The 69,911-nt window shown below is 42.6% G+C and overlaps 5 protein-coding genes, 17 non-coding genes and 1 pseudogene across 22 annotated transcripts; 5 read left to right on the top strand and 18 right to left on the bottom strand.

Annotated features, from left to right (window-relative positions):
* Nucleotides 1–2,406: 2,406 nt before the first annotated feature.
* On the top strand, nt 2,407–13,353 carry LOC124648628 (serine/threonine-protein phosphatase 6 regulatory ankyrin repeat subunit B-like). Its single transcript, XM_047188354.1, has 11 exons — nt 2,407–2,494; nt 2,582–2,647; nt 2,741–2,929; nt 3,689–3,832; nt 3,974–4,113; nt 5,261–5,344; nt 5,763–5,891; nt 6,982–7,083; nt 12,365–12,535; nt 12,617–12,696; nt 13,100–13,353. Exons 1-11 carry the CDS (start codon nt 2,461–2,463, stop codon nt 13,146–13,148), a joined length of 1,188 nt encoding a protein of 395 aa, XP_047044310.1. The 5' UTR covers nt 2,407–2,460; the 3' UTR covers nt 13,149–13,353.
* Nucleotides 13,354–25,586: 12,233 nt separating this feature from the next.
* Nucleotides 25,587–28,024, top strand: LOC124707567 (protein LSD1). The gene is made up of 6 exons (XM_047239228.1): nt 25,587–25,764; nt 25,921–26,098; nt 26,544–26,657; nt 26,891–27,004; nt 27,525–27,634; nt 27,757–28,024. Exons 2-6 carry the CDS (start codon nt 26,032–26,034, stop codon nt 27,790–27,792), a joined length of 441 nt encoding a protein of 146 aa, XP_047095184.1. The 5' UTR covers nt 25,587–25,764; nt 25,921–26,031; the 3' UTR covers nt 27,793–28,024.
* Nucleotides 28,025–31,177: 3,153 nt separating this feature from the next.
* Nucleotides 31,178–31,567, top strand: LOC124648920 (putative F-box/LRR-repeat protein 22). The gene has a single exon (XM_047188601.1). The coding sequence runs from the start codon at nt 31,178–31,180 to the stop codon at nt 31,565–31,567; it is 390 nt and encodes a 129-aa protein (XP_047044557.1).
* Nucleotides 31,568–35,786: 4,219 nt separating this feature from the next.
* On the top strand, nt 35,787–43,260 carry LOC124648627 (annotated as a pseudogene).
* Nucleotides 43,261–46,388: 3,128 nt separating this feature from the next.
* LOC124650843 lies at nt 46,389–46,509 on the bottom strand. Its single transcript, XR_006987250.1, has one exon. It is a non-coding gene; the product is annotated as a small nucleolar RNA SNORD14 (small nucleolar RNA).
* Nucleotides 46,510–46,562: 53 nt separating this feature from the next.
* LOC124650790 lies at nt 46,563–46,699 on the bottom strand. The gene has a single exon (XR_006987204.1). It is a non-coding gene; the product is annotated as a small nucleolar RNA snoR2/U65 (small nucleolar RNA).
* A 43-nt stretch (nt 46,700–46,742) lies between these two features.
* On the bottom strand, nt 46,743–46,922 carry LOC124650753. The gene has a single exon (XR_006987171.1). It is a non-coding gene; the product is annotated as a small nucleolar RNA Z112 (small nucleolar RNA).
* A 68-nt stretch (nt 46,923–46,990) lies between these two features.
* Nucleotides 46,991–47,082, bottom strand: LOC124650754. The gene has a single exon (XR_006987172.1). It is a non-coding gene; the product is annotated as a small nucleolar RNA Z152/R70/R12 (small nucleolar RNA).
* A 322-nt stretch (nt 47,083–47,404) lies between these two features.
* On the bottom strand, nt 47,405–47,496 carry LOC124650722. The gene has a single exon (XR_006987146.1). It is a non-coding gene; the product is annotated as a small nucleolar RNA snR60/Z15/Z230/Z193/J17 (small nucleolar RNA).
* A 354-nt stretch (nt 47,497–47,850) lies between these two features.
* On the bottom strand, nt 47,851–47,945 carry LOC124650707. The gene has a single exon (XR_006987132.1). It is a non-coding gene; the product is annotated as a small nucleolar RNA R38 (small nucleolar RNA).
* A 177-nt stretch (nt 47,946–48,122) lies between these two features.
* On the bottom strand, nt 48,123–48,256 carry LOC124650769. The gene has a single exon (XR_006987185.1). It is a non-coding gene; the product is annotated as a small nucleolar RNA snoR80 (small nucleolar RNA).
* A 69-nt stretch (nt 48,257–48,325) lies between these two features.
* Nucleotides 48,326–48,419, bottom strand: LOC124650752. Its single transcript, XR_006987170.1, has one exon. It is a non-coding gene; the product is annotated as a small nucleolar RNA Z157/R69/R10 (small nucleolar RNA).
* Nucleotides 48,420–48,837: 418 nt separating this feature from the next.
* Nucleotides 48,838–48,958, bottom strand: LOC124650844. The gene has a single exon (XR_006987251.1). It is a non-coding gene; the product is annotated as a small nucleolar RNA SNORD14 (small nucleolar RNA).
* Nucleotides 48,959–49,148: 190 nt separating this feature from the next.
* Nucleotides 49,149–49,269, bottom strand: LOC124650837. The gene has a single exon (XR_006987244.1). It is a non-coding gene; the product is annotated as a small nucleolar RNA SNORD14 (small nucleolar RNA).
* A 179-nt stretch (nt 49,270–49,448) lies between these two features.
* Nucleotides 49,449–49,569, bottom strand: LOC124650838. The gene has a single exon (XR_006987245.1). It is a non-coding gene; the product is annotated as a small nucleolar RNA SNORD14 (small nucleolar RNA).
* A 207-nt stretch (nt 49,570–49,776) lies between these two features.
* LOC124650839 lies at nt 49,777–49,897 on the bottom strand. The gene has a single exon (XR_006987246.1). It is a non-coding gene; the product is annotated as a small nucleolar RNA SNORD14 (small nucleolar RNA).
* Nucleotides 49,898–50,030: 133 nt separating this feature from the next.
* Nucleotides 50,031–51,145, bottom strand: LOC124648626. The gene is made up of 3 exons (XM_047188353.1): nt 50,728–51,145; nt 50,503–50,531; nt 50,031–50,352 (listed from the first exon to the last, which is right to left on the bottom strand). Exons 1-3 carry the CDS (start codon nt 50,899–50,901, stop codon nt 50,031–50,033), a joined length of 525 nt encoding a protein of 174 aa, XP_047044309.1. The 5' UTR covers nt 50,902–51,145.
* On the bottom strand, nt 50,134–50,254 carry LOC124650842. The gene has a single exon (XR_006987249.1). It is a non-coding gene; the product is annotated as a small nucleolar RNA SNORD14 (small nucleolar RNA).
* On the bottom strand, nt 50,457–50,577 carry LOC124650840. Its single transcript, XR_006987247.1, has one exon. It is a non-coding gene; the product is annotated as a small nucleolar RNA SNORD14 (small nucleolar RNA).
* On the bottom strand, nt 50,780–50,900 carry LOC124650841. Its single transcript, XR_006987248.1, has one exon. It is a non-coding gene; the product is annotated as a small nucleolar RNA SNORD14 (small nucleolar RNA).
* A 203-nt stretch (nt 51,146–51,348) lies between the features above and the next one.
* On the bottom strand, nt 51,349–51,433 carry LOC124650789. Its single transcript, XR_006987203.1, has one exon. It is a non-coding gene; the product is annotated as a small nucleolar RNA snoR27 (small nucleolar RNA).
* A 64-nt stretch (nt 51,434–51,497) lies between these two features.
* Nucleotides 51,498–51,592, bottom strand: LOC124650787. Its single transcript, XR_006987201.1, has one exon. It is a non-coding gene; the product is annotated as a small nucleolar RNA snoR26 (small nucleolar RNA).
* A 1,287-nt stretch (nt 51,593–52,879) lies between these two features.
* On the top strand, nt 52,880–53,116 carry LOC124648625 (immediate early response 3-interacting protein 1-like). Its single transcript, XM_047188352.1, has one exon. The coding sequence runs from the start codon at nt 52,880–52,882 to the stop codon at nt 53,114–53,116; it is 237 nt and encodes a 78-aa protein (XP_047044308.1).
* The last annotated feature ends 16,795 nt before the right edge of the window (nt 53,117–69,911 follow it).

Here is a 69,911-nt window from a genome sequence, read left to right as displayed (position 1 = left end):
CATAAGTATTCCCTCCTGGAGTCGCTAACATCTACTTGGCCAGAGCATCTACTAGAAACGGAGAGCATGCAAGATCATAATAACATAATACATAATCTCAACCAAAGCAATCTCTCTATAAATCGGATCCACATCAAACCAACATCTAGCAATTACAAATAGATGATCTTGATCATGTTAGGCAGCTCACAAGATCTATACATGAAGCACAACAAGGAGAGGACAACCATCTAGCTACTGCTATGGACCCATGGTCCCGTGGAGGACTACTCACGCATCACCTCGGATGAATACATGGCGATGTAGAGGCCTCCGGCGGTGATTTCCCTCTCCGGCAGGGTGCCGGGATGGACATCATATAGAAACACAGTCAGATCATCTGATGCCCTCAGGAACGTGGGGAACTACTCACAAGTGTCAAACCTGATATGGACCAGAGGCATAATGATTACAACACAATCTGAATATATAATCTCCCCACCAAATAATGTTGAAGTACAATAACACTAAAAACAATATCCGGGGTTCAATCCAACACAAACTATGAGGAGGATGACATCGACCTCGTTGATGGAGATGGTGGTGATGATGGTGCTGGTGGAGATGTGGATGGAGATGCATCCCCCCAATCCAAGGAGGAGTGATGATGTCGATGCCATCAATTTCCCCTTCACCAGAGGCATCGATGTGGCAGGATCTGCCCTCTCCCAAAGTAGGAGAGGACTATCGCCTCTGCCTCCGCCTCAATAAATCTCGGGAAAATATGGCTTAGGTTTTTAGGCGAAACGGAGGCTCTGGTATAAAGGGGGGCATAGGATGATGCCCGAGGTGCAAACAGACCAGGGTGGCGCGCCCTACATGTCTGAGCGTGCCACATGGTGTCGTTTGGCCCTCGTGGCTCCCATCGCGTGCTTCTTTCGCTCACGGACCTTCTTCAATTGAAAACTGATCAGGTATTTTTACCTCGATTTTTATGTGTCCAGAAAGCCCTAAAACAATAAAAAACAGAAAAGAAGGTTTTCTGCCTCCAGGAATTAAATACCAATGAGGGGGACTTTGTGGGAAAGTCCCAGAAATCATCTAAAATGCATAAATAATGGTATATGATGGCATATATCAATATATCAATGAAAACTAAACATATATGTAGCAATAATGATGATGTAAAATGCACCTATCAACATGTACACCTGACTCATGACGAGTGCATCGTTGCGAGCTTCCGCCTCCGCTGCCAGAGCCTAACGACAATCGGCATCCCTAGGGAGGCTCTCAAACGACATGAGCAAAGCCCGCTGCTCGGCGCCGTATGTGATTAATTCGATGATATCGTCCTCGTCGTCGTCGGCGATGTCGTGGATGACGACGTCTGCAGGTGGGGCCCTCGGCAAGGGACGCCACAAGGGTGACACTAGCCACTGCCATCTGCGGACGCGCTGTTGCGAGCTCCGCTTGGAGTTCGGCCACTGCCGCTGCCGCTGACGCTCCTGCTGATGCTCTAGCGTCATGGTGAACACGCGCCTAGCCGCCTCTGCCTTCGCAACCTACGCCTCCACCGCCGCCACCGCGTCCAGCTGCTCGGCCTAACGGGCGTCCGCGGTGAGCTACCCCTCCATCGCGCGGAGGGCGGCGAGGTCCGCATCATCCGGGTAGACATGGCGGGTCATCTCAACGAGGCGAGCCTAGGTGCGGTTTTGCTCGGCCATGGATGAAAGCTAGGGTTTAGGTTGAGGTGTGTCCATCTCGCCCGCCGGCGTCCACCATATATATCCACGACGGGGTGGAAAACGGTGTTCGCGCGCAGGTCATTTCCCGCGTGAGTGAAACATCAGTGAAACACACCAATCTGTTGGCCGCGCGCGGGAACCGGTAATCGCTGGCGGTAGGCTCAATGGGACGTTAAACTGTCATTATGGTGTCGGTTAAACTGTCATTATGGTGTCGGTTAAACTGTCATTATGGTGTCAGTGGAAAAAAAAATGCTCCACACCGTTGTAATACCTCCGACACAAACGGTCACCATGGCCCGTATAATCTTCACGGGTCAACGCAAATGGACGCAAGGTCAAATGAATGTAATCGGTCAATAGCGCAAATGGATGTAATCGGTCAATTTAAACCTCTGTTTTGCCTCGATCCGCGCTCTAAAGATGCTCTAATCCTCCAAATTTTCTTTGGTCTCCTCAGTTGTATTTTCCTTGTGCCGAAGTGACTAGTGAGACATATTTTTCCATCTGGAATTGAAGGGTTGACAGTTACTGTTCTGACAAGGGTGCTCTGCCCATTTTCACTGCACACACGCCTCCCTTCCTTCGCGCGTACGACTCGTCTGTCATTTCTCTTCGTCTTCCTCGCCCGCTTATAATTTTTCTTTTTTTTCATTTCAAAACTCAAACCACCCTCTCCTCTCCTCCTCCAAACCCCAAATACCTTACCATCTCCCTGCCCTCTACCGACGCCATGGCGTCGGCTGGCTTTGCTGCTCCGTTCATCGGTAAGCGCTCCCGTCTCTGTCTACAGCCCACCATCCCTAACCCTGACCCGAATCCTGAATCCTAACTCTGCCCCTCCTGTCGCACAGTCGGCGGCCCAGTGCTGAACATGGTATTCCAGGCGGCGTTCGAAGGCAACATCCCCCTCTTGAAGAGTATGCCAGCCCCGCTCTCCTCCGTTCCAGATTCCGGTCTTGGTGCTGTCTTGGTTCTCGAGGTCTGATTTATTGGGCTCCGATCCGTTGCAGGCCTGGTGAACATGCTGGACAGGGGCAGGGGCCGCCCCAAGGAGGCGATTGAGGCACTGAGAGTGGAAGATGCAGGGGATATCGAAGGTTTCACTGCGCTGCACGTCGCCGCCTCCGGAGGTAGGCTAGAGGTGTGCAGGTACCTCGTGGATGAGCTGCGGGTAGATGTGGATTGCGTTGACAAGAGAGGTCGATTTCTCCTCCCAACCATAAATTATCGATGTAGGATTCTGTGCACACATGCGGTTCTACTCCTTAGTTCAGCTGTAGTAAAATAGTTTTGACAGATTTCACCAGCAAGTGCTAATTTACACTGTGGTATGGTAATACTGGAACTTTATATATCGATTTTCATGCACCTAACTTTATTTTTAAAATGGATTGCTGAATCCGCAGGTCTCAATTATGATTTCATGGTGACTGATTTTTTTTTCTGCTTTGCTAAGATTATGCTTGTTAAGTGGTTATATCATGAAGCAGGGCATCATAGACATCAATACCTACCTCGCAAAATAAATTGATGGTTTCTCACAATCTGTCATGCTGGTTTTCTGACTAATGATAATATAGTTTATAGCTTCGTATTTTAATAGGGCAGGCTCAATTATGATATTGTAGCCTTCTAAGGAGTCAAAAAACATGGTTCGTATAAATAAGTCATGACGGGACTTTCTTTTTTGTTTTTGTTTTTGTTCACTGCATTTTAAATCATCATTATCTGAAAAACTGCAGACATCCTTTTCATGTTATATCTGAACTCCACGTTTCTACTTTGTATATCTTGAGAGGTGATCCTCTCTGAAAACACATAGCACTGTTGCAGAACTTCGGTTGCTGTATATGTCTGGAGATAATATGCTCTGATGAAAAAGTTTCTTATTTCTTTGCTAAGCCCAACAGTGATTTGCATCAGTAAGCTTCATTATTGTGTGCTTGTCTCCTTGATAGGTAGAACGCCTCTGTTGTTTCTTGTAATGTGCTCCAAGGATGTGGCCCATTTTGCTACTGCCAAGTATCTTCTTGATCATGGTGCTAATCCAGACAAAGCCAGTTATGATTGGTTTTTCCCTTTACATTATGCTGCTGGATCAGGTCTGCCTCTCTGTATAAACAAATATCTCTGTTTTACTTTTGCATTGCTCCAAATTTTCTTAAGTTGTCTTTTCAGTGTGAAAACTGTGTTATTGTGTGGCACAGTGGCACTGAGTATATAAGTTCATGGTTTCTTCCCAGGAGATTCTAACATGGTGGAACTATTGCTTACTAAAGGAGCTTATGTTGACCCAATATCGCCTGTTGGGACACCACTTCATGCTGCTGCAGCTAAAGGGCAGGATGGTGTTATGAAGATTTTACTGGACCACAATGCAGATGTAAGTTTAAATACATGCCATTTCTTGCTTAAGTTGCCTATCGGACTGTCAGTACAGATTCTTATCAACCGTAGTTATTTGTTATTTTGATCCTTGATTTGTAATGGATAGGTACATGGTGAAGTTAGCCAGGGATTTGTTAGACATAGGATGAGATAAGAAAATAACTGTGAAGAACTGATTGATTGATCTTCCTTGCCTTCAGACATAAATTCATGGCATCCTTATATGGTGGCCACTGATCTTTCCTAACACAATATATGAACTCTTAATGTGTTTGACTCCCGTCCTAATACAGTAATGTTTCCTTAAAAGACTTTCGTTATGTTTTCTTTGCTGCTCCATGGTCTCCTGCTGCTGCAACACGTCCATGACATTGGCCTTCTTGCCAACCAGCCTGCATGATACAGTTCACTGAAGTCCACAACATCTATAGTTGCAAAAAAGTCTTGTAGCTGTCCAGTTGTCATGTTCTATTTAAGGAATTGTTGTCTGGTTTCTTGATTCTGTTTTGTTGTTTTCTGTATTTCAAATCACGAAACCCTTGAGCTCAACTGTGAGTATAGTTCGCTAACTTCTCATCATAGATAAACTTTGCACTCTTCATTACATTTTTCTTTCTTTGATCACCTCCTAGTTATATAATAGTTGATCTAGCATTTTTGAAGATTTTCCTTGGTAACAGGAGTCGTAACTAATATCGGCATACTTCATCCACTTCTCATGAGACTGTGCTACAAAACCTGGTCTACTTGTATAGCAAATATACTGGCATTTTCTATGCATGCAAACATCTTTTGTCATTTATGGTCCCTTAAATGCCAATGGCCATATATTAAATGATAACTTTTTGGGTGCCTTTTCCGCATTTCCATCATAGATTATTATTATCTATCTTGTATTGTCACTCATATTTCAGTTCCATCTAAAATTTAATGAAATCTACTAGCCAAGGATTGACTAACATGTTAGTAAGCCACAAGATATTCTATTTGTTTACAATGGTTTTACGTGTTCTGTAATGCATAAAAGATGTTCAGCTAAAAGCTTGGTGAAATGGTGCATCAGTTTGGTTATGTGTATTGACTATTTATTTTATATTTATTTATTTGACTATAGGAGCTTATATCTTAATGTTTCTCGCCAGTACAACAAGAAGGCAAATGGCAAGACACCTCTCATTGCAGCTATTGGTGCTAGGTCAAGAGAATGTATGGTTCTCCTGATTAAGGTATTGGACCTTTCTCTTAGCTAGTCCTTATACTTGATGCGTCCATTTTGTGATGTGTATTGAGATTATCCACACTGAAGTTTGGAATATATCAGTTCCTTTGTTGGATTTGTTTTGTGAACATTGACCACAGTTGTGGGGCACTGCAAGTCTGCAACTATGGTACCATTTTGTACGTCATAGATACTTTGTAAACAACTTTTGTCTGAACTTGTGAGCAATTTGTTCTTCTTCTCGATTATGGAAGCTATAATGAGAAATTTAGTTGCGCAAGCATGATGATGGTGAAACCCAAGCAAATGACCTCGTAAAAATGTAATGCTGTGGGAGTGGCATTAAGGTTATTATTTCCTGAAAGTGCAGAATATTGAATTGTTACCCAGATCATCTTGAGTATAGATGTGTTTTTCTCTGATAGGCTGGTGCTGATGCCATGGGAGCTTTCACCTATATGACGGAAACTTCTGATTTTTCAAATTTGGTTTCAAAGGAATTCATCGACTGCATACGGGAGGACGTGTCTGCCAATGGTGCTGTTCCTGATGATGTAAGATTTACCACGTTGACACTTCATGATTGTATAGTGTTTTCTTTATGAATCGTGCATATAGAATTGTAGTATGCCGTACATAGTAGCATATGCGCTGCTTTATAGAAATCTGCATGCATAAACTTTACCCATGCAAGTTTACCCTTGCATATATCAGGAATCCGTGAGAAAAGAACACTCTGTCCCTCAGATCCAGATATTTATCAGATACCGATAATACTCTGGTACATACATGACATACTGCGATCATTTCTGCCAAAAATAGAAAAAAGATAATCCGTCGTGGCTTTGATACTAGTATTGTACAGTTAGACGTACTCTAAATTAAAGTCCGGGCCTTTAGGGTTGGTTGATTAACGATATCAAATAATACAACTCGGTAGTCGGTCGACGTGTTCTAAACTTCTAATTGATGCATGTCTGCTTGCTTTTGGAAATGGAAGTCTTCTATTGATTTCTGCAAAAGTATCAAACTGATATGCAACCACAAAATAATGCAATCCCCTGGCCTCTGCATCCAAGATGCACACTTTCAAAATGAATACACTCAAAATAAGGACAGAAACAAAGCCGCTAGTGACATAGGTCTTGCTAAAAGAAAGATGCAACAGAAAATCAGAAGCATGGCAATCAGGCAGCCTTGCGAAGACTATGCAGACACCCATGCAGGTAAATGAGTCTTTGATGAACATCTGTAGCTGCGTACACACTACCATCACTAGCTAGCGGTGTTCTGATCGCTGAAGTGTAGACCAGGTACTTAGCCAATGAGTAGAATAGTACAAAACTTTTGGAGAACGTATTGTCCTTTTTCTTGGGAAATAGGGTAGGCTACGCTGGTACAAATCAAATTGTGCGAATTTAGTTGACAACTTAGGCAATAAATTCTTTGTTACAACAGTACATGTGGATGCTTAGAGATCATCACAATATTCAATCATAGAAATGCGAGAAAACAGTTATTTTTTAATCAGATCCATATATTTCAAATATTTACAGCACAACTCTAGGTAATTTGTTTTGAACTTATACATATCTAATGCACGTCTGGGAAGTCTTCAGTTATTTTAATATTTTGCTGAACCAGGACGAGCCAGCATCTACAAAGAAAATTAGAGAGAGGGGGTTTAAGAAACTTGGGAGTTACTCTTTCAAGGAAAAGGACTATATTGCTGCGAAGCATCCTACAGTATGGTATATTACATCGTATATATCTCAAAATGTTCATTTTTCTAACATTTCATTCATTTTGCATTTTTTATTAATGCCTTGCATAACCCTTTTGTTTTTGTTTGCATAGCTCTGAACCTGAAGGAGGCAAGGTTCCTATTTCATATAAGATTTCAGGAATTTATTACCTGGTTTTACATTATTATCGAATCTAAATACATTTAAATCTAAAAAGTATTCTTTGGCTCAATAATTCACTCGATACTTTTTTCAATAAAGGAAATATATTAATATCGAGAGATAACAAATACACCCAACCTTTGCAACAATGCAATACCCTAATGGTAGTACGGATGCACACATCCAAAAGAAGAAAAAAGAAACCTAAGAAATAAACAGCCAAAAAAGAAGAAAGAAAACTAAGAAATAAAAGGCCCCCGCTACGGTATTTCGGCCCTAGCAGCAACAAAACATCCACCACCAAGACAACACCTAAACTCCATGCTCTCCAAAAGCGACGCCTCCAAGAAGGGGACAGTGCACAAGCGCCGTCGTCGTCCGATCAAAAGACCTTAGGTTTTCACCTTGAAGATAGTCCCTGCTCTCAAAACAATGCCTTCAACAAGGCCATTTCCGAGCACAACCAATTAAGGCTAGACCTTGAATTTTCATCTTGAAAGATAAGACTCTAAACTTCACCTGTGTTGCCGCCCCCACTTGCATATGCTGCTGCGACACCCAAAATACCAAGCAACTCCCTCAATATCGCAAAGATTCGAACCTCCATTGGTAGTCCTCCAATCCAGCCTTCATGATATACCCCGTTTGTGATTTCACAATGATGACAACACAAAGCGGAGCTTCGCGCCGCTCCCTCCAGAACCAGACAGTCGGAATAAAAGCATGCGTGCGCATGACTGAATACCACCCGATCCAGCAAACTCCAGGCGTAACGTGCACTGGTACGTTCACCTGCGGAGCCTTCTGGAACTCGACACTCCAGCCAAATCCGAGTAGGACATGCATCAAGCAGATCTTCGTCTTGACGCGAGAGGAAACCTAGGACCTACGCTTTATTGAGGACAAGCCCCCACGCAACCGGCCATCCTCACCGCCATCACACCGAAACCGGCAAAACAAACGACCCTGGGATGCGGGCGGGAGCCAGCAGGCTACACAACAACCCTTGACAGACGCAAAACCATGGCCCGCCAAGCCCATCCGGGCCCAGATTGGGCCCTGGCCACACCTCCGCCGGCAGCAACCAGAGGTCACCGTCGACAACATTTACCGAGGGCTGCCGCTGCCCTATCTGCCGGCCGCCTCCGCACCCCACCACTAGCCGCACCACCGCACGCCCCACCGCGCCGCCACATGACGGCGGGCCTAGGCGGGGGACCTTGACCCGCGGCGTGCCTCCACCATCGGGCAAGACAGCCGCCACCTAGCCGGGAACGCCGCCCACGACCATCCCGTCGACGCCGCCCCAGCCGCACCTACGAACAGCTGCCGCGATCCTCCACCCCCAGCACCTTAGGTACCAGGGGGCTGTCACCACCGCGGCCGACGCCGGTGGAAGCGGCGGGAGGGAGGCAGCTCGAGGGAGAGAAGGTCGGCTGTTGGATCTGGCCCCCTGGTGGCACCTTGGGGAGCACCACGGGAGGGGAGGGAGGGGTACAATTGAAGATACGTGCAACAATTTCAGTTTCAGGAGTATGATCACCGATACTGAAGTCCACAATTTGTTCTGCTTGGTCACAAGATGACAAATTACCTACCAACAGATCCTAAGACATTCTTGTTCATCACCAATTTTTTTTTTTTTTTGAGAAATGGGATATATTAATATCACGAAGATACCATTTTTCTAGAGACACAAACACAGACACTCGCAAATACGTACATACACTCACCCCTACGAGCACCTCCGAGACATAGTGTCCGAGAGACTAAACCGGTGGGTTAGTACACACGCTCAAAAATACGTACATACACTCACCCCTATGAATGTACATAAGCACACTCTATCTTGAGATTGATGAAGTTACCACAAGCACCTCGCTGTTGACGGAAACTTGGCCTCGCATTGAAAGAATATACCATCTTTTATGAGACACCAAAGAGAAATAGTCGAGACACAAGGATGCACACAACCAAAAAAGAATAAGAAGAAAGAAAAAAAATGACCCTGCCACAATGATCAATCACTCGCACTAGGAGGACACAAACCACCACCAAATAATACACCCGGACTACACAAGAGGTTCTCCAAAATGGACCCCTCTAAGAAGGGAACAATGCTCAAACACCGTCGCCGTCCAATCAAAGATTGTAGGTTTTCACATAGGAGAAAATCTGAGACCTCCACACAATGCCTTCAAAAGGAAGTTTTCGCCATTGCCGAGTACGACCAATGAAGGCTAGACCTATGGTTTTCACCCTGGATATCGAGACTCCGTACTCGAGGAGCATCACCAAAAATGAAGTCCGCATGTGTTGCAGCCCCCACTTGCCGCTGCAGAGCACCAATCACTAGGCTCATAGGCAACACGTGTGTGGTTATGACAGGAACAATTCCTCAGCCATGCCCGCACAACAGCCTCTGAAGCAAGCATGTCTTCATTGCATCAAAGCCCCCCCCTCTACGTAGTAGTCACTAACTCGACATGACCCATCGAGACCTTCTGGTCTCCTTCTTGACATTTCCCGCCTCTACGAACACCATGAAAATCGTAGACGTCGACATGTCCCATGGTGTCAATGGAAAACGGAGCTTCTCAACATGTCCCCTTGAAACCCCATGGGCTGATTGATAACTGCGGACGTGACGGACCAGATCCCATCCAATCCAGAGGTCTAGGACCGCAAAGTGCCAAGCCGTGAAGACCGTCTGCATAGAAATCTGGAACTCGTCGGTGGCCACATAGGAACAACCAATAAGAGAGCGAGAAAGTTGGACGGAAGAAGACCACTAGGGACACCACGTGAGAAGCCTTTGGGGCTCTTCCTTCCTTGGCTGGGACAATGCGGACATGGCTGGGAGGGACCCACCACCACGGACGCCGCAGGAGGCTTAGTAGCAATGGGCGTCGTCGGCTGCCAAGTTGTGTTGCCGAGATCTGGATATGCCGCCCGGGGCCTCGCCCGCGGTCGGGAACCATTCACGCACCTTTGGGGCGAGCCCCGCCACCATGTTGCATGTGAACCTCCTCGTCGACTCATTGTGGTCCATTACCATTTTTGGTTCATCGAATTTAACTTTGATCCCCCAATATTTGCCATAAGTTCGCTAGGCACGGGTAATGGGGTCAACATCACTTTATCACTTCTTCCGTAGTGTTCCACTTCGAGGCCTCGGTTCCCATTCCTCGTCTTGACTTTGTTGGTGGTCTCAACATCGATATGATCTTCCTCCGTTTTCATTTTGTGTGGCGACGACGGCCTTTGCTTCAGCCTCGGAATGGCCACCATCATGGATAATTCCAAACAAGATGGTGGCACCCTCATTCACACACAAAATCATAATAAATCAATACCCTCACTCTATTTTATGAGAATTGTTGCGTATGCGAACCTCCTCAGCGTTAAAGCCACCATGTGGCATTCCGTCGAACATGCGACGGCCAACCCGGGTCATGTTGTCGTCGTCAAACGACAATGCCTTCCGTCGAAGGGCCGGAAAGCGGGAATAGGCACACTTGAAGTCGATGCCAGTGCCAACGCTGGCTTCGGTACCACGACGGACGTTGGGGCAGCAGCCCCGAGATGTGGTCGGTGGATCTGCGAGATGGCTGCAACGGGCTGCTGGATCTGGTCGTAACCTATTCCAAGTCCAACACCCCTTACTCTCCCATCAACATTGATCGAAGGTGGTGCGGCAGCTACCGAAAGTGGGAAGGAAAGGTTCTCATCATGTTTCCGCGGCTTCTTATCTCGCGACGTGTAAGGGCCTTGGGATCTCTCTCTCTCCCTCTCTCGCCGCTGGGAAATTGCTAGCAAGAAGTCATCAGCAGGTAGAGAGGTTGCTGGTCGCGATGGTTTTGATGACAAGCAAGCACATATTTTTGGTGGAAATATAAGATCTCACCTTGTAGCAAGCACATGCTTTTGTTGAAGGTGGTGGCTCAAAGCTCGGCTCCTGGGAACGAAAATTCCGAGTTTGACCTTTGGTTTGATTCTTCAATATCGGCAAAGGCTTTGTCTAGGGGTTCTATACTTTTCATTGCTTGGTTACATGTCATCGGCTTTGTTGTAGCATTTTGGAGATACCGTCGGGATGGAGTTCATTTTGGATGTCCTCGGATAATGTTTACTTTTCCTCAGCCAGTTTGCTCGTTACCAATGCCTGGCTTTGTGGTATTGTTAAATAATTAATAAAATATGGTTGTGGGCATCAATGGATGCAGATGCCAGGTCATCCTCCTTTATAAAAATAAACTCTCGTAAGGCCCTTCCTGAGATGAGAGTCCATAGGTTGGCTCTTACCAAAGGCAACGGTATTTTGTACCACCCCAAGCATTTATTTCACAAAAGTGATTGCCAACCCCATCCTCCATTAACAAGTTGAAGAGCCTTTACTCAGAAATCATTTATTTTTGATATTTAAATTATGAAGTCAAGGAACAAATCTTGCTTTTCAAAACAAATCGTGTCATCATTGATAGGCCTCATCTACTAATAATTCGGATTAATGCCTTGCGGTGTGATCTTCATTGGTTGTGAAGGCATTGTTTGGAAACTCGGATTTTCTCCACTCTACAGGGTGAAAACCAAAGATCATCGATCGGGCAACGACAACACTTGTGCATTGTTTCATACTTGGATCCGTTGCTTTTGGAGAATCTCGTTTGTAGTCCGGGTGTTGTTTTCGGTGGTGGTTAGAATACTACTGTTGCAAGTGGTTCAACACCGTGGCGGGGTCTTTGTTTCCATCTCTTTTTTTGGCTATGTGCGTCCCTGATTTTTTTGTACATCTTGTTGGTGGAGGGTGTAATAGGTATCTTCGTGGTACTAATATATTCCCTTTATAAATAAAACTCCCGGAAATCCCACTTTTTAAATGAACCTGCCTAGAAAATAATTTACGCATTGTGCGATATTTTGTTTTTTATGTTTATAATAGGCTTTCTTTTCCAGACTTGTTATTTCAAAGTTTAGACATATACTGGCTCAACTAATTACTCTTGCGAAATCTTCCTGCATCAATGTTCATCAATGTTCAAATTTCCTACTTCAGTGTACGCAAACTCCTAACAGTTTACTAATCTATGGTCACTGCTGATCTTCCTTGTTGTTTGTAGGCCATACTGTTTAATCCTGATGATGCAACCTTGTTCTCAAACAGGAGCCTTTGCTGGCTTCTCATGGGCGACGGAGGCAAGGCCTTGGCAGATGCTAACCAATGTAGAAAACTGCGGCCTGACTGGCCAAAGGCCTGTTACCGGCAGGGCACAGTTCTGATGTCACTGAAGGTTACATAGAAGATATGGTTGGCAGTTCTTCTCTCGCTCCTGTAAATTATTTTTTACACTTCACTTGTGTTGTATCATCAGGACTACGAGGGTGCAAGCGAACGATTCTTGGATGGACTCAAGTTGGACCCCACGAATGCCGAGATTGAGGATGCATTACGGTATGCCATCTGCCACTTTGGACTTTGGTTAAATGGCCTTTTGATGATAACCTTGTGTTGGTGGCTAAGTGGATATATGGTCCCAGTTTCATCCCATCTAGAAAACTTCCATTCCCTTCCCTAGAGAAATTGTAAAGATAAGGGTACTTTGGACAGTCACTGCATAGTACCGGTGCCATTGGTAACTTAAACACATCAACCTACCATTCAACTACGCCTTGTATGTACAAAATTTGTACTCATAATATACCAATCTAATCTTCTATCAAAGAAAATAGACTAGTTCCTTCAGTGTAGTCTCAGTTTTTTTAATATGCTGTCGTGCAGTGGCGCCTAAAGAATTACTAATGATTAACACAATTTGCAATTCCAGATCTCTGATAGTTCTCCTTGGAATTTGCAGGGAAGCTATGGAGTCGATGAGGACATCTGGGAGCACCAAAGCTAAGTGACTGTTCGGGCGTCGCAGGGATCAGTCGAAGGCTTTTGGCATGTATTTCTCATTTTGTGCGCCGACTTGTTTCGTCAACTGAGTAATTCTGTTAACCTTTAGGAAACCAAGTACATTTGTCCGATGAAGTAGTATTGTGGCATGTTCGCATACTATTGATGCTGTAATGCCTGGTGCAGTTGATATATAATGTGTATTTAATCTCCCAGACTGGTTTACCTCGTAAGGGCATATCTAACCAATCCCTTATAAACAGTTAGGGGAATTATATTTTGGTTTTACATCTCTAGCCGAACTCCTAAATTGGATAGAGAAGTAAAAAATTATATCTTGTCCCCTATTTATTTATTTATTTATTTATTTGAAGTCTGGTCCCTTATATTTAATAATTGACCAAGAGGCGACCGAGTTTCTTCACTCCACCGCTCTTCTCACCAATTGCGTTGGGGCACCCACTGCAAACCCTACCTCCCTCCGATGGCCTCCATGGCTGGGTCTAGGCGTTGCTGCTACCCTCTGCCGATTTGGAGTGCCAATCTAGGCGGGAGCACCTCCTGCGGCGCTTCATTGTCATGTCGCTTCATTGTCCTGTCGTGGCTCGCTTGACCTTTCGCTGCCATCGAGGAGGAAGTGATGGCAGAAAGCGTGGGGCACTTGGTTGGTGGAAATCACCGACCGCAACACCCATGAGCGCCATTGGCTCGACACCTTCCACTCGATGTCATAGGCGAAGCAGGCCCGAGTAGGTAACGCTCTACGGTGCCACCGCGAAGCTTAATTTCTAGTTGGGGAGCCGTGGCCGGAGGATGCTCTGGTCCTCGACCGTCGCGTAGTCGGCCACTACATGGTGCGGGTGGATCGGGAGGCTCGCGAGCGCCTCAAAGCGTAGCGGGCCGACGAGGCATTTATGAAGGAGCTCCGCCACTAGCATCCAGAACTCATCGAGCGAGAGCGCAGGCCTATGAGCGCTACAAGGTAAGGAAGACCACATGAGCTAGGCCGTTCGTCGACCTTGCCTCCGACGACAACGATGACTCCATGAAAAGGGTAATTGATGAGGTCTTCTCGAGCAACGACGGAGATTTTTAGGTTAAATTTAGGGTATCTTCTTTAGTAGTTAAAATTATGTTAAATGCTCTAGTTTGAGTTAAACTTGGTATGAATTTGGTATGAACCTATGTTTGAGGAGTTAAATTCTTAGAAAAAAGGCATAATTTTTTGCGAGTGATTAGGAATCCTGGCTCTAGAGCTCCAATCATATTTGTATTTTTTAAATTTGGAAATCATGTTTACGTAAAATTTTGAATGTACTCAATGATGCATCCTACAAACCTGCAACATCCTAATTTGAAATATTTTGTGGAATCTACACACAAAAAAGAGAAAAAATGTATAGATATGAGTGCATGAGCGGTGCATATTCTGAAACACCAAATTAATTAGACTTTATGGTTCTGTAGCCCTGTATATCAAATAATTTAGCGTTGCGGTTTTGCATGCTTATAGATTAACTACATGCAAAAATCAGAACTTTTTCATTCTTGTAATACGTTTTTCGATTTAAAAATAAATAGAAGCATCCTGAGGGCCAAACAAAGTTTTTGTCACTTTATCTTCTTTCTTAATTATTATGCACATGCATTAGCAATGCCAGGCGTCACTATGACGTATACTAAAGGACAGCTTACATATATTCGAGCAGTTTCACTGTGTCACAACATGCGCGTGGCTCAGAAATGTTTGTACGGGTCTGGTGACTTGTCTATTGTTCACGTGGCATCTTCTCACCCACTACTTTCTAAATCTGAAACGCGAAATACTGCATTATTGGCATCTTACGTGACTGACTAGTGGTCCAATGGAAATTTTATTCTTTTGTTTAGAGTTGTGGAATTTTGTGAAAATCCATTAATTTGAGAGGTTGTTTTGAAATTAATCTTCTACACAGTTGAAATATGGTGATGGCTTGGTAAAGTATTAGAACATATTAATAAAAGAATATATTAATATCGAAGGATACCAATTACATCCAGCATCTACGACAACGAAATACCATCCATCGCTAGTCCTCGAATTCGGCCCTCATGCTATTCTCCGCTTCTGATTTTACTATGGACCAGAATGTTACTTGATGGCAACACAAAATAGAGCTTCACGCCGCTCCCTCCAGAACTAAACGGTTGGAATAAAAGCATGTATGCACAACCGAATACCACCCGACCCAACAAACTTCAAACATAGGTACACTGTTACATTTGCCGGTGAAGCCTTCCGAAACTCAACACTCCATGCAAAACCAAAAGAGCTGCATCAAGTAGATCTTCATCTTGGCGCGAGAGGAACCCTAGGACCGCCACTTTTATTCAACCAGTGCGAGCAGCCCCCATGCCACCCGCTGACACCCTGCTCGAACTTCTGCACCGAACCCAACCGACGGCCATGGGCCATCAGTAGGAAAGGCGGGCGGCAGCGCATGGACGACCCTCCACCGGATCCGACCCTACCATGCAACGAAGAAGATCTAGGAAGGCGACACGGGGGATCTACCTGTAGGATAACGTTGCATAGAAAACAAAAAATTTCCTACCGCGAACACGCAATCCAAGCCAAGATGCAATCTAGAAGACGGTAGCAACGAGGGGTTTATCGAGTCTCACCTTGAAGAGATTCCAAAGCCTACAAGATGAGGCTCTTGTTGCTGCGGTAGACGTTCACTTGCCGCTTGCAAAAGCGCGTAGAAGATCTTGATCACCGGCGCCACGAACGGGCAGCACCTCCGTACTCGGTCACATGTTCGGTTGTTGATGAAGACGACGTCCACCTCCCGTTCCAGCGGGCAGCGGAAGTAGTAGCTCCTCTTGAATCCGACAGCATGACGGCGTGGTGTCGGTGGCGGTGGAGAACTCCGGCGGAGCTTCGCTAAAGCACGCGGGAGCTATGGAGGAGAGGGGGCGGCTAGGGTTTGGGAGGGGATGGCCGGCCACTTGGGGGTGCGGCCGCTTGTGGTCTTAGGGTGGCCGGCCCCTCCCCTTGGCCCCTCATTATATAGGTGGAAGCCCCAAGTGTTGGACTACAAGTCTCCGAATAAGACCCGAACCAAAAACCTTCCATGTGATAGGGAAACCTACCCAAGCTGGGAATCCCACTTGGGGTGGGATTCCCCCCTTCCATGTGGGGGGGTGGCAGGCCCCCTTTGGGGGAGTCCACTTGGGACTCCTCCCCCTCTAGGGTTGGCCGGCCATGGAGGTGGAGTCCCTCCGGGACTCCACCTTCCTTGGTGGTTTCTTCCGGACTTTTCTAGAACTTTCTAGAACCTTCCATAGAACCTTCCGCATCATTTTAAATCACATAAAATGACATCCTATATATGAATCTTATTCTCCGGACCATTCCGGAACTCCTCGTGATGTCCGGGATCTCATCCGGGACTCCGAACAAATATTCGAACTCCATTCCATATTCAAGTTCTACCATTTCAACATCCAACTTTAAGTGTGTCACCCTACGGTTCGCGAACTATGCGGACATGGTTGAGTACTCACTCCGACCAATAACTAATAGCGGGATCTGGAGATCCATAATAGCTCCCACATATTCTACGATGACTTTAGTGATCGAATGAACCATTCACATATGATACCAATTCCCTTTGTCACGCGATATTTTACTTGTCCGAGGTTTGATCATTGGTATCACTCTATACCTTGTTCAACCTCGTCTCCTGGCAAGTACTCTTTACTCGTACCGTGGTAAGTGGTCTCTTATGAACTTATTCATATGCTTGAAAGACATTAGACGACATTCCACCGAGAGGGCCCAGAGTATATCTATCTGTCATCGGGATGGACAAATCCCACTGTTGATCCATATGCCTCAACTCATACTTTCCGGATACTTAATCCCACCTTTATAACCACTCATTTACGAAGTGGCGTTTGGTGTAATCAAAGTACCTTTCCGGTATAAGTGATTTACATGATCTCATGGTCATAAGGATTAGGTAACTATGTATCGAAAGCTTATAGCAAATAACTTAATGACGAGATCTTATGCTACGCTTAATTGGGTGTGTCCATTACATCATTCATACAATGATATAACCTTGTTATTAATAACATCCAATGTTCATGATTATGAAACTAATCATCCATTAATCAACAAGCTAGTTAAGAGGCATACTAGGGACTCTTTGTTGTTTACATATCACACATGTATCAATGTTTCGGTTAATACAATTATAGCATGGTATATAAACATTTATCATAAACATAAAGATATATAATAACCACTTTTATTATTGCCTCTTGGGCATATCTCCAACGAGTCTCCCACTTGCACTAGAGTCAATAATCTAGATTACATTGTAAGGAACCTAACACCCATGGCATTCTGGTGTTGGTCATGCTTTGCCCTAGGGAGAGCTTTAGTCAACGGATCTGCTACATTCGGATCGGTGTGTACTTTGCAAATCTTTACTTCTCCATCTTCGATGTACTCGCGAATCGAATGATAACGCAGCTTGATATGCTTCAGCCTCTTGTGTGACCTTGGTTCTTGTGCATTGGCGATGGAACCCATGTTGTCACAGTATATGACTAGTGGGTCCAATGCACTAGGGACCACACCGAGCTCTACAATGAACCTCTTCATCCATACCGCTTCTGATGAAGCCTCTGAAGCCGCTATGTACTCCGATTCTGTTGAAGACTTCGCCACCGTGCACTGCTTCGAGCTTGCCCAGCTTCATCGCAAAGCACCATTCAATATAAACACGTACCCGCGATCGTGACTTAGAGTCATCAGGATCAGTGTTCCAACTTGCATCGGTGTAACTTGTTACAACGAGCTCTTGGTCACCTCCATAACAAAGAAACATATCCTTAGTTCTTTTCAAGTACTTTAGGATATTCTTGACCGCTGTCCAGTGTTCCATTCCCGGATCACTTTGATATCTCGCTAGTCAAACTAACAAGCATGCGCTATATCCGGTCTTGTACATAGCATGGCATACATAATAGAGCCTACTCGCCGAAGCATAGGGGATCCGACTCATCCTTTCTCTTTCTTCTGCCGTAGCCGGTCCTTGAGTCTTACTCAAAACCTTGCTCGGTAACATAGGTAAAAACCCTTTCTTACTTTCGTCCATTCTAAACTTCTTTAGAATCTTGTCCAGGTATGTACTCGTGATAGCCCTATTAGGCGTCTTGATCTATCTCTATAAATCTTGATGCCTAATATATACGATGCTTCACCAAGGTCTTTCATTGAAAAGCTGTTATTCAAATAACCTTTTACACTCGCTTAATAGTTCTATATCATTTCCAATCAATAATATGTCATCTACATATAATATCAGGAATGCTACAGAGCTCCCACTCACTTTCTTGTAAATACAGGCCTCTCCATGGCACTGTATAAACCCGAAGTCTTTGATTACCTTATCAAAGCTTCGGTTCCAACTTCTCGATGCTTGCTTCAGTCCATAAATTGAACGCTGAAGTTTGCATACTTTGTCAGCATTTTTAGGATCGACAAAACCTTTGGGTTGTACCATATACAACTCTTCCTCAATGTCTCCATTAAGGAATGCCGTTTTGACATCCATCTCGCCAAATCTCATAATCGAAAAATGCAGCTATTGCTAACAAAATCCTCACGGATTTTAGCTTCGCTACAGGTGAGAAAGTCTCATCGTAGTCAACACCTTGAATTTGTCGGAAACCCTTTGCGACAAGTCAAGCTTTATAGACAGTAATATTACCATCAGCATCTGTTTTTCTCTTGAAGATCCATTTATTTTCGACGAGCCTTGCGGCTATCGAGTAAGTCTACCAAAGTCCATACTTTGTTATCATACATGGATCCCATTTCGGATTTCATGGCTTCTTGCCATTTGTTGAAATCTGGGCTCATCATCGCTTCTTCATACGTCGCAGTGGTCCTCATCATTGTTATCCACAATCATGACATTTAGACAAGGATCATACCAATCGAGGAGTGGCACGTTCCCTTGTCGATCTGCGAGGTTCAATAGTTTCCTCGTTCGAAGTTTCATGATCATTATCATTAGCTTCCTCTCGTTGCCGGTGTAGGCGGTACAGTACAACTTCCGATATCGCGCTACTCGATCAACGAGTATAGATTCATCAATCTCATCGAGTTCTACTTTTCTTCCAGTCACTTCTTTAGTGAGAAATTCTTTCTCAAGAAAGGTTCCGATCTTAGCAACAAAGATTTTGCCTTCGGATTTGTGATAGAAAGTGTACCCTATAGTTTCCTTAGGGTATCCTATGAAGACGCATTTCTCCGCTTTGGGTTCTAGCTTGTCCGGTTGTAACTTTTTTACATAGGCTTCGCAACCCCAAACTTTAAGGAACGACAGCTTAGGTTTCTTATTAAACCATAATTCATACGGTGTCGTTTCTACGGATTTTGATGGTGCTCTATTTAAAGTGAATGCGGCTGTCTCTAATGCATAACTCCAAAATGATAACGGCAAATCAGTAAGAGACATCATAGAACGAACCATATCTAAGAGAGTTCGATTACGACGTTCGGACACACCGTTTCGTTGTGGTGTTCCCGGCGGTGTCAATTGTGAAAGTATTCCGCATTTCTTTAAATGCATGCCAAACTCATAACTCGGATATTCACCTCCGCGATCGGATCGTAGAAATTTAATCTTCTTGTTACGTTGATTTTCTACTTCACTTTGGAATTCCTTAAACTTCTCGAAAGTTTCGGATTTATGTTTCATGAAATAGATATACCCATATCTACTCAGATCATCTGTGAAGGTTAGAACATAATGATAACCACCGCGCGATGCTACGCTCATTGGTCCGCACACATCGGTATGTATGATCTCCAATAAGTCAGTAGCTCGCTCCATCATACCAGAAAATGGAGTCTTAGTCATTTTTCCCATTAGACATGCTTCGCATCTATCAAGTGACTCAAAGTCAAGTGATTCAAGTAATCCATCAGGTATGGAGTTTCTTCATGCGTTTCACTCCAATATGACCAAGACGACAATGCCACATATAAGTAGAATTATCATTCAATTTCATTCGTTTAGCATCAATGTTATGTATATGCGTATCACTACTATCGAGATCTAACGAAATAAGCCATTCTTTTCGTGTGCTCGACCATAAAAGATATTATTCATAAAAATAGAACAACCATTATTCTCGGACTTGAATGAATAACCGTCTTGCATTAAACAAGATCCAGATATAATGTTCATGCTCAACGCGGGTACAAAATAACAATTATTTAGGCTTAAAACTAATCCCGAAGGTAGATGTAGAGGAAGTGTGCCGACAGCGATCACATCGACTTTGGATCCGTTTCCAACGCGCATCGTCACTTCATCTTTCGATAGTCTTTGTTTATTCTTTAGTTCCTGTTTCGAGTTATAAATATGAGCAACCGAACCGATATCAAATACCCGGTACTAGAACGAGAACCGAGTGAGATAAACATCTATAACATGTATATCGGATATACCTTCTTTCTTCTTCTTGACAAGGCCGCTCTTCGGATCCGCCAAATACTTGGAGCAATTACGCTTCCAAGTGTCCCTTCTCCTTGCGAGAATAGCACTCAGCATCAGGCTTAGGGCCGTTCTTAGGTTTTATAGGAGGCGTGGCAGCTTTCTTGCCACCCTTCTTGAATTTTCCCTTAGACTTGCCCTGTTTCTTGAAACTGGTGGTCTTGTTGACCATCAACACTTGGTGCTCTTTCTTGATCTCAATCTCAGCAGCTTTTAGCATGCCAAAGAGTTCGGGTAACTCCTTGTTCATGTTCTCGCATATTGTAGTTCATCACAAAGTTCTTGTAACTTGGTGGCGGTGATTGAAGGACACGATTAATCCCCGGTCTGTTAGGAATCACTATTCCCAAGTCACCGAGTTTCTTCGCATGCCCGGTCATGGCGAGCATGTGCTCACTAATGGAGCTGCCTTCTTCCATCATACAAGCTGAAGAAATGTTTCGATGCTTCATAGCATTCCACGGCCGCATGAGTCTCAAAAATAGCTTTCAGCTCATTCATCAACTCATGAGGATCGTGGTGCTCAAAACGTTTTTGAAGATCGGATTCCAGCATCGCACAGGATGGCACACCGAACTTGAGAGTACCGAGTTTTCCGAGTCTCGTAAACAGCTTTTACTTCATCGGTTTCAGTTTCGCAGGAGGGTCACCTAGCGGTGCATCAAGCACATATTGCAGATTTCCGCCAGAGAGGAAGATCCTCACATGACGGAACCGACCGGTGAAGTTGCTACCGTTGCTCTTAAGCTTTTCTTTCTCTAGGAACCGGTTAAAATTGATTGGGGACGCCATCTCTACAACATATATTTGCAATAGTTTAGACTAAGTTTATGACAAATTGAGTTCAAATTTTAATTCAACATAATTAAAAAATCTAGGTGAACTCCCACTCAAAACAATATCCCTCGCATTGTCTTAGTGATCACACGAACCAAATCCACCACACCTAAGTCCGATCATCACGAGACAAGGTGTGATTTCAATGGCGAACACTCAAAGTGTTCATCATATCAACCATATGATTCATGCTCTACCTTTCGGTATCATGTGTTCCGAGACCATGTCTGTACATGCTAGGCTCGTCAAGGTCACCTTAGTATCCGCATGTGCAAAACTGGCTTGCACCCGTTGTATGCACCTGTTGATTCTATCACACCCGATCATCACGAGATGCTTCGAAACGACAAGTCTTGGCAACGGTGCTACTAAGGATGAACACTTTATTATCTTGAGATTTTAGTGAGGGATCATCTTATAATGCTACCAGTCGCGATCTAAGCAAAATAAGATGCATAAAAGGATTAACATCACATGCAGTTCATATGTGATATGATATGGCCCTTTTGTCTTTGCGCCTTTGATCTTCATCTCCAAAGCACGGACATGATCTCCATCATCGTCGGCGTAGCGTCAAGGTCAATGGCGTCGTCTTCATGATTGTCCTCCATGTAGCAACTATTACAACTACTTTGAAATACTACTCAACATGAAATTTAAAGACAACCATAAGGCTCCTGCCGGTTGCCACAATACAACAATGATCATCTCATACATATTCATCATCACATTATGGCCATATCACATCACCAAACCCTGCAAAAACAAGTTAGACGTCTCTAATTTGGTTTGCATATTTTACGTGGTTTAGGGTTTTCGAGAGAGATCTAATCTACCTACGAACATGAACCACAACGTTGATACTAATGTTGTCAATAGAAGAGTAAACTGAATCTTTACTATAGTAGGAGAGACAGACACCCGCAAAGCCTCTTATGCAATACAAGTTGCATGTCGAACGAGGAACAAGTCTCATGAACGCGGTCATGTAAAGTTAGTCCGAGCCGCTTCATCCCACTATGCCATAAAGATGCAAAGTACTCAACTAAAGATAACAAGAGCATCAACGCCCACAAAACCATTGTGTTCTACTCGTGCAACCATCTATGCATAGACACGGCTCTGATACCACTGTAGGATAACGTTGCATAGAAAACAAAAAATTTCCTACCGCGAACACGCAATCCAAGCCAAGATGCAATCTAGAAGACGGTAGCAACGAGGGGTTTATCGAGTCTCACCCTTGAAGAGATTCCAAAGCCTACAAGATGAGGCTCTTGTTGCTGCGGTAGACATTCACTTGCCGCTTGCAAAAGCGCGTAGAAGATCTTGATCACCGGCGCCACGAACGGGCAGCACCTCCGTACTCGGTCACACGTTCGGTTGTTGATGAAGACGACGTCCACCTCCCGTTCCAGCGGGGCAGCGGAAGTAGTAGCTCCTCTTGAATCCGACAGCGACGACGGCGTGGTGTCGGTGGCGGTGGAGAACTGCGGCGGAGCTTCGCTAAAGCAGGCGGGAGCTATGGAGGAGAGGGGGCGGCTAGGGTTTGGGAGGGGGTGGCCGGCCACTTGGGGGTGCGGCCAGCTTGTGGTCTTAGGGTGGCCGGGTCCCTCCCCTTGGCCCCTCATTATATAGGTGGAAGCCCCAAGTGTTGGACTACAAGTCTCCGAATAAGACCCGAACCAAAAACCTTCCATGTGATAGGGAAACCTACCCAAGGTGGGAATCCCACTTGGGGTGGGATTCCCCCCTTCCATGTGGGGGGGTGGCCGGCCCCCTTTGGGGGAGTCCACTTGGGACTCCTCCCCCTCTAGGGTTGGCCGGCCATTGAGGTGGAGTCCCCTTCCTTGGTGGTTTCTTCCGGACTTTTCTAGAACCTTCTAGAACCTTCCATAGAACCTTCCGCATCATTTTAAATCACATAAAATGACATCCTATATATGAATCTTATTCTCCGGACCATTCCGAACTCCTCGTGATGTCCGGGATCTCATCCGGGACTTCGAACAAATATTCGAACTCCATTCCATATTCAAGTTCTACCATTTCAACATCCAACTTTAAGTGTGTCACCCTACGGTTCGCGAACTATGCGGACATGGTTGAGTACTCACTCCGACCAATAACTAATAGCGGGATCTGGAGATCCATAATAGCTCCCACATATTCTACGATGACTTTAGTGATCGAATGAACCATTCACATATGATACCAATTCCCTTTGTCACGCGATATTTTACTTGTCCGAGGTTTGATCATTGGTATCACTCTATACCTTGTTCAACCTCGTCTCCTGACAAGTACTCTTTACTCGTACCATGGTATGTGGTCTCTTATGAACTTATTCATATGCTTGCAAGACATTAGACGGCATTCCACCGAGAGGGCCCAGAGTATATCTATCCGTCATCGGGATGGACAAATCCCATTGTTGATCCATATGCCTCAACTCATACTTTACGGATACTTAATCCCACCTTTATAACCACCCATTTACGCAGTGGCGTTTGGTGTAATCAAAGTACCTTTCCGGTATAAGTGATTTACATGATCTCATGGTCATAAGGATTAGGTAACTATGTATCGAAAGCTTATAGCAAATAACTTAATGACGAGATCTTATGCTACGCTTAATTGGATGTGTCCATTACATCATTCATACAATGATATAACCTTGTTATTAATAACATCCAATGTTCATGATTATGAAACTAATCATCCATTAATCAACAAGCTAGTTAAGAGGCATACTAGGGACTCTTTGTTGTTTACATATCACACATGTATCAATGTTTCAGTTAATACAATTATAGCATGGTATATAAACATTTATCATAAACATAAAGATATATAATAACCACTTTTATTATTGCCTCTTGGGCATATCACCACCTGCCCCAGCCCTGCATCCGCTGATGGCCTTGACGCCACCGGAGAAGGTCTCCACCACCACCCCGACGCAGGGTCGCCGCCCTGGTCGCAAATCAGCGACTCGCCGACTCTCACCGCCCCAGCAGCTCCAGCGACTGATCCGTTTTCCACTACCCCAAGTCACATTCGGCGACGAGGGGAGCCACCACCGCCGCGGCGAGGGGATCCGATGGCAGCGACGACAGGGGATCCATCGGCGGGGATATTGCTAGGCGGCGGCGGGGGTGCCTCTGGCACCTGGGGAAAGACGTGAAGGGGTAGATGCATGCAACATAACATATCGGGTCCTAAGCATTGTTGTTATGTACATACAACATAACCTACCAAGTACGGTGATGTTGTCTTAACAGTACCATGTACCATGTATGATGATTCCCTATTATGAGGAGAGAGGGAAAAAAAGAGGTCAGTATTTTCTTAACTAAGAGAAAAGCCTTATTTTGAAAAAAAATAAGAAGAGAAGAGCCCTACGGAAGTTTACTAATTTAAAGCTTGGGCACTTGTGTGCCTTCGATCTAGTTAAGCTAAGATGATTTTCTTTATTATCAGATGTCTTCTCTTAACCACACATTTAATAGTTTAATTATCACCATATCAATATTTTAGAAGCACACAAACTATTTGTTGAAGACAATGCTAAGAGATGAGCCATCGTATAACATGCTGTTTTCTCTTTTCTAAATGACACACAGTGCATACTTATCAACCGGATGGAAATTTTGTCGGATACAAGTGAAAATGCAACTAAGGAAATTGCTCCGACCCGTTATATTTAATTTGTGATTTGTGCTAATCATAATTTATACCATAACTGTTGCAACTATGATTTTATGACATCATCTTAATAAGAATTGAAGTTAGTTCTCGTTCAACTGAAAAATAGTTAGACCCATGCATAAATGTTCAGAGAAGTTTCTAAAGATATGAATTTTACGAATAACCGGATGGCACGATAAGTTCATATGGGTCCACATGGCATAATAAGAGGATAAGAAAGAGAATCCACGTTCTCAACCATAGTATCGTGCTTACATTATCCGCCGCATTCTCAGCTCATTACGCGGGGAAAACTTATTTGTCTCTCTCAACGGAAATCTGCACCAGATCGAGCGAAGCAACCAAAACCGGAGGCGTTCGTCTGCCCGGGGTGGCACCATGCGGACCCGGCTCTTCCTCTGAAGCCCACCTTCTTCCTCGGGCTCAACGGTGACTAGCGTCCGCGGACCGCGGCAGCAGTGCTGTGTGGCGACGAGCGTCGGCAGCGGTGGCACAGTCCAGCAGCGAGCAGGTGATTCGGTGCCTGACTTTGTTGCCGCAATGAGTGCTGCTACCGACGCAACACTTCGTTTCCCTAATTGCTTCCTTGACGCTCGATTTACCGTGAAGCTGATATTTTTCTGTAAAATCTAAGTGTTCTCATCGGAATCTCCGGCGCTCTCTGCAGGATTTCATGCAGGGGAAGGCAATCAGTTCTTAGCCCTCGACTTCCACCAGAGTGTGCGGAGTCTCGCCGATAGCAACGACGACGTCGGCTAAGGCAGCCGCGGGCACGGCAATGCCGGTTCCCCTTGCCCCTTATCCAACTCCTCCTGTGCCCTTCACACCACCCACCCCCAATGCCGGTATGGTCTCCAACTGGGTACTGCAAGAACAGAGACAGATTTGGAAATTGTTCTCTATTTTCCTTCAAAAATAATTTGATGTTTCTTATTTCTTAACCACCCGAAAATGAAGATGTAAACGGCATAAGCGTCCAGGCTTCCTCGTGATTTTTGGACTAGATGTATAGGAATTGAAGTTTCATTTGACACAAAAGAGCAGCCTTCCAGTTTATATTCCATTTTTGGATTAGAAATATAGGAAGTGGAGTTTTCTATAGCAGTTCCTTCTGCTGTTTTTATATTCTCTGAAGTTCTGATACAGAAGATTGAGCTCATGACATCCATGAAGCCATAGAAATTTCTCTGCTGATTTTGCCATTGCATTGCTTTTCTGAAATTAAACCTTCAGTTATTGGTAGGTGAGATTCAGCCACTAAGCTAAGGTTCCATGCTTGTGCAATTTCAGGGGCTCAAAGCCAACTTGTCTGCTCCGGATGCCGGAATCTGCTCATGTATCCTGCTGGTGCACCGTCAGTATGCTGCGCAGTTTGCAGTACTGTGACCACCGTGCCGGCTCCCGGTATGCACTTGAATCAAACTCATATTGGTTCTCTGGTTAATCTGTGCACTTCACTTCAGAAGTTTTTCAAGGGCGGGGGATTTTGCTTCTTTTCTATGTACAGTGTACAGACATATAGCTGCAGATTTCACGATTATGTACTCCCTTAAACCAACCCAAAAAGCTTAACATTAACTGGGCAATATCGTAAAGTGTAGTTACCCGAATGAATTTTCCACCCGGATTTGGTGCAGGGACCGAGATGGCGCAGCTAGTTTGCGGAGGATGCCACACTCTCCTAATGTACATACGTGGCGCGACAAGTGTACAATGTTCTTGCTGCCACACGGTCAACCTGGCAATGGAAGGTACATTAACCAAAGTTTTTCTATCTTTTTTCCGTTCCTCAGTTGCAAGTGGCGTATTCCGCTGGTTTCAATTGCCTTTCTGAAACAATGTTGGCGTTGATTTGTGTATGTTAAATCCTCATTCTGAACAGAATCTATTCTGAGGTGGGAAAAGCTCTAGCAATCAGTCGATAACTGTTAACATCGTAAAATTGGCTTATCCTGAAGTCGCACTCATCGAAATTGGACAGTAGGATGTATGCATTTGTTGTGATTCAGAAAAGTAAAGGTTTGACAAGGATGTCCTAGATCTACCAAAGTTTGATGAATATCTCCTAATTTTAAGCCTGACAAACATGTCCTACAGTTGCTGGATGATTCACAAACACAAAGATTGAATGATATGGCTAGCATTGAGTCCTGACTTCTGAATAATCTCCACGTTTGCTAAGAACTCATAACTCATAAGGATGAGTGGATCTGTGCTTATCTAATCTCAAACACTCTGAATGAAACATGATTCCCTTGTCCTTGAACGCAGGGAATCAGGTTGCCCATGTAAACTGCGGGAATTGCCGAATGCTGCTGATGTACCAGTACGGCGCAAGGTCTGTCAAATGTGCAGTCTGTAGTTTTGTGACATCAGTTGGGGTAAGTATTCATCATCAGAGCACTTGCTTTTTCCTAGATTTCACATCATCTAATTGATATTGCTGTTGAGCAGCCTGAGTTTCATAGCAACTCTACCTGAAATGTGTTTCTTCCGTTTTCAGGCATCACCTGGTACAGACCAGAAGCCCAGCAACTGAAATTCTGCAATATTATTGTGAAGGCAGCTTCCCAAAATAAGGATGCTTTGAGTGCACATGTATAGAGTTCTTCCCAGAAGCAATCTTTTCCTCCCTTCACCGTCTCCCATCGTTGGACCTGGCAAGCTTGCAGACTAAACAAGAAGTTTGCTAGTACTTAGTGCTCAAAATTTGTCGAATCATCTGTATAACTGGATCAGACAGATACATAAACCCACCATGTTTATGTTCATATTTAGCTTCTTTTACTTGTGTTTTATTTAAGTTTTTTTTCTTGTGGTTATATGAAGAACTATTTTCTTTATGCTTTGGCGTGCCAATTCTTGAACCGAACCGTATTACCGCAGAATGATCATGAACTGGTCACGAACACATAAAAATCCAAATTCTGCACAAGGTGGGTGTGGAAACACATCAGATGAGAGTTGAATGATGGCTATGCAGTAGAAATGGTGTTGCTTGCGAGGACACAGGGTTGGGTGTGTGCTGGGCTCCATCTCTCTGACTCTTGTCCAACTCCGAATCTCCGATGGCCGCCCGGCACCATCCTCCTCTGTCCCAGCCAGCAAACAATTTGCAGTGATGCATCTGATCTGAGACTGAGAAGGACTGTCAGTCTATGATCACTCTATCAGCGCAGATCCAATTATTGGCAGGAAAGGTATGAGGAAAATTCAGAGAACACGATGATGTAAAGGCATCGATGGTGCACAGAAACATCACTTGCCAGTTGCCAGTGTATTGAGGCGTGTTTGGTCGCTCGCATGGGTTTTTCCTTATCGGCTGGGGCTAGTAAGTAATTTTAGAGATTTATTAGCTCGATTAAACTAGCCGTCTCCAGTTCATCCTCCTCCATAGATTGGTTCCCCATCCTCCGGTCGGCTTCGCTGGCGTCGGGAGGAGTGGGGAATCCGATCTATGCGTGGAGTTTCGAATTGTTTTCATTAGATTATGTTAGGATTTTGGTAACCGCCATCTTGTTGGTTTCCCCTCGATGATGAAGATGGCATCGTCTGCAATAAGTGATCTTCGGCCATTCGTTCGGCGACGAGATCTTCTTCTCGGCGTTAATGGTGGTGTTGAACAATTACAATTTTCTAGGTATGGATCTTCGGATCTTGCTTCGGCAGATCGATTTTGGATCTTTTGTCGTTGTTGCCGCGAGGAGGATTATCCTCGCAGTTTTTGTCCCGGCTGCTACGTCCTCGACAATGGTGATTCGTACTCTCGACTCTCCATCGACGACGACAAAGCTAGTCGGTTATTATTCCCTGATATACTGGTGTTGGTACTCTTGCCGATGTTGTATGACTGCTTTAATGGTTGCGTGCATGCACACAGCCTTGGCATTGCGGCTCAAAAAATTATGAGAGAACTTTCGTCGGTATCTACAGGTCTATGGTTCGTTATCTATCTTTGGCTGTCTTCAAGATTGTGTTCTGGAAGAAGAAAGAAATTGAAGACCTCGAAGATTTGTTACTATCTTTTAGACTTTATTTTATAATCGTTGGAGTCGGTTCATGTATCTCTACCATGTACTATTTGTTGCTATAAATATATGTGGTATTGATTGTTAAAAAAAAACAAGCATTACAACCGCTCAGCTATACTTCTGCTGTACTGTGTGGCCCAAGCCCAACAAAAAGAATTTTTAGATGGCCTAAACAGCCGCACGATTCTATACGCACGAGCCCTCCATCAGTATATTCCTCGATCATCGATTCTACTACTTCAGTATATCATATTATTTTTAAAGAAGGTAAAAACTTTGCCTCATTTATTAGCTAAAAAGAGAGTGCCTAGTTTTTAAGAGAAAATTGGACAAAAAATCTACAACAATAGGGTCAAATCCACACATCCACATCCAAGACAAAAAAAAGACCCAAAACATTAAGGTCACACACCCACTCTAGCCAGCTTATAAGACCACAAAGCGACGCCAACACCACACCAACAAAGACATGCTATGACATTTGGGGCATCCATCAAGCCACTACGGATCTAGGGTAGGCAGCAGCCAAGGTGGCGAGAAAATCGCAAACCTCTCTGGCGACCACAGCTTAGCAACCCCAACACCAATAGCAACCACTTGCCTGTCAGACCGAGGCAAAAAGAGAGACATCATGGCCAACATTCCAACAACAGCACTACTCTCAAAGCCAAGTGCCTGACTCGGCGAAGGAGCCACATCCGAGATCTCATGTGAGTCGGACCTCGCTTTAGCGACAGAATGAGGCATCACCACATCACCACACAAATCCAAGAGCTCGGGCGTGATCTGCATGACTGGAGCCTTGACCACCGAGCCCACCTTAGCGCATGGAGAGAAACAACCATAAAGGCTCGCTCCGCTCGCGCTCACTTTACCAATATCAGGCAGGACCAAAGGATCGGTAGCGTTCGGGAGAGCCTACCCAACATAGTTTTTACCCGCTCCAGAAAATCCCCAAACGGTAGCAACCATCCATGCAAGGAGTCAACAACCTCGTGGAGAGGACGGATGGCCTCTTGAAACAACTCGGCCTGCTTCTCCAAAGCGGATTGCCTATCCGCCGAGGCCAAAGAGCCAACAGGAGAAGAAATAACTATCACGCCAAGACCGACGGTGAGGCACATTGGACGGGAGCGAGGCCTCAACCTAGGCTCGCGCGAGGAGCATGCGCTTGACGGGGGTGCGACGCGACAGGGCTGCCAACAAGCTCAGAGGGTGCCAAGCGTTACGACAATCACGTGCCCGATGTCCATTCTCAAGGCAACGAGAGCACCTGAAGGGATCACAACAAAGAGCAGCGGGGTGATCAGGAGCTAAGCATATGCAACATCTCCCCTTGAGCCAAGCATGGATAGGACGCCGAGTAGCTGGTGGAACAGGCGGAGTCGGGCGGCGTCGGCCATGCCGCGGCAACACCTCCTGCCATCCACCACACTCTACCTCCTTGCTACCAACCTTGACAGCAGCAACCGCATCGTGCCATCTGCCACATTCTTTGCCGCCACACACTCCACCTCCTTGCCAACAATCTTAACCCCTAAATCCTAAACCCTAAATCATATACTCCGTACCACATTTTGATTTGATTTAATTAATCAAGATGTGTACACTAACTAGTCTAAAAAATGATTCAAAAAAAACTAGTAGTCTAAAAAAAGAGAAGATATAGCTAAAACAAAGTCCGTGTTTATGTTTCTCGTGTAAATTTGCGGCACGGAACGATATCGAATTGCACGAGCACACATACTATAATTTCGCAAGAAAACGACGGTGATTTATTTTCCTGATGAAAAATAGGGAAAACACATATCCGTGTGAGAACCGATCAGCCTAGCAGTCCATCAAACCAATTCGATCTCGCCCGGTTGACGCCACAGGTCCACATCGTGATCGATGCCGCTGTTATCGCCGCCGCCACCGCCGGCTCCCAGGGACGGAAGCTCGCGACGGCTGAGTCGGATCCGAAGGAGACGATCCAGGAGGAGGAACTGGGCGGCTCTGCCGCTGGACGCGCTGCTGCACGTCTTCCACAAGCTGGACCATGTCGACCTCATGTTCGGCGGCGCGTCGAGGGCGTGCCGGTCCTGGCGCAGCGCCGCGCGCGAGCCCGAGCTGTGGCGCCGCATCGACTTGCGCGGACACTCCCTGCTCTTCCGCGAGACTATCAGCCTCAACAGGATGGCGCGGTTTGCCATCTGGTTCAGCTCTGGGCAGTGCATGGAGTTCATGGGCGATGATGACTACGTCGATGAGGACCTCATCCTTTTCCTAGGCAATCAGTAAGATTTCTGTTCAACCCACCACCCGCATCTCTATTCATTACTATCATTAATTTGTTCTTCCGTCTTCGATTTGGTCTAAATGCATCGAGAAATTTCTGGTATATGTATGTCTATTGATTTGGTACTTCCTCTTCTCACCGCAAACGTAAAAATACCTTTTCTTTACAAAACAAAGACAAATGCTTTGGAGTCGTGTCTGTTAACTAGCAGACGTAGTAATGTATGTTTCCTAATGGATAGATATAGACAAGGTAGATCAATACCAAGCTTACATCCTTATTGTCGGTAGGTACAAAACTCTACCATACCTGTATCTACGGGTATAAAATTTTGCACATACCATACATGGTGGGTACCCATACCTATTGGATACCAAACAGGCAGATCGAACAGTATATGAATGTTCACGATTTTACATTTATCAAATAGCATATTTAACCAAAAAAAATTAATTATTTCAACTTAACAACATATACATGAAAATTATCAGAGGCTTTGACAAACCCTTGCGCTCGTGTGTTGTTGGGCTGCATTGGTTGGACCTCTACGGTTCCACATGATAGGTATAAACGGGGCAGGGTATAGACATGTACCCATGTCCTATCCATGACTTGACATATAGGGCATGTGTAATATCCACGGATATACAAATGCACTCATATCTTACCCTTACCCATATATAGGTACGGTGCCTATGTGTATCTTTACCTATGGGTAAAATTACCATCTTTAATTTTGTATAAATAGACGATGCCAAGAAAATCATGTTAAAATGAATACATAAATATGTGCATAGAAGTAACTAAAACTATTTTTAAAAATGAAAGAGTGTTCTCCGTTTACATTTTCTTAAATAGAACCTATGTAAGTATGTGACAAAGTAATGTATAAAAGGATATTTTCTTAATTGAACTCAGCGTGACACCATGTTTTAACAAAAAAATATGTGAATCATAAACTATATATGTTTGCTCTAATCGTCCAACATATATGCCATCAATGCAAAATTTAACATGTGACTAATGGGCATGGCTTGATTTCCGTGAATAAAAGGCATCATGACTTGATGATGTGGCATTATTGTTCACATGGATTGATTAATGCCGAAAAGGTAACTCATGGATACATGCATGACTCGCTCATATCACACCACTTCGATCACACGACTATCAATAATTAAGGTGACGTGGAAGAATTAATGTGCAAAGAAATCTAAAAGAGTAACTTATGAAGTTATGTGTACATGCCTAACTTGCTGATATCACACAATTTCGACCTAACGGCTATCAAATAATTAAGGTGATGTGGAAGAACGCATGCACAAGGAAATCTAGCACAACTAGCTATTTACATATAGAAGATATGTAACCCATGTCTCTCAAAAGCATATACTACCATTAGGATTGGAACTCTCATTGTCTAAGTTCTGAAAATGTAGCACAATTTTGATAATGTTAGAAACAATACAACAATCATAATATTTAACAGAGTAAGATGTTTTCGCTCGCCTTGTTCTCAGGGCGACGACATGATAAAACCCTAGCCATCGCCCTGTCCTCCTCCCACACTCCCCTTCTCACCATCAGTCACCCGTGATTGGCGGGTGAGGCTCACATAGGATAACCGCGGTTGCTGGAGAGGCGGCCCCAGCCTGGATTGATATGGGAAGGTCGCTGCAGTTAAGGATCATAGACAACAAGTAATGCTAGTATTTGTCGTGCTTGATCATTGCAAAGTAAATGTACTCCTTAAGAAACAATTCTATGAAAATGCAATGCTTGAGTATCCATAAAGTGATTCTTCTAGAGGAGCAGTAAGTGTTATTTTCCTTCTTCTGGATATTTCTCTTATTTCCGATTGCTCCCTGTGATTTTTTACTCTTTGGTCAATCGTGATGTTGTATATTTGACCGGCATATTACAAGCTACTTAAATCACGTGCTATTCTTGCAGGGCGCCCTTGTTGAAGAGCCTTCGTCTTAGAGTAGTATCCTCTGTTATCATTAACAGTGGAGCATTCAGAGACGCAACAAAGAAGTGGCCCTTGTTGGAGGAGCTGGAGCTTTACCATTATTATGGTGGATGTGTCGCAGGGATTATTGAGCATGTTGCCACCACTTGTCCGCAACTGAAGCACTTCAGATTTTACAAAGGAGCAAGATATCCTCCCAACAATAGCGAAGCATTGGCCATTGCAAGGTTGCACGAGCTACGCTCCCTGCAGCTCTACGGCAGCAACCTTGACAACGAAGGGCTAACGATCATCCTTGACAACTTCCCTCACCTTGAGTTTTTTGACCTCCGTGGTTGCTACAATGTCCATATAGATAGTAGCCTGCGAGCCAGGGTCAAGACGATGAAGCTACATCCCTATGCATATAATGACTTCGCCAGGTATTTCGAGACCAGTAGCCATCATTACTATGGTTATCACACATACTACAATTGCCTTGATGTGGGTGACTGTGACTTTTTGTATGCCGAGGGCTATTTGTATGCCGAGGGTTATGACTCCGAAGACTCTGACCACTCTTGCTGCTTTAGTCATGCTCAAGAGACCGATTTTGAAGAGCATGAAAGGAGTTTTGACAAGGTTCCACGTAGACGTCGACATAGGAACCTTAGAATCTAATTAATTGGTGATTTGAATGTTCGGATGGAAGTGCCTGACCGGATGCTTCTGCCTTCCACGATGTCCGGTATATTCTTGCGAGGATTTGAGTTTTCAGCTTGGGGATTTATTCACCTCTCTGCGTGGTGTTTAAAGCTTGTTCAACTCATCTATTTATGTAAGCAAGACAATAAGTGATACTGAGAACAACAAAAAATAGATTAGCAATGTTCTGTTCAGTTCGATAGGAGACTAGCAGCTTTACCCTTTAATTTCTGAACCAGAATTCTATATCTACTCTCGATCGTATCATCCGCTGCAAATAAATATTCATTCAAACCATGCAGGTTAATCAAAATGCATCAAATTAGTTTCAGTAGATCAGTTATATATATGTGCTTTTGATTTCGTCAATAAAATGTGTATGCCTTCGTATTACAAGTAATTTATGATATGATCACACGCAAATCTTTGTACTGACATGGGCTTGTCAGACTACACTTTTTGGGAGCATGCAGCATCATCATTTTGTAAGCGAATCTGTTTTATCTTGTTGAAATGCGAGTACGTACTACTAGTCTGTTTGACGTATCAGTTGTTTCCTTTTTATTTGTACGGGAGGCAGTGGATTCCCTTCAACATTTCAATACTTGCTCCAATTGTGGATTTTTTGTCGGTTCTAGTCAATTGTCTCAGGGTCTGAATAGCTTGTGTAGGTTAGATTTCTGTATCTCAACATAGAAATTTCAAAGATGAACCGCGCCCCACATCACAAGTTCCTTATGCAGATATAAGTAAACAAGACTCGCACCATTTAGCAGACACTAGTATGCATACACGGGTAATGCATGGTGTGAATTTGGTAAAGGAATAAAGGCACAGACTTGCTAATACTACTGGAGTAGATAAGTTCTCTGATACTCCCTCCGTTCTTTTTTAATTGACTCAAATTTAGTACAGTACAAGTTTATACTAAATCGGAGTGAACGGAGGGAGTACCTTGCAATCTCAGGTAGCACCAACTGCAGGGGCTGCCACATCCGAAGAATCACATGATTCGTTTAGAGCATGTCTAACAGACCCCCTAAAAGGCCCAACCCCATAAAATAACCGCAGATATACGGGATAGGACTCTACCCGACCGTCTAGCAGACCCCGTAAAACTGGCCCCCGCGTCGATTTTTTACAGTTTTGGCTACGGGGCGGCTCTTCGCCCCTTACTTGTACGGGGCGGGAGGCTAAATACAGGACCAACCCCTCATCCCATTTCAGCTAGGGCGCGCGGACATTTCAGAATTCCCAACCGTTTTCCCCGTGCCGCCGCCATAGCCACCCGCGCGTCGCCGCTGAAAACAGAATATTCCGTAGGATTCTGTTTTACGGGGTGGGGATACGGGGTCTGCTAGCTCGGATGAGTTTTCGACCGGTGGAAAGTGAATACATGACCCTCTACTTGCATTTTACGAGGCAAAAATAAATAGAGGGTCTGTCTGCCTGGCGCTGGCCAATTTTTTCCTTTCCATTGGCGCGGATTGTTTGGTCTTCCTCCTGCCTCCTGCCCTTCCTTCCCTACCATAAACCCTACCATCTCCTGCTCCCCGATCGACGGCATGGCGCCGCCGCGCGCACCCTTCACAGGTAAGCCCCTCCTACTGTCCACCTCTCATCAACTTCTCATCCCCAACCAAGCCAAACGCTAACGCTGCCTCTCCCCAGTCGGCGGGCTGATGTTGAACATGGTATTTCAGGCGGCGTCCGACGGCGATCTCCCTCTCCTCAAGGGTAAGCGGCCTTCTCCTCCGGCCCCTTCTCGATCTGTCGCTCCAAAGAACTACCGCCGACTCTCTAGATCCATTCCGTTGCAGAGCTGGTGATGAAGCTGGACACAGGCAGGGGCAGTCTCAAGGAGGCGGTGGAAGCGCTGAGGGTGGAAGATGTCGGGCTGCTACAGGGTCTCGGGCCACTGCACGTCGCCGCCAGCAGAGGGAGGCTGGAGGTGTGCAGGTACCTGGTCGAGGAGCTGCAGGTTGATGTCAATGGTGTCGACAAGGAAGGTCAGGGTCCCTCTGAATGAAACCCTATATCGATTTAGGATTTTGTCAACACGTACATTTCGTTTTAGTTTCTTCTTTCTAGGCGGTCTAAGAAAATTTATAATATGAGTCTGTCAAATACTCAAATTTCACCAATTGCTATTTTATATTTGCAGTGGGCTCTGTTTTGGTTATAGGGATTTTATTTCATCTTCAGGGCTTAGCTAGTCATTATTTCATATTATGGTGCCTGATTATTTTGTGCTTGCTATTTGCTAAGGTTATGCCTGCTACTGTGAAGGAAATAGCATGGTTTCGCACTTGCTTCGTTTCATGTTCTATTGTGCTCACTCATAATCACATAATAACATCTATCTGTTGCTCTGTATATTTGCCACCCTGCAATTTATCTCATTAATGCTAACATATGTCCATACCTGCTTATTTTATAAAAAACAGTTGAATGATATTGCTTCATAACAAAATAGAGTAGCCCAGACTCAGTTATTATATCTCACGTAATATCCTACGTAATAATGGCTAACATAAGTAGGCCCCATCCGTGGTAAATAATTATTGTCCAGGATTGTGTTATTTACTTTATTGCACACATGCGTATGCTGCAATTATATACTATATGAAATCAGCTCGCTTATTCATATTTTGGAGCTGGCTATACTGCACATTTGTGCCATCTTGTCTTGCGGAATACGTCATCCTACTTCATATATACAGAAATTCAGTTGGTTTACTCAGTGTATGTCGAGTAGCTATTTCTACAGTTTATACTTTCAGAAAAGATAGTGATGTTACGACCCTAACTTGCTTATTTTTTGGGTGTGAAAGTTATGCTTTTAGAGATTTTTTTTAATCAATAAGCTACATTACTGTGTGCTTGACAGGTAGAACACCTCTGTTATTCGCAATACCTTCTAAGGGTGTGGGTATCGCCAAATATCTTCTTGATCATGGTGCCAATCCAAACAAGGCCAAACACGATGGGTGTTCCCCTTTACATGAAGCCGTTATATCAGGTCTACCTCTACAAACACATGCCTCTGTTATGCATTTGTGCGCTGCAATTTTTCTTATGTTGTCTTTTCAATTTAGTTCTATTATGGTGTGGTTAAGTATTGTTTTCTTACTAGGATCTATTTTCCTTCGTTTCACATGGTAATAGATGATGTAGCCACGGAGAATGTATTAGCTTTAGTTCCTACTATACCCAATTATCCATACAAGTCATTATTTATGGCACATGGTCAAGGCCGAGTGAGGTGCATAAGGCTTTTTCAAAAGAAAGACATCGTCCAACGAAAATCCTATCCTCTGCTCCAGTAAATTTCTGATTGTATTTTCTTCAGAAATAAAATTTCATAGAAATACCTATCCTCTTATCTAGCAAGTTCATGCTTTTTTTCAGGAGATTGTGAAACTGTTAAACTGTTGCTTGCTAAAGGAGCCCATATTGATCTGGTAGCTTATTGCGGGACACCACTTCATTGCGCTGCTACTTATGGGCATGATGGCATTATGAAGATTTTATTAGACCACAATGCAGACGTAAGTTTATAAGTGCATATGTTTCTGCCTTTAGTTTCCCATTAGATACACAGCCCCAGATTTTCCATATCATTAAGACTGTGACATTGTAACTCTTGAAATCTTGATTACATTTTCTTTCTTCTTATCTGGTTCAGATTTTCATCGTAATAGGTAATGTACAATTAAATCTAGGATATATTTCCTTGCATTAGTAATAGTTCTGCTGCCAATGCATGTCTTCTACTTACTTTTTTTAATGGAATACAAGATATATACCACTGCACAGCTTGTCACTTCTGCTCCCTTAAATACCGACATCGATTTTGAAGTAAATTTGCTGCAATTGTCTTTTGAATATTTTTCACAATATAATTTAGTCAATCTTGTTCTCATGCTCCCTTTTGAGGGACAGTGTCTTTCAAAATTTCAAGGATTCACCAAATGCTAGTAAGCTACAAAATAGGTTGTATCTATAATTTTACAATATGCTGATGCATTTTGTAATTACCTTGGAATCTGATCTATAATTTCACAGTATGCTTATGTATTTTGTATTGCCTATAGAAGCCGTTTATTTTTAGTAATATACATGTATACATTTTATCTTAATCCCTTGATTATCATTTTGACTATAAGCGCTGATATCTTAAATATTTGTCACCAGCGCAACAAAATGGTAAATGGTAAGACACCTCTCATCGCAGCTGTAGATGCTGACTCAAGGAAATGTATGCTTCTCCTGATTAGGGTATTGTACCTTCATCTCAGCCTTTTCAAGTTATTTATTTTTTATGAGAACGTTCAACTCCCTGTGCTGGCCTTTGTTTTGTGAACATTTACCAGTCGTAGTACACTGCAATTTGTCCACATGCAGTAGACACATTCTAAACCTTTTTTCCGACCTACTTGTCAATGTTGTTACCACAAGTATGATGAGAGTGAACTCAACGAAATTAACTTGTTGAAAACTCATTCTGAAACGCTGGCTTTATGGTTTCTATTGATTCCTGAAAATGCAGAAATTTAAGTTGCTACCCAGCTCATTTTGAGGACAGGCTTAACAAGGTTATCTTGAGGACACACAATTAATCTTTTTCTGTGATAGGCTGGTGCTGATACCAAGGGAGCTCTAACCTATGCTATGGGGAATCTCCATTCTGAAAAACTTGTTTCAACTGACTTCGTCAATTGCATTAAGGAGGACGTTGCTGCCGAACGTATTCTTCCTGATGATGTAAGATTTATTTCTTTTAAACCACATATATACTTGCAAGGTCTATTTATTTTTATGAACTCTACAAGCATACAACTTGGAACCTAGCATGGAATTAACAAGATTTAAATGACCACCACAAGGCAATATTTGTTCTCTCTAGAAACTCAACCTTTTCTCAAACCTATTCGCATTCATCGTACAAACTCGGTTTCGGAGTTTCCAAACATGAATCTGAATACCAAGATACTTAAATGTAAAAAATATCGTACACCACAACCAAAATGTTGACCATAGGTGTTTTCTCGTTCTTTGGCAGCCCCCAAAAATATAGCTCACTATTATGGAAATTTATTTTTAACCCAAAAAAGTTGCACGAATGCACTCAAAATTAGTTTTATGTTTGCAACCCTCTGTAAGTCATGGTCCATAAAAAGAATAGTATCACCGGAATATTCCAAAATGGAGAAACCATCACCAACTAAATGTGGGATGACACCAGTTATCAGCCCTTCTTCCTTGCTATATATTGATTAAAATGTGGAGCATATCAACCACAATGTTAAAAATCATTGGTGATAGAGGACCGCCACTTTCGAAACCCCATTGTTTACTGAAAGTATGAACCTCTAACATCATCAACTTTATGCGCAACACTTCCTTTTTGCATAAAGCTTTTCTATCCATGCTCTCCATAAGGGTGCAAAACATTTCATTCGAAGAGTACATAAGGCCATCAAACCTTGCCCTGGGCCTTCTCAAAGTAAATTTTAAATATGACTCCATCTAGCTTCTTTGAGTGTACATCATGAATCGCCTCATGTAAAATGACAACCCCTTCCAGTATATAACGCCAAATGACGTTGAGAGCAACACCATTTAATCTACTCATACTTGTCTTAGTGAAATTTTTGAAACTTGAATTTAATAGACATATGGGTCTATATTGTGGAATCTTAGTTACCTCAGGTTTAGTTACCTCAGGTTCCTTTGGTAACAAGGTTATTACTCCAAAATTCACTATGTAATGGCAAAATTTATTTATGAAACTCCACGAAAACAATAGTATCATCGTTAATGACATCCCAACAAGTCTGATAAAATTCTGTGAGCATGGGCCTTTGTTTAATTCCATTTGCAAAATTTCGCTTGTCATTTCTTACACCATAAATTAGTTAAAATTACATTCTCCTCAAAGGAGACTTGCAGAATATTATCGCATAGATGTTAGACCAGGAAAACGTGACTATCATCAATTCATCATGAGGACCAAAAAGATCCTTGTAATAGTTTGTGATGTAAGCTTCCAGTTGAAGACTCTAGCGTGAACAAAAACCTCATACCAGGTAAGGCTCCGGTACTTACATTGCATATTTGAATAGTTTCTACTGAAGAAAGGGATCAAAATTCCCAATTTCAATTTGATACTGGTATGGTGCAGTTGTACATATTTGAAATTAAACCCCAGGCCTTCATGGTTGGTGCATTAGCGAATGCAAGAAGCAAGGCAGTGGGATGAATTGGCAAGGAGAGAAAGGAGCAGACAAAGCAGTGTTTCTGGAACTCACTTGCGACTCACCCTTACCACCATAATTTGGCAATGATCCACAGAGGATCACTATCTAGGCTGACAAAGCTGGTGTTAGTTAGAGATGTCAAGCTAGTTAGGCACCGGCACACCGTTATACCAGGCTGATAGGTCAAAATCCTGAATGCGCAAGTTGTTTTCTAATGTTTTGATCCAAACAAATTCATTTTTTAGTAATATCCAAACAATTTCCTATTCCAATCTTTGTAGGGATAGGTGAATACTGTTCACGTCAATATTTAGTTCATGTTACCAGATAAGAGACGGGAAGAAAAGAGAAGCTCACATGATTTCTGTGTCTGGTGGGGTTTTGTCAAACATAGGGGTAACGGGCAATAGCCAGTATCATAGTTGTAAAACTTGCGATTTAAAGATCGCACCATTTGAAATTTATTTCCACTGTTTCCTTTATAAGTATTTTGGGAAAATATATGGTTCAAATCAAAGACAAGCTTTACGTTAATTGAACAAAATGAATATTAAATAATGCCACTCGAACCTGTAATCCCTGATTGTGAGCAAGAGGGTACATGGAAATTATTGTAGAAAATAGCAGATGGTGCATAGTATCCTACAATGTGCTTGCGGAGGTTTAGTGGAGAAATTCAGCACTGGTGAGGTTATCTGTATTTAGATTGACGTACAAGGTTTATCTTCATAGTTACCAAAGCATTGTATTCACTGATTTGTACGAATTTAGTTTGCCATTTATGCAATAAATTCTTTATTTACAATTCCCCACGTAGCTGCTTGGATATACTCACAAGTATGCAATCATAAAATGTAAAAATAAATATTTGTATATAATCAGATCCTTATGTTTCAAGTCTTTGGATCACAATTCTACGTATTTTTGTTTAAAATTGTATATATTTTTTCTGTATCTGAAGCCTTCACTAATTTTGATATCTTGATGATTCAGGATGAGCCTGTGTCTAAAAAAAAAATTAGAGCGGCAGGATTTAAGAAACTTGCGAATCACTCTTTCAAGAAGAAGGATTATTTTTCTGCTGCAGGATCCTACAGTGTGGTATGTTAAAGCATCATTACATTGTTCGTTTGCAACATTTCATTTAGCTCCATATGTTATAATTTATAGCATACCCACTTTTTTGTTGCATAGCTCCCAACCTGAAGCAAGCAAGGTTCCTAATTTCGTAGATTATGATCTTGGTTTACATTATTCTTGAATGCAAATACATTGATCTAAAGTATTATCTTGGACAAAACTTGTCCATATATCCAAATTCTCCCACGGAGCTGGGTGGCTTCACCATTTCGAGTCACATAGTGGCAAGGTCCCTACCCAGAGGGTCTGCATCCTGAATGCTGAATTTGTTACTCCCTCCGTCTCGAAAAGGATGGTGTAGATTTGTCTAAATTCGAATGTACCTAAACACTATTTAGTATATAGATACAATCAAATTTAGATAAATCTCCGACATTATTTTCTGGACGGGCGAGTACCAGGCATGCATAGGGAGAGTAAGTATTGTTGTGCTTCCAGCAAGTCAAACATGAAGCGGGTAGATTATCATGGTGTGTTCCTCTGATTTTGAGGATAAATTCCGTATTTTATTTACCACTCATTAGTAGTATACTTGTATAACTGGACTGTCGTTTAGGAGTTAGTACTTTCTGGGTCGGGTTAAGACATAGTGTATAACGAATGAAGTGATAAGAAAGCGGCATGACATCCACAAGTGGTAAGACAGTCAAAAAATATCGCACTGCCATATATTCTTTTATTTCCATCTGGTATGGCCTTGTTCTATTTATTGGTAGTTGTATTTTAGGCTGAATGACTTAGTTTTCCAGGCTCATTCGTGGTTTAGTTATATACCGGCTCAAGTAATTATTCATACTATTTCCCCTCTCGGTGTTTATATACTAGTTGCCTTGTTGGAATGTTGGTTGTAGGCAATGATGCTTGATCCGGATGATGCAACCATGTACTCAAACAGGAGTGTTTGCTCGCTTCTCATGGGTGACGGAGACAAGGCGTTGGTAGATGCTAACGAATGTAGAAAGATGCGCCCTGACTGGCCGAAGGCCTGTTACCGGCAGGGCGCGGCGCTGATGTTGCTGAAGGTTACATGGAGAGACTGTCGGATGTTCTTTCCTCTTTGTCAGTTTGTCTGCAAATTGTTTTTGACCATCAACTTGCTTTTTGTCATCAGGATTACAAGGGTGCATGCCAACGTTTCTTGGATGGACTCAAGTTGGACCCAGCCAACACTGAGATTGAGGAGGCATTAAGGTATCCCATCTGCCTCGTTTTGTTTTTATTCTGGCAAACTCCTCATTGGTTACATTATACATTTCGGTTGGTGGTTAACTAGAGATGAACTGAAATTACTGTTCAGCGCACCTCATCATTAACTACAGTATTGGCCACTTAACTATGCCGTATGTAGTACACGCTCATGTCTTCACCATGAGAACTTGTGAAGATATAGAACCCAAGTATCTAATGGTTCTCCATTGAATATACAGGAAAGCTTATGCTGCGATGAAAGATGTTCCGAAGCAGAAGGTTGAGGCCTGAGGGCGTCTGTTTTGGAGTTGCTTGCGAAAGGACTCCTAGTTCTGGTCCATAATCGAGTTGCCTATGAGCGTTTCTCCTTGTGCTACTTTAAATTCCTGAACTGAGTAATTCCGTTGGTAAACCAAAGTACTCGTACTGTTGTAAGCATAGGGTCATGTTTGCATGACTACACCATGCAGTGTCTGGTGAATATTGTATGTCTTATATAGCACCTTCATTGGCGTTTCTAATAGCCCTTCGGTACGCCTATTGGGGTATCTCACAAAAAAAAACTCCAGCAACACCCTGATAGGTGGATGTTGTACGGTGGCAGCAACACAGGATATTAAGTAGTACATCACATAATTTAATTTACACCTGCCTCGTCAGCTACCAATGTGGGAGTTGCCACTTCCCTTGTGGCCACGGTGCTTGTTAACAAAATTGAAGTAGCTTGAGCTAAGCCAGGGGCATAGGCACAGGGAGGGCCTGGTGGGCTGTGGCCTCCCCGAAAATTTGAGAAAAAATTCTACCCTTAGTTTGAAAAAAATATTAGCTACACATATGTGTTTGGGAAATTTTTATCACAATTAAGGAACGCAAAAGAAAATGTAGGTGTACCCTGATTTTGAGAAAATTGGGAAATTTTTAGCTAAATATATGTCTGCCAGTGGCTCAAGCTAAACAATCTTGAAAGAGCTCTAAGCTCGTTGGTTTTGAGAGCATATGGTTGGTTCCTCCATATGGCGCTCGTTGGTTCCTCCGGATGTGTCACTCCTTGGGTCCTACCTCCCGGTGACCAGATTTTTGCTATTGTTTGATAAGCCAGCCCACCTGACCTCGTGGTGCTGCAGTGACGGCCCTTGTGAAACTATGCAGCTGAAGGTGTGGGAGGCAACACTAGGCTAGGAGATGGCTTCACCTTAGAGTTGATTGCAGCCACATCCGTCCGATCCTAGCATGTTCGGTGTTGATTAACAACCTAGGCGTGCAGTGGCGGAGCCTGACCGAAAGCAAAGTGGCGCAAAATTTAACTTTTCACCCCAATTTGCTGTAATTTCAGGTTTTGCTATAACAACAGCATACGATGTTCAAGAATGAAATTGCACTTAATTTCTCGATTCACATAGGTGTTGACATAGCAATTAAGATAGGATTCTTTTTACCCACCAATGGCAAGCGACAAAAAATTTTGAGGAAAGAGGACTATGTGGGATTTTATTAATTTGCAACAATAGTTATATTGTTCAAAAATTTGCAATTAATTAATCTAGAGGATTCATCGATCCAATTATAAGAAACTTTATTAGAAAAACACTCTCTAGCTAAATCATGAGCAAATTTGTTGGCTTCGCATGAGCAATGATGGAACGTGACATTTCCAATAGATAACGCCAAATCAACACAACCTGCAAATATAGTTGAATTCACCCCATCACGTTTCGTCACCAAAGCATGTTTCAATCTTAAAGCCAGACTCTATTTCCACATTGTTGCAGCCTAGGCAATTAGTTGATTTACATGGGAATTGACATACTACGTAGATTCTGTTTCTAGATGCTCACGGATTTTTTTAGAAAAAAAACAAGATAAGCTAACCTCTGCCAAGGAGAAAACTCCGCCAAGGCAGGCACACCAATTTATTTCTCAATTTTGCTGCAATTGCATTTTTAATAAGCCGTATAGTTTCTTTGACGAAAATTAACACACGACTTAGAAGGTAATTTTCATTGGTTTTGGACATAATAGCCCGCAGAGGAATGGCGTGAAACTAGAGGAATATTAGGAAACTTGGAATCTCCCCCAGATGACATCTACTTAGGCCCTCGACAGCGTGTGATTTTTTCGGTGCTCGAAACAGTTTTCGGGCGTCAATGACCGGTGCCCTACGCTGCCCAGGCGATGCCTCAAAATTTTTTTAGGGAATCGGAGCATGTAGAGGCATCGATGCCTCAACTTAGCAGATAATAAAATATTGAATCAATGGAACTTGCAACCGGCAGCATCGCTCCATCTCAATCATTGCCCGGCTATGCAAGCTCCACAACAGCCACAAAGAGAAAAAGGTTGGCCTCACTCAATTTTCTATCCTAACGTGGGTCCTACATCTATTTAGGAGGAATCCAACACGCTGTGGCATCGGTGCCCAGAATTATTTGTCAGGGCATCGCTGCTCGTTTCAGATTTTGGGCACCGCGCCTTACAGCCTAGGTGGGAAAAAGAGGACTCCTAAATTTCAGGGATACTCCCTGGTTCTATGCAGGAGCTACTCCCTAATTCTAGGAGTTGCATGTGACTAAATTGTTTTGTTGGAATAAGTGCAAAATGTGGATTTGATGTAAATTGTCTGTAATAGTTCTAATACTATGATAAGTCTGTTCATATGCGGACAAGTGTAAATACCAATAATGGCATTTCTAGATGAAATGCATCACTTTTAATGATTCTTTTTTATGTCAATTTGCAACCAATCTTGAATAAAAATATTTCATTTCAATTTATTCAAACAAGCATATATCTCCAATCACATTCAAACATTTTGAGATGGAAGTGAAAATCAATATTTCACATTTCCAAGCTGCCACATCTTCACATGGTCACATCGATGTATCTAATCAAGTACAAAAATAAATCATCGATACACATTGGCGTCCAAGCCATGCCAGCGACCACTCCAGTTCAATCTCCCAAGGCCACGGCCACCACTTAGCCAGCGTTCTTCCACCAGCAGCCAGGGCAGAGGAGCTCATGCACAGCTTGTGAGAAAGTATGGCTTGCCGATGACACCGCAAATTTTGGGGAAGTTGCTGAGATGAGGAGAAAGAAGGCCCACCGGGTACAACTTGAGTGGCAGTGGGTTATTTTTCACCAAAAATCACCAAAATGGAAGCTGGGGTCAGGCTGCTTCGGAAATTACACAGGAGAATCATATGCGTTTGGAGAATAAACTGCGAAAATTAACCTCTCTGGTAGATTCTGCTTTTTCAAAGCGGAAGTTGGCTTTAAAAGCTGAACCAAACGGAGGCAGACAATTTGAAAGAAGCAACTCTTACTACCAAAGCTATGTAAAAAATATCCATCCAGAAACCATCAGTTATTTTTTCATACAAAATAAGAGCCAAAAACTCTTAGAATAACTTCCATCTTGTGGTTCAACTATTCTGGTTGTACTGCTCCGCCAGACACAAAATACCATTCACAAAACTCTGCCAGCACACAATTCTTGGTTGAACCTCCTTGAATCCAGTGCCAATGGCAGTAAAGGTCATCAGCTAGGAGCGAAAAACTAAACTGGAAAAATTAGAATGGTTCAGACATCCAAGGAAGGAATTAGCAGCATCAGCTCTCAAGCCTGGCTTGGCGAAAGCTCTTAGGCGGCAACTGCGAATGTTTTGAGAAACAAGCCTTAGTTCTATCATCATCACCAACAAGTGAATTGCCCACATCCAAATCAAATGCAAGAATTGCTAGCTTACAGACTGGTGTAATCACAAAAAACGGCTCTGTGTAACCATAGATTTGCAGCCACAGGTTCCTATCAAATGTGAAACTTCCTCTTGGCACAATGTAGCATCTCTGGTCAATGCTTGTGGCTACCGGAGACGTGGCATCGGGCCAAAATAAGAGCAACCAAATATTAAGATAGAAAACATCCAATAAATCCCTCAGAGACCCGTTTAAAATCACGCACACAGCTGAATCAAGCCGGAGCAAATGGTATCCCATCCTAGACAAAACCACAGAGGTTATGATAAAGGATGGACACTTACAACGCCAGAGAAGCAGCTGCTGTTTACAGTGTCATACGGCACTTCCTGGTCAAGAGCTCTTCACTGAGACAAACTATAACAAAGATACAGGAAAGCAAATGTAGCAACAAACAAACCGCATAGATGGAAGTGGGAGGCAATGTTCAGTGGAAAGAGAAGTCGTTTTTGGTTTGTTGGCTCACGGTGACAATTGCCACCACTCAAAAACCTAAATGATTCATCATCACATCGCGAATAATAAAAAACAAATCAAATGGATGGATGAGAAACCCACAATTTGATTTAGAGTTACAAGAGACACTACAATAGGCAACATTCTACATGACATTAAATCCTACAATTTCAGAACCCATAACATGGCAAAGTTGCAAAGATACTTAATCTGCAAAATTGTTATAGCAGATTTTATATTGGTAAAAAGGGAGAATTATTTATTTATTAGATCAACTTGTGAAAAATATTTAACATAGAGCAATGACAAACATAATTTGGAGACAAATTTTCAACAGCTGTGAAGCACAGTAGACACAGATTTTTATCAGCATTGGCAGTAAAGGTCATCAGCTAGGAGCGAAAGACTATTTGTTCAAGAAATCACAGTGAGATCATCTGAACTATGCACTTGTAATCATCATCCGACCTTATATGCCAATTTACTCCACAAAGCTAACATGGTTTAGAATAGCAAACAAAAGGGGTGGCAATTCAGCGTGACAAAACAACTTCATCAAACATATCCATTTTATAACACATTACCAGAAACATTAATAAATCAAAGACCTCACCAAACATCAGGTTCCCACAAGACAATTGAGATATATGCTTGTCGATATATCTAGTTTAATCAACAGCAACAAATCATTAAATACAATGAAAACAAAATATATAAAATTTGGGTAGTCGGCAAGGCAAACAAATGCCAGTTACGACGAAAAAGACCAAATATCAATCATCCCAGTACTGTACACGAAAGTCAAAACAACGATGTCCAATGAGGTAGATGGGTCAGATTATATAAAGTATACTCAGCACCCTTCCGAAGAAGTAAGACAGGGATAACTGTATTTTACTTGTAATATCATCATCCACATATATTCAACAAAATAAGCTTCAGAGTTCAGACTAGAATTTTGAAATCTATCAGATATTCAGACTAGAATTTTGAAGAATCTATCAGATATACCTTTGAAACATTTAAAGAATCACTTTCAAAGTTCAACCTAATTTATTTTATATACAGAACTGAACCAAATAGTCAAAATAATCATTTAATAATTTGTGGCATTTCCAAGATCAGCTGGCACAATGAAAGCCACCAATCAGGATATACGACACATCAAAGAATCGCATGTCGGGTCCAAGACATTACACCATGAGGAACTTAAATCATCCTCTGGAACTGGAATTGGTAATGGACGCATGACACCTTACAGACAAGGTCGATCAAATCTAAAGCAAAATGATTTGGTAAATCCTGGAGCTCAGACAGCCAAGGGTTTGTCTTCAAATACTACTGAAGTGGCAGTATCAGAAACTCTAGTCCACAATGTATCATCACCGCTCCAAAACCATAATCAGACACTACAAACAGGTTGATCAAAATATTTGTTTTAAATACTACAGAAAAGGAACTGCATCTCGAACCAACGCATATACCTATCTTCTAAAGAATTTGATATTTAATCATTGAAGTCTATTACCACAGTACTAAACAACACAGACAGGTGCACTAGTCACAAAGGACACCAATAATCAGATTATTTCCAGCGTTGCCCATGCACTTTCCGTGCGTAAAGTATTGTCTAGCTTTTCTTCCTACCCCGTAAGAATAACAGAATCTGACTGCAGTCTACCAATTAGCTAGAGTACTCATACCTTTGATCCTACACGAAATTTATATCAATCCATCTCAGCTGCTGGCGGAAGACAATCACAGCCTCCAGAAACACGCACAAGCAAAAAAACATTAACCGGGGAAATCCGCATGGCTCAGACATCCAAGGAAGGAATAAGCAGCATCAGCTCTCAAGCCTGGCAGGGCAAAAGCTCTTAGGCGGCAACTGCGAATGTTTTGAGAAACAAGCCTTAGTTTTATCCTCATCGCCATGAATTGACTTCCAACTTTAATACCAACCAGACTGCCAGAATATCATATAATTGTGCAAAATATATGTATGTATACAAATTGCATTGATGATATTATTACAAGTAATCTACCAGAAATAATGATAAAAACCGACCGTAAACCTAAAACCAGCACAAGCAAAAAAAAAAACAATAACCAGGGAAATCCGCATGGCTCAGACATCCAAGGAAGGAATTAGCAGCATCAGCTCTCAAGCCTGGCAGGGCGAAAGCTCTTAGGCGGCAACTGCGAATGTTTTGAGAAACAAGCCTTAGTTTTATCATCACCGCCATGAATTGACTTCCCACTTTCATACCAACCAGACTGCCAAAATATAATATAATAGTGCAAAATATATGTATATAAATTGCATTGATGATATTATAACAAGTGATCTATAAGTACCAATAAAAACAGACCCTAAACCAAAAACCAGCACACACAAAAAAACATGAACTGGGGAAATCAGCATGGCTCAGACATCCAAGGAAGGAATTAGCAGCATCAGCTCTCAAGCCTGGCAGGGCGAAAGCTCTTAGGCGGCAACTGCGAATGTTTTGAGAAACAAGCCTTAGCTTTATCATCACCGCCATGAATTGAATTCCCCACTTTCATACAAAATATAGTGCAAAAATATAATCATGATTGTGCATACTATATGTAAGATATCTATATATAAATAACACAACTAAATTTTTGCATTGATGATTTTATAACAAGTGATCTATCAGTAATGATAAAAACACAAAATAACCGAGAACCATCACAGCAAAAAAAACATAAACTGGGGAAATCAGCATGGCTCAGACATCCAAGGAAGGAATTAGCAGCATCAGCTCTCAAACCTGGCAGGGTGAAAGCTCTTAGGCGGCAACTGCGAATGTACTGAGAAACAAGCCTTAGTTTTATCATCATCGCCATGAATTGACTTCCCAGTTTCATACCAACCAGACTACCAGCTTATAATATAATTGCACAAAATATATGTAAGATGTTTGTATACAAATAACACATAAATGTTTGCATTCACGATGATGTAATAAATATTTGCATTCATGATGATGTTACTACAGACGATCTATCGGTAATGATAAAAACAAACCCAAAAAAACAAAAACTAGCACACAAAAAAAAAGATACACTGGGGAAATCAGCATGGCTCAGACATCCAAGGAAGGAATTAGCAGCATCAGCTCTCAAACCTGGCAGGGCGAAAGCTCTTAGGCGGCAACTGCAAATGTACTGAGAAACAAGCCTTAGTTTTATCATCATCGCCATGAATTGACTTCCCACTTTCATACCAACCAAACTACCAGCATATAATATAATTGTGAAAACTAAGAAAGATGTTTGTATGCAAATAACACACAAATGTCTCCATTGATGATATTACTACATGTGATCTATCAGTAATGATAAAAACACACCCTAAAACGAAAATCAGCAGAAGCAAAAAAAAATAAACAGGGAAAATCAGCATGGCTCAGACATCCAAGGAAGGAATTAGCAGCATCAGCTCTCAAACCTGGCAGGGCGAAAGCTCTTAGGCGGCAACTGCGAATGTACTGAGAAACAAGCCTTAGTTTTATCATCATCGCCATGAATTAACTTCCCACTTCCATACCAACCAGACTACGAGCATCTAATAATTGTGCAAAATATATGAAAGATGTTTGTGTACAAATAACACACAAATGTCTGCATTGATGATATTACAACAAGTGATCTATCAGTAATGATAAAAACACACCCTAAAACGAAAACCAGCAGAAGCAAAATAAAAAAAATAGGGAAAATCAGCATGGCTCAGACATCCAAGGAAGGAATTAGCAGCATCAGCTTTCAAACCTGGCAGGGTGAAAGCTCTTAGGCGGCAACTGCGAATGTACTGAGAAACAAGCCTTAGATTTATCATCATCGCCATATATTGATTTCCCCAATTTCAGATCAACAAGAGTGCCAGAATTTAGAATTATAATCGTGCATAATGTATGTAAGAGCCACGGTGCCCTTAGGCAAGAGACGCATCCTAGGGGCACGAAAGTAAGAAGCTCATGATACAACAGGTCAATGTTGCTTCAAGGGAACGAGTCGATTGGGAACCGATAAGTCAGAGACTGATCCTCCCGATGACCAGATGACGAAGCACAGAACTATCAAAGTCGGAGCAAAACGAATCAAGAAAGATAAAAAAAAAAGACAATTAAGTAAACAGATAACCGACTGTATCGTGATACTAATTTTACATCTGTCGACAAGTACAAGCCGCCACAGTAATCATGAATAAGCAGAACGTATTAGTACTCAGATAAAAGAGCATCCGTCGTAGTTGATCATATGAAACAAAAAAAATCGAAAACTTCAAGCGAGCCTTGGATCTCAGTAAACTATGGTGTCTTCAGTACTTAGAAGTTCAAGAAAGATAACGCAGTTAATATTCGCATCATCGATCCGCGACTTGAAGTCAGTAACGCAAAGCCAGAAACAAAATTAAATCAACACACAAAAGAAAGGACAAGTGAGCATCTCAGACTACATATTCCCCAATGTTTTTCTTCACCGTCGAACCTCAAAGTGCAAGGATGATTAACTGGATGTAACATCACGGATGCTCTCGAGACCAAAATCAGAACGGCAGATGCAATCTCGCAGCAACGAAACAGCGGCCAACTAATCGGGCGGATCGGTTAGAGGATGGAGACGAGCGGTGGCGGACGCGTGCGTACCTCGGCGGATTCGAGGTCCGCGGACGGCGGGCTCGGGTTCTTACCTGGGACGAACGGATCGAGCTGCTACGGCGCAATGGCGGCGTGGTGGCTCTGGGGTTATAAAGGAGGCGTCCTAACCCTAGACGTGGGCGAGCCGGACTCTGTCGCAGGATCTTACCGACACGGCACGGCCCGGTCGTTCGGGCAGGCCCATGTTTCGCCACGTCGGCCCAACTGACAGGCCCAGGTTGCACGCGGCCGTGCGTCGGCCCACCGTCTCAGAATTGGAATGGGCCTGCTTCGTAGCGTCCGTCTCCGGCTCCCACTTCCATGATCGTCCTCTCCCCGGTCTCTATTTCTCTTCTGTCGGACCACCCAGAGCCCTTCTCCAACGGCGGAATCCAAATCGACAGGCCATCGTTGTCCTCCGCGCGAGCCGGCGACGTAGCGGCGTGGAGTGCCGATCCGTTCAGACTAGGCTGAATTTCCTGTTTTGCAGGTAAGAAACCCTGGCTGGCTGTCTGATTCGTTCGAGAGTTCCATGGTTCGATACGGTTCATATTTTTATGCTGCGTCGGTCGATTGATCGATGCCAGTTCGCCCGTAGGATTTGTGCATGGGGTATGATGGGTGCAGTGCAGTTTGGTTTTGGTATTCTGTTGAGGTCAACTGATATCATCCACGTAATATTCTCCCTTATGTACTTCATTTTTCTTCGTCCACGAGTATGCCTATCTCAGACAAGTTTCAATAGGAAATCACAACTCTACTCTGAACGATTTTTTAACGTGCCTGTTTGTTTGCGTCAGAGATTAGTTTGCTACAACCACAGCTACTAGATGATATGGCTTCCCTTAATGGAAGGGCCGTTGTGACTGCACTATGGTGTATCAAAACAAACAGCAGTATTCCCTTGTCAAACTAAAAGACAACATTGTTCAGTAATCCTCCTGGGCTCCAAGCCCCTGTATATAACTATATTCCAGCGCTACAGATGTTGTAGATTAAGTGCACAATACATCATCATTCAGTTATATATATTTCGTAGGAAAAATGATGGCAATTGTTATTGCTTGTGCAATCGTGGTCTTCAACCGAACACGGTTGCAACCAATGATAAAGATCACTATTTCGTAAAACATACCGTTACGCACTCTTTCGTTGTGACCGATGTCCAACTTTTACTTTGCAGAGATGGGGCTGTGGACAGTTCTTCAGGGTTTCCTACTTATAGCCAATGCTTTTGCCATATTGAATGAAGACCGTTTTCTTACTCCCAGACGATGGAGCTTCGCTGATGTTGGAGGCGCCCATGGAGCAAACACCTTCAAAGGACAGATCATTGGCCTCATCTACGCGGCTCAATACATGAGACTTCCCTTGATCCTTCTTAACGGAATCACCATAGTTGTCAAGTTCGTTTCATTCTGACAGTGGCAAATGTAGCAGTGTGCATAAACTTCTTATTTGTTATTCCTTTCACTGTAAATTTCTCTTCATGACTAACAAAAGCATAGTATAGCATGTCTTGTATATGCACCAATGTTTTAAATAGCATGCTCAGATAAAGTAGTACAACCCTTAAAATATGTTGTTGTGATACTATATGGCGCTATAGATGTCGATTGTACACACATTTCATTTAGTGGAACATTGCTCAGAACGCTAGATGTAGCGCGATATCAAAAGCGCTATAGCGATATGCACACTTGTTAATATGTTCAGTTGAGCCCGGCTAGTGATTTATTGGAAAACTGCAATGAAGATAATATATTGGTGACTGATTATGATCTTCCAAAATACTTTGTACATGATGTTGCGTCTATGTAAACTTCATTGTTCTTCTCTTTGAGTTTTGTGTATGATGTCTTTTAAAGTTTTAAGTAGATCCTTGTATGAGAATTTTAGTTCCAAACAGTGGAAGATTCCTGTTTCCATTTTCATAGAAACAACAAAGAAGTACTTATTACATGATTTAGAGCGCTCTCCTAATCCAGTGACTATCTTGAGATTTCATTTGTTCAAATATCTGGTGAAGTCAATCTGTTTAAACCCAAATAGTTGTTAAACCTTTGCGTCATTCATTTGACAATATCGGAGTGGTTGGTCTAAATATCATATTCCAAACATTGTTGAAGTTTTGAGGAGGCTGAGGCGATTATTGGGAGGCCACAAGTAAAACCCCTCTACGTGATTTAGAGCTCTCTCCTAATCCAGTGACTATCTTCAGATTTCATTCGTTCAAAGATCTGGTGAAGTCAATATGTTTCTACCCAAATAGTTGTCAAACCTTTGCGTCATTCATTTGACAAAATCGGAGTGTTTGGTCTAAATATCATATTCCAAACATTGTTAAGGTTTTGAGGAGGCTGGGGCGATTGCTGCGAGGCAATAAGTAAAAGTCCTCTAGGGCCCTCTAGGATTCTGTCTCCCTCGTTGGCGATGTCGTTGGCCTGCTCCGCCTCATGTGGCCTTGAGGTCTTGGAGATGTGGCGGACCACGGCCGGCCCATCTCGAGCGGGAGGGTTTCCGTTCTTTGGTTAGGTTGTTTTCCAGTGTCTTTTCGGGATGGTGGGGCGAAAGCTACATCTTGAAGTCAGGATAAGGTCATCCCCGCCCTTTCCTTGCTCCAGTGGTGCATCTAACGCCGGCGGAGGGTGCGTGGAGTTGTGTGCCCGGCGGATCTATTGGAATCCGGTCATTTTTCGGGTTTGTTGGTGTGGTTTCGTGTCAGTCTCTTTCGACCTACCATTGTCATTGGTGACGATGGTTGTTGCTCTGATGCGCTGGTCCTTTGGGGCCTTAGCACGACGGCTTCCCATCTGTCTACTACAACTATAGCATACCACGACAAGTTTTGCCCGGCTCCAATGATGGAGGGGCGAGGACGGTGGCAAATTTTCGTCTCGCGCTAGTGTTTATAGTTGTTGCTAGGTCTTCCAAATACTTATTTGTCATTTTTGTTACTTTTGGGGTTGTTTGTACTCCGGCCAATGATTATTAATAGATCGGCGGATTTTCTCAAAAAAAGGGCTTTGAGAAGCACAATTTACGATTTATTTTCGCATGAAACCTGAATACTCTTAGAAACTTTAGTTGTGCAAAAGTATTCAATTGATAAGCTTTCTCCCTTTTCATTCTCATGCTCATACCTCTGCTGAAGATGCAAAAGCTTAGAAGCCAAATAAGGATTATGATTTGCACAATATGAACCGCTCCCATGCGGATCCCAAGCAGGGCGGGCCCATAGGGGTAGGTTAGAGGAGTCTCATCTGCAGTGACCCAACATACCACTACATGTTGTAGTATGCAAGTTATTGGCATAACATCAATGAAACACCATTCCACCAGTATTACATTCTTCAAAGTGGTGAATAATAAGATGTTTTAGCTTTTAGTAAATTCATCTATTTTGGTATGTATCTAGTATACTTTTAGTATGTAGATTCACTCAATATGGTGTGTACCTAGTTCACTTTGATGTGTCTAAACACCTTATATTTGGAAACAGAGAGAGTATTATATTCCACGTTTTTCTGATTTACCCCAAAGTGATCACCAGAGAGGTTTATTTGCTTCAATGTTATATAGAGTGGATCCGCCCATTTTTTGGGGGAGTGTTCTGCGAGCTGGCTAGGCGCGCCTAGAAGCTGGAAATAGGGTGGGGGATTCCGACCCCCACCGCGCAGCCCATAACGGTAAGTTCTTTTTGGGGTGTGGGGTGGGGCTATTTAAGGGGCCCTTCTTCCCCAATGGTTCCCCACCCTTTAGGCAAGTTGTTGAGCATGTTTTTCTCCTCCATTCTTGACCCTCTTGATATTCCTATCTCCTCCACCCCTCCATGATTTTTGCACCTATTTGAGGTAAAGAGAGAGGAGATTAAATCCACAATTTCTACCAATCAAAATCCCCTCCTTGTGAGGGAATCTTCTAGATGATGGAGAAATTTTGAGTTCTCCTAATGTGTTCTTCTTCTCTTATTCCTCTAATAGATTTTGTAGTTTTGGTGGAATTTGAGAGTGAGGTACTTTCCATTGCATTTGGTGCATCGATTTGAGTTTTCATGGTGATACGTGGAAATGAGAGTTTGTAGGTGATTTATCTTGGGTGCTTGTACCCCTTGGGTTCTTGAAACCTTAGACGGCTTGTTGTCATTTGTGACAATGTGTACTTTGTGACGGTGTGTCCTTCTATAGCATTGAGGCCTTTTTTGACGTTGTGGCCTTGGTGGAAATTGCTTGGGAGCCTCCAATTGTTGTGGAGTTTTGCCTCAAGCTTGTGACCTTCGTGGAGTTTACTGGGATCCTCCAATTAAGTTTTGGAGCTCGCTCCAAGCTTTTACGAGTTCGATGACCACCCTCAAAGTTCCCTTAGTGGATCGACGATTGACCCTTTTGTTGGGAGGCTCGAGGATAATACGTGCGCTATTGTGGCATTTGGAGTGCCTTGTGCCTCCACAACACTCCAATAGAGAGTAGCACTCGCAAGGGTGTGAACTTCGAAATACATCATCGTCTCTGCATGCCTCAGTTACTCCTTAACCCGAGCTCCTTTAGTTATGCACTTTTATTTGTGATAACCTTTGTGCTTCATGATCTATATCTTGCTATCACCTTATTGATTGCCTTGCTTAGTTAAAGTTGTTGGTTCACTTAGGTAAACCCTAGTTTGTAGGTTTTGTGTTTTTTCAAGTTACGCATTAGTTTTTATTCCGCACTTGCTCAAGCCCCTAAAATAATAAAATTTGAAATGCCTATTCACCTCCCCTCTAAGCGACATCATTGGTCTTTCAGTAGCATCTTGGGCAATTCTTTAAACATTATCCTTACTGGATGATGATGCTATTTCAGAATTTGGAGTTATCACATCTCGAAGACGTTGCCTGCATAATCTTGCAATCAACCAGAAAAGTTCAACGCTTGCTCATGCATTGATTATTTTTACCAAGTTGCTTCCAAAGTATTATTCGTATCATTCCCGCATTTAAAAGCAAAGTATTACTTTTACAATTATGAATATGACTATGTGTTAGACGATGAAACCATGGTATGAGTATGGTGGAGGTTCCATTGCATTGGGTTATGTATTCACATAGGATTAATAAAAAAATACCGTCAAGTGATTTCTTGTGCCGTAGAACTCGTGTTAACCATAATATATAGTGTGAGATGGAGAAGTTAGTTGTACATTTTTTCCTTTATCATATCAAAGGATGCACTATACCGTAGCTATTAGTGTCCCGCTAGAGCACTACCAGGGTGGGAAACCCCGTATTGTTCCCATGATACTGGTGGTCTATGATGGATTGTAACCAGTTGGCACGAGAATTGATCAGAGAATCAGTACGTGAGCAAGGGTTACAAAAGGGTGGGTATGCAGGGCGTGGAGAAGGGCAGTGATTGGCTTGGATCTGATATTGGACCCCACACTAAGGAAGTGTTACGAGCTCATGACTCGGATGCGCAACAAGGATACGAATCTCTTATGGGAAAACTAACACACCTCTGCAGAGTGTGTTGAATTGTGGCTTGGCACTCCCTGTTTTGGGAAGAAACTCCATGAAGTTCTAGACACCCCGTGAAAGCTGACATACATAACTTTTCAAAATAAAATTAACCTTTTAAAAAATGATAACAAAAACTTGTATTTTCCTATGACTTCCTAGTCCATGGCAGTAGTTAGTGCATGAAACACGTATTCATATTATTGAAATCGCTGAGTACGATCGTACTCACCCGTTCCCTCTTAACCCCATGCTTAGATTGGAAATCACCGAAGGAAAAACTACCGAGAAACTCAAAGACGGAAGACTCAACTACAAGAAGAGGCAATACCCAGTCACTGGATTCAATAAAGTTAACTTCTACATCACCCATGGTCAAAATCTAGATAAGGAATATGAGAGAACCAATTCTTTGATCCTAGAACATAAATAGCTAGAGTCCAATCATAGTTTCTTTAACAAGTCAAGTCAAGTATATATTTTGGTAGATCTAGTAATAAGTTTAGTCTACGAATTTCTTCGGTAGCTTTTATAGGAAGTTTTACCTTATTGTAAATTAAGAGGTTGTGCCAATTTTTTGTAAAGAGTTTGTGTTGTAATTTTATAGATATGCCTTCAACTTCTGTTGTATATATAAAAGTTGATCTACTTTGTAGTTTTTCACATTCATTTGGGCACTATTCATGGCACGCATGAACGGTGCCATTTTTAAACTTTTTTGTATTCATGAATTTAATATTCATCAGAGAATAATTTCTGGGTAATTTTAATTTGCCGCATCGTCGGTAATTTTAATCTGCCATGTTAACTATTACGTAATAGTTTTCCTCGAGGCGGTAACTACCTATATTTTTTCAGAATGCTATTTTCCGTGGAAGTATTAAACGTGAGAAGTTATTTACTGATGTCACCAATGAAACATGTTTTCAACTACCTAATATCAATTCTTGTAGGACGCATATTTCTGTAACGGTAGTTTTTCAATGACGCCAAAGCGTTGTAATTTTTACATGAATCTTCAATCCCAACTTTAGTTATGGACAATAATTATCCATTAGTAATTTATCGCCAGTGCATAATTTTCGAGCTTCCGAAAATTTCCAACATTCTGCACCTTCGAAGAAATAATGCTAACACCAAAAATATATACTTACTACAACGACTGTCATCTCTTTTACCTGGAAGTAATACTACGGAGTATAACATTCTTATGAGGTCCCTTCACTAGTAGGGAGAAGGCTACAGAGGCTCGACTAATGGCAGCGCGTAGCTGCCAGAGCGTGCGGTGCGGTTGTTCTTTGCAGAAGTGTGCGGAAAGCTGGCACGTGACTAGTAGTGCATTGTTGGCAGCGTGTGGCATGTCAATGCATGCGACTAGTAAGTGGGCCCCTCAGAAATTATCCACAACGCACCGCACAGTTGGCACGCGACTGGTACGAGATCATCGGTCGCGTGCTTACGTGCGATGCCACTAGTTGACGACTATCGACAAATAGTGGCAGGGCAACGCCCTAAGCCCGCTACTGTTATATTGACTTAAACCGAACTTTGCAGATGCACATTTCAATTTCCCCCCCTCGGCGAGCCATTCACAAAAACGCCGTGTGCGCCGCTAACCCCTGCCGCTCCGCTCCGCGCCTTGGTTTACCGGCCAGCCGCCGACCACGTCGCGCCACGCTCCCTCACCCGTCCCCACCCGGTATGCACTGCGCGCCCGCCCTTCACCTGTTCAATGAAATGCTCGTATGAGTTGTCGATTGCATTGTATATGTTTGATTGGCTGTCGATATATATGCTTGATGTTCTACAGGAATATGAGTTGCTGATGTTTTGTCGGAATGTTGATTAATTTCCATTTCGAAAAATTTCTAGCACTCTGTATGTCCATTTTTAGCAAAGGTCATGCCAAATTTTTCCGTGATTATCTTTTTTGAATACTAATAATTTTGAATTTTGATTAGTTAGCCATGTCGTTTTGAGGAAAACTAAATGACGTTGTCGCCGGGTCCTCTTCAAGCGGTTCGCGTGGAGCCGAAGAAGAAAATACAGACACGGTTCGCACCCTCCGAGAAGAACTTAATGTAGTTAAGCAAGAATTGGCGACCCTGAAAGCAAACATGGCCACCATTGTCAAAAACCAAGTGGAAAATAGGGTCAATGGCACCCTTCCTATCTTGATCCAGTCGATCGAAGATTGGATTGTCGGAGGTCGATAAGGGCCACATCCCAAGTACCCAGGGTCTACCGAGGCGTCTGGTTCTGCCGAGCCATTAGATCCTGCCGCGTCTGCATGTTGCTTCAGATCCTGCTGAGCCTGCTTTGAAAAAAAAGGGACGGAAAATACCTAAGAAAAAAGATTATGTCGCTTGCCAAACAAACCGGGTTCTAGACAAGAGCGACACGAAAGACCGGTAGTATCATGTGGCTGGTGAACCTATGTTATCGTGGGAGAAGTACCTGACGGTACTAGTGTTATGAAGAGTCTGCATGACCTCATTCTGAAAGAGGAAAGGCGTCTTATATGTATGGAATATCCAACATACCCGCTTTTTGTCGTCAATGTTCCTAAGGGCTTGGACTTTGTCGAGAAACACCCCGCGGATGTGTTTTTCCTGAGATTTCAAGACGTATTCTTCATGTTTCACATGCATAGACTCAACCGAAACTTTCTTCACATATATACGCTTGTTGAGGCCTACCAGGTCAGAAAAGAGCAAGAGTTATCCCCGAGTTTGGTGATAGCGGACCCCTACTACCTGTATGAGAGCTACTTGGTCAACTATGAGAACACACTCAATGTGATGTATTACATTAAAAATCTCTGGTGAATAAGGATAAAGAAATGTTTGTCCTTCCTTATTTTCCCGAGTAAGTTACTTGCTAGCGCCACAAGATGCTTTCGTGTATATTTCTTTCAGTATGTTTGAGTTTAGAATATAATTGTCTATTTGAATTGTGTTGCATAGAGACCAATATTGTACCATCATTGTTTTGTGGATCCAACACTCACACGCCGTGTATTTTGACTCGGGGAGTGTAAAACCGAAAAACTACATCAACATCAAGAACGTTCTGAATGATGCTGTCAACCGCTACTACTTGAAGGGTAATGGCTTGAAAAGAGAAGTAGTCATAAGAGGCAGGCGTGTATTCGGCCACAAAACGGAGTTCCCCTGCGTGAAGCAACCAAAAGATAATACGATGGAGGCAATCTACGCAAACCATCACATGTGTGAGTTTGTACGGGATCATCGGCTACTTGTGGACCTATCTAGTCTTACAACATGGGATAAGGACTTTGCGAACTGTAGAAAGGAAGATTTCAGATTCGAGTTGTATCGCATTCAACATAAGCTTGGGCAACTCATTAGTAAGGATGTCGGCAGTTCGAAGGGGTTGTTCTACTATGACGCTGTAAAACCAAGTCAGTGGTAGATAGAAGAGATCTGTCATCTTCAGGGCGACCACCAGGACTTCATGAAACGTTTGATGGCTGATACGTCTCCAACGTATCTATAATTTCTGATGTTCCATGCTAGTTTTATGACAATACTTACATGTTTTATATACACTTTATATCATTTTTATGCATTTTCCGGGACTAACCTATTAACAAGATGCCAAAGCGTCAGTTCCTGTTTTCTGTTGTTTTTGGTTTCAGAAATCCTACACAGGAAATATTCTCGGGATTGGACAAAACAAAAGTCCACGGCCCTATTTTCCACGAAGGGTTCCGGAACATCAAAGAAGAGTCGGAGGAGGCCAGCAGGGGGGCCACCCCATAGGGCGGCGCGGCCCCACCTCCTGGCGCGCCCAGGTGTGGGGAGGCCACCCCTGGCCACTCCGAGGCTGCCCTTCCGCCTATATATTCCTCCGTCTCCGAAAACCCTAGCACAATCAGTCATATTCCACGAAAAGTTACGTAGCCGCCGCCATCGCGAAGCCAAGTTCGGGGGACAGAAGTCTCTGTTCCGGCACAACGCCGGGACGGGGAAGTGCCCCTGGAATCCATCTCCATCGACTCCATCGCCATCTTCATTGCCGTTGTTGAAAGGACACGGATGTCGCCTAGAGGGGGGTGAATAGGCGATTTAAAACTTTTACGAGATGGGCTTAACAAATGCGGAAGAAAACTAGCGTTTACTTTGTCAAGCCCAAAGCCTATATACTATGGTTCACCTATGTGCACCAACAACTTATTCTAAGCAATGCAAGCAACTTATGTGATAGCAAGATATATATAACTTCAAGCACGATGGCTATCACAAGGTAGAGTGCAAAAGTAAAGAGCTCGGGTATAGAGATAACCGAGGCACGCGGGAGACGAAGATTTATCCCGAAGTTCACACTCTTGCGAGTGCTAATCTCCGTTGGAGAGGTGCGGTGGCTTAGTGCTCCCGAACGCCACAAGAGGCTCACCTTGAGGTGTGGTTGCTCGATGCACACCAACGCCACAAAGGCCTCACCCCAAGATGCGGTACTCACACCACACACCGAGCGCCACGAAGGCGCCTCACCTAAATCTCCGGTGACCCTCGCCACAAAGGCCTAGGTCACGGTTCCACTAAGGGATTTCCTTCGAGGCGAAAATCGGGCCTTACACAAAGGTTGGGGCACACATCCACAACTTAATTGGAGGCTCCCAACAAATCACCACAAAGGTCTAGAATCCGTCTAGGGTTCCAAGAACCCAAGAGTAACAACCTTCTTGCTTTCACCTCCACGAATCACCGTGGAGAACTCAAACCGATGCACCAAATGCAATGGCAAGAACACCACAAAGATGCTCAAGTCCTTCTCTCTCAAATTGCAACAAAGCTACAAAAGCTATTGGGGGAATAAGAGAGGAAGAACAAATAAGAAGGAGGAACACCAAATTTCTCCAAGATCTAGATCTAGTGGATTCCCCTCACAAAGATAGGGATTTGATTGGTGAAGATGTAGATCTAGATCTCCTCTATCTTTCTCTCAAATGGATGCAAGAATCATTGGAGGGAGAGGAAGATAGCAAGCTCAAAGAAGGTCAACAATGGAGGCAAAACGAGCTCAAACCGACCAGGAACTTTGGGAAGAAGACCCCCTTAAATAGGGGCCAAAATATCTGACCGTTATGCAAAATCGCGTCCCGGCGGCAGTGCCGGAGTGCTCCCAGCGGCACTGCCGGCCTCCCTGTTTATACCCAAACACCCGGTACGAAAACATTAAGAACTTTTGCATCCGGACTCCGATTTCGATGATCTTGGGCTCGTTGAAATCACAACAACGAGCTCTACAACAATATGCATAGAAACATCATAGTCCAGCAAAGTAGGATAGAAACAAATGAATAAAGGTTTTACCTATCTAAAAAAGGCAAACCGGTAAAACCTCCAATATGGAAAATGCAACAACTTGAGGTAGGAGTTGGATTTATGTGAAACCAATTTTGTTGTAAGGAGGATGACAAGAGGTACCCCACAAAGAGTGAAAAGCTTAAGAACAAGTGGGGTATGTTTTTCTATGTAATTTAGAGTGAAATCTCTCAATACGAGAAACCGAGAAAAACTCCAATATCGAAAACGCAACAAGTGATTCATGCGGAATCCGTTTTCGATGAACTAGAGCTTGCTATGGAAATAACCACAAGCTATAAATCACCTCATGGATAAGATCCAAATAACAACCAAGAAAGATGATGCAAGGATGCAAAGGTTTGAGCTCTCTCCGAATGATACGATCGAGTTACTCACTCGAGAGCCCTCTTGATAGTACGACAACTAAACTATAAACCGGTCTCCAACTACACCATGAGACCGGGGAGAAAGAAACCCTATCAAGAGAAAACCTTAACCTTGCGCATTCCACTTGAGCTTGATGATGATGGTCTTGACCGCAACAAGATGGAACGCCTTTCTTGATTGTGCTTGCATGACGAAGTCTTGTAGATTGCTCCCCCATAAAACACCATGTGAGAGCTTCTTCTTCGGCGCAACTTCACATATCCATGATCACCATATGGATGGAAAGAGTCAATCAAAGGATCTCTTAGAGATGGCTCATCTTGAACTAGCACTTCATTTCTTCATGGCAAGCTTCAAGCTTATGATCTCTTCGAGTTGTCTCATCTTGAACTTGCACTTCATTTCTTCAAGCTTCAAGCATATGATCTCTTCGAGTTGGCTCCTCTTGAACTTGCACTTCATTATGTTGATGTCTTGAAGTAACTTTAGGGCTCACTTCATCTTCATCTTCAAGACATACTTGACACTTGATATCCTTCATCAATTTCTTCTTATTGCAACCTTGAAGCCAACATATGGTTCAAGCATTGCCTATGGACAACTCTTCATCTTCATCTTCAAGACATACTTGACACTTGATATCCTTCATCAATTTCTTCTTATTGCAACCTTGAAGCCAACATATGGTTCAAGCATTGCCTATGGACAACTCCTACAAATATAACTCAATGCAACATTAGTCCATAGGGATTGTCATTAATTGCTAAAACCACACATGGGGGCTCCATGTGTAGGGATTCGTAGCATAGAAAACAAAAAATTTCCTACCGCGAGAACGCAATCCAAGCCAAGATGCAATCTAGAAGATGGGAGCAACGAGGGGATGAACGAGACTAACCCTTGAAGATTTCCAAAGCCTACAAGAGGAGGCTCTCGTTGCTGCGGTAGACGATCACTTGCCGCTTTCAAAAGCGCGTAGAAGATCTTGACGGTGCCACAATCGGGCGAAGCACCTCCGTACTCGGTCACACGTTCGGTGTTGATGAAGACGACGTCCTTCTCCCCGTTCCAGCGGGCAGCGGAAGTAGTAGATCCTCCTCGGAATCCCGGCAGCACGACGGCGTGGTGGCGGTGGTGGTGGAGAACTCCGGCAGGGCTTCGCCTATGCGCCGCGGGAGTTTGTATGTGGAGGAGGGGAGGCTAGGGTTTGGGGAGAGGGGGCTATGGGCGCCGGCCTCAAGGGGGCAGGGGTGGTGCGGCCAAGCCATGGCTGCCCCTCTCCCCCTCCTCCTCATTATATAGGTGGAACCCCAAGGGTTTGCCCAAAGTCTTCGAATAAGACCCCAACGTAAAAACTCGCCTTATGGACGAAACCTAGAGGGACAGGGACTCTCCCCTTCCCTCTTTTCTTGGCCGGCCAAGGAGGTGGAATCCATCATGGACTCCACCCTCCCACTTGGTTGGCTGGTTAGGGTTTGTGGAGTCCCTCCGGGACTCCTCCTTCCATAGTGATTTATTCCGGATAATTCTAGAAACCACCTTCCATAAATACACCGGATCATTTCCAAACAAGGAAAGTGACTTCCTATATATGAATCTTATTCTCCGGACCATTCCGGAACTCCTCGTGATGTCCTGGATCCCATCCGAGACTCCGAACAAAACTTCGAACTCCATTCCATATTCCATATCTACTTAAACGACATCAAACCTTAAGTGTGTCACCCTACGGTTCGCGAACTATGTAGACATGGTTGAGACTTCTCTCCGACCAATAACCAATAGCGGGATCTGGAGATCCATAATGGCTCCCACATATTCAACGATGAATTTAGTGATCGACTGAACCATTTACATACGATACCGATTCCCTTTGTCACGCGATATTTTACTTGTCCGAGGTTTGATCATCGGTATCTCTATACCTCGTTCAACCTCGTCTCATGACAAGTACTCTTTACTCGTACCGTGGTATGTGGTCTCTTATGAACCATTCATATGCTTGCAAGCTATTAGACGACATTCCACCGAGAGGGCCCAGAGTATATCTATCCGTCATCGGGATGGACAAATCCCACTGTTGATCCATATGCCTCAACTCATACTTTCCGGATACTTAATCCCACCTTTATAACCACCCATTTACGCAGTGGCGTTTGATGCAATCAAAGTACCTTTCCGATATAAGTGATTTACATGATCTCATGGTCGAAAGGACTAGGTAACTATGTATTGAAAGCTTATAGCAAATAACTTAATGACGTGATCTTATGCTACGCTTAATTGGGTGTGTCCATTACATCATTCATATAATGACATAACCTTGTTATTAATAACATCCAATGTTCATGATCACGAAACCATGATCATCTATTAATAAACAAGCTAGTTATACAAGAGGCTTACTAGGGACGCCTTGTTGTTTACATAACACACATGTATCAATGTTTCGGTTAATACAATTATAGCATGGTATGTGAACATTATCATAAACACAAAGATATATTATAATAACCATTTTATTATTGCCTCTTGGGCATATCTCCAACACCATGCACTTTCAGTCTCCCCCATTTTGGTAATTGATGACAATCTCTTTGAGGGGGTTTATTATAAGGAATTTAAGTAACAAACAAGTTGAATATGTAGAGCAAAATCCCACATAATATATGCATGTGTGAATGATCTTGACTTCCATTGCATATATTGGCATTCAAAGCCTAGTGGAGTTTCCTCTAAATATTCAACTATGCAAAGCAACAAGATGCAATGCAATAAAGGCACATGCTTAAGAACAAAGCAAAGACATAACCAAATTCCCTTAAACTCTCCAAACTTCTCCCCCATTGGCACCGATTGCCGAAATGGGTGAAAAATTTAGAAGGCCAATATAGTGAGAGTTCCTCCATAGCGTGTGCATTTCTCATAATTTGAGTGGAATCAAATGCACATATCCAATAAAGAATATTCGGAAGGAATCACACCATAGATAGGATCAAAGATTGCAAAAAGATAACAAAGTCAAGAAGCTTCAACAAATGAAGCAAGCAACCAAATGAACCACAAAGAAGATACCAAAAGAAAGATAGATATTATGATAAGATCAAGAAGATTGCTCTAAATAATATGAGGAAGCTCCCCAATGTTTGTGCACACAACTAGACAATTTGCATTGGAGTATAAAGTGCACAAACATGGAATCATCACTCCCATAATATCATTCAAAAACAAAAGATACCAAGTGAATCAAACTCTAATGATCACCACAAGATAGTGCTTGAGATCAAATGAGGAAGCTCCCCAAGGTACATGCATAAATTAAAATGTTGCATTTGAATACAATATGCATAACATGGAATCCTCACTCCCTCATTACCATTTAAAACACAAACATTTTCAATAGATCATAGATAGAAAAATAAGCTTAACACTTGCAACAAACAACTGGTTGAGCAACAAGTAAGAGGCACCATAATAAAAGGCTCAACCAAGAGGATATGTGAAAGGCATGATAAAGCATATTATAAGACTATTACAAGGATGAGCAAAAAGCATCATCATAGTCTTCAATGAATTATATTGCTTAGCATGACCAATCAACACGCAATAAATAAATAAGATATCAAAAGGAGATGTATCATCTCTTATGTGTATAAGTTTCTCTAAGTGGGCAATATCACAAATATATTTATCCACAAAGAAACATGCACACACAAAATAGATACGCAAGAAATATAGCATGATATCGAAAATGAAGTCATGCAATATACCAATAAGAATTTTTGCTTAAAAGCATGGCCAAAGGCTCAATTTTATCTTATTGTACATTCATGAACTTCAACCACAAACATCTAAACAACATCACAAATATCAACAAGGGATAGAAGATAGTTGGGATGCATTGAGAGAGGCAACAAGTATCACAATCGAGGATACCAAAAGAAATAACTAAATTTGCACTTTCATCTATATTGCACACGTGAGAGCCTTGAGGAATTGATATGCAATAAAATTGCTAGATTGGCATAGTTGGGATGGATTAATCATGAGCATGATTTGATATACTTCCCAACAAATGCACTCGTCTCAAATTACTCACATTCACAATAAAGAGGTTTCATTACGACTTTTTGCGAGAAGCACAATATTTGCAAATCAAGAGATTCATGCCAAGATGCAACCACATGGTTGGATGCTAGAAAAATATGCATGAGAAGATACTTGTTACCGAGATAGCATTGGTGTGGATGTAGTAGATATGTGTTCGTTGACCATCCTAGCTTGCCTCAAGTTACAACTGAGTCACCACTTCTTTCCAAGAGTGAGACAAGCATCCAATGCATATCCATTGTACCTAACACAAAGGTAAGTACAAAATGGTCCCCAAACTAATTGGGTCCGAAGTAGTTAGACACACTACAACATATAGGACAAACTCCACAATACTATGTGCATATAGATATGAAATTGAATTTCATGCACATCTTAATCAAATTAGGATTTGATGGAGTTTACCCTATATATTGGATCAAAGAAAGTAACACATGCCACAAGATATACATATATTAAATCTGCATGCACAATACTTTCAAGAACCAAAGGAAGATACAATTTGGACAAAACACCAAATAAACCAAGAGACAATGGTTGTCCAAATTATATCAAAGAATCAAATCAACACAAGATTGACTCCAAAGACTTATCTCATTATAAGAAGCTAATTAAACCTAAACACAAAGGAATGAGATAACCAACTCCCAAGAGAGCAAGGTTCCAACAAATAAAACAAACCCTCGAAACTTTTTATGATGGCACAAAGTACCAAAAAGAAAATTTTATGTCTCCCAAAACCAAATTTTTGATAATGATCAAGAGATGTTAAGCATTCTAATAAATATAGAAGAGCTCCCCCAAGATTGGTGCATTATCTAGGATTTTTCATATGAATACAAAATGCACAAAACTAGGATCATCACGCTACCTATATCTTCTAAAAATGCTAAGAAAGTTTGAATAGACAACTTAGATCCATAAGATGCAAGGAAGACACATGGGAGTCAAAGCACAACAAATTTATGGCAATAAATAAGGCAATTTAAACACAAGAGCCAATGTAGATATGATCAATAAATATCTACCTCATAATTTATTACCACTTGTCCTAGGACAAGAGGTATTGGGAAATATTTCCCGGTGGTAGTTCGTAAGTATACATAAGATCATATTTACAACGAATAAAGCATATGGTAAAAGATAAGAGTTAACCATCATGCAAAGATAGTTTCTTGATAGCTTCATTTAGTCATACCAACATGCAAGGCAATTAATAGTATTCATACCAACATGCAAAGCAATTAATAGTATTCGTACCAACATTCAAAGCAATTAATAGTATGACTTGAAGCACATGGTTTTCAAAAAATGTATTGAGGGACACGTTGTGAAAAACCATGCCAAAAAAACTTTCACAAATAATATCCACAAAGATATTAGCAATGAAGCTATTTAAGCAAAATGGAGCTTGTTTGAGCAAACATGCCACATAGGAGAGAGATAATGTACGATATCAATTCTATGTGACACAACCTCAAATGTTCACATTTTCTAGGCTTGTAATATGCACAAAGCTTATTACTCCCCCATAATGTGATAAGGAATTTATTTTCACAAGAGGCAAGTAAGGTCCAACTAGAGTATTAATGGACATTTAGAATTTGAATTTCTCATGAAGATGACATACCACATAGAGACTAGATAATCTTGCAATATCAATTCTAAGTGATATTCCTCATGTACACACATTGTTAGGATCATGAAATTCCCAAAGGAATACCACTCCCCCAAAATGGGATAGTCCATTAATCGCTCATAAGAGCCATATAAGATAAAACAAGATGCAAAGAGGCTCCAACACAAACACAAATACATGGTGTGCAACCTAACATATATAGACTTGATTTCTCAAGAAAAACAAGTAGGAAGCACAACATATACAACCACATGTTAGGAACAAAACTAACACATGCAAAGGGGCGAGTAACTTTCAATATAAATGGGTTGAGCACATGTTACCGCAAGGAGGAACATTGAATATATGATAGAAGCAAGATAACCAAAAGACTTGGCTTGATATAATATAAATGATGAAGATCCATTAATTGTTCATGATGTAGCCAAGTCTCCAATGTCCTCCAACAAGCACCTATTGATCAAGTTTTGGATTGTTGGTCCCCAACTAAGTTGGGTCCTAAGAGGTTAGTCACAATAGGCTTGGCAACCCAAATGGTTCTTTTCTTGACACCACTTTGAGCACCAACAAATTTGGCAAACACATTGCCACCCTCATCCTGACGAAGAGAAAAAACATTATCAATGATGATAGAGTTGGATGAGGTACCAATAGTGCAAAAGGAGGAGATGTGGCCCTTCTCACGGCATATGTAGCAAGTTCTTTTCTTCTCCTTCTTCTCACTAGATTTCTCCACAATGGGAGCATTGGCTTGATTCTTCTTGGGAAGTGGCATTTATTCAACTTGAGGTTGAATATGAGTTTGAGCTTGAGACCACTTCCTTTTTTGCTTCTTCTTCAAAGGGCAAGATCTAACATGATGCCCTTCAATTTTGCACTTGAAGCAAACAATCTTGGCTCGGTATTTGACTTGTAATTGGCCCTTCTTAATCTTGTTGTTCTTGGACTTGTTCTTTTTGTTGGAGTTGAATCCAAGTCCACTCTTGTCATTGGGGGATTGTTGCACACTCAACATCTTGTCAAGTTTGCATTTCCCTTCATGACTCTTTACCAAGTCGTTCTTCAAAGAAGAGACTTGGGCCTTGAGCTCTTTGATTTCCTCTACTTGGTTAGTAACAACACAAGTACTAGAGGAAGTAGAACCTTCATTGTTAGAGCAACAAGGCAAGAAAGATAATTCATCACAAGATCTAGCAATACTATGAGTGGATGATTACTAGGACTAGCACATGGCAATATAGCATTTTGAGTAGT

Source organism: Lolium rigidum, chromosome 4, assembly GCF_022539505.1.
Source record: "Lolium rigidum isolate FL_2022 chromosome 4, APGP_CSIRO_Lrig_0.1, whole genome shotgun sequence".
In the NCBI taxonomy this organism is placed as follows: Eukaryota; Viridiplantae; Streptophyta; class Magnoliopsida; order Poales; family Poaceae; genus Lolium; species Lolium rigidum.
The sequence above is the reverse complement of the archived record's forward strand: the minus strand, read 5'-3'. Positions and strand labels throughout refer to the sequence as shown.

What these genes read in the sequence shown, in the direction of transcription:
- LOC124648628 (XM_047188354.1), top strand. Translation starts at nt 2,461, where the DNA reads ATGGCGTCGGCTGGCTTTGCTGCTCCGTTCATCG. An exon ending in CAACATCCCCCTCTTGAAGA is followed by an intron (nt 2,648 to 2,740) that starts GTATGCCAGCCC and finishes GATCCGTTGCAG; the next exon opens with GCCTGGTGAACATGCTGGAC. An exon ending in TTGCTGCGAAGCATCCTACA is followed by an intron (nt 7,084 to 12,364) that starts GTATGGTATATT and finishes TGTTGTTTGTAG; the next exon opens with GCCATACTGTTTAATCCTGA.
- LOC124707567 (XM_047239228.1), top strand. Translation starts at nt 26,032, where the DNA reads ATGCCGGTTCCCCTTGCCCCTTATCCAACTCCTCCTGTGCCCTTCACA. An exon ending in ACCACCCACCCCCAATGCCG is followed by an intron (nt 26,099 to 26,543) that starts GTATGGTCTCCA and finishes GTGCAATTTCAG; the next exon opens with GGGCTCAAAGCCAACTTGTC. An exon ending in GACCACCGTGCCGGCTCCCG is followed by an intron (nt 26,658 to 26,890) that starts GTATGCACTTGA and finishes GATTTGGTGCAG; the next exon opens with GGACCGAGATGGCGCAGCTA.
- LOC124648920 (XM_047188601.1), top strand. Translation starts at nt 31,178, where the DNA reads ATGCCGCTGTTATCGCCGCCGCCACCGCCGGCTCCCAGGGACGGAAGC.
- LOC124648626 (XM_047188353.1), bottom strand. Translation starts at nt 50,901, where the DNA reads ATGGCGATGATGATAAATCTAAGGCTTGTTTCTCAGTACATTCGCAGT. An exon ending in CTGCTGGTTTTCGTTTTAGG is followed by an intron (nt 50,532 to 50,727) that starts GTGTGTTTTTAT and finishes GTACATTCGCAG; the next exon opens with TTGCCGCCTAAGAGCTTTCG. An exon ending in AAGAGCTTTCGCCCTGCCAG is followed by an intron (nt 50,353 to 50,502) that starts GTTTGAGAGCTG and finishes TCATCAATGGAG; the next exon opens with ACATTTGTGTGTTATTTGCA.
- LOC124648625 (XM_047188352.1), top strand. Translation starts at nt 52,880, where the DNA reads ATGGGGCTGTGGACAGTTCTTCAGGGTTTCCTACTTATAGCCAATGCT.